At 48.8% G+C, this 72,089-nt stretch overlaps 3 protein-coding genes across 3 annotated transcripts; 1 reads left to right on the top strand and 2 right to left on the bottom strand.

The window, feature by feature from the left end:
• Positions 1 to 13,489: 13,489 nt before the first annotated feature.
• SHE (Src homology 2 domain containing E) lies at positions 13,490 to 21,392 on the top strand. The gene is made up of 6 exons (XM_075331103.1): positions 13,490 to 14,362; positions 14,972 to 15,098; positions 19,594 to 19,887; positions 19,995 to 20,145; positions 20,229 to 20,348; positions 20,985 to 21,392. The coding sequence occupies exons 1-6, from the start codon at positions 13,940 to 13,942 to the stop codon at positions 21,166 to 21,168; spliced, it is 1,299 nt and encodes a 432-aa protein (XP_075187218.1). The 5' UTR covers positions 13,490 to 13,939; the 3' UTR covers positions 21,169 to 21,392.
• Positions 21,393 to 21,786: 394 nt separating this feature from the next.
• IL6R (interleukin 6 receptor) lies at positions 21,787 to 35,991 on the bottom strand. Its single transcript, XM_075331047.1, has 10 exons — positions 35,800 to 35,991; positions 33,374 to 33,607; positions 29,303 to 29,426; positions 29,024 to 29,199; positions 25,511 to 25,671; positions 25,194 to 25,332; positions 23,705 to 23,724; positions 23,573 to 23,630; positions 23,327 to 23,426; positions 21,787 to 23,151 (listed from the first exon to the last, which is right to left on the bottom strand). The coding sequence occupies exons 1-10, from the start codon at positions 35,897 to 35,899 to the stop codon at positions 22,995 to 22,997; spliced, it is 1,269 nt and encodes a 422-aa protein (XP_075187162.1). The 5' UTR covers positions 35,900 to 35,991; the 3' UTR covers positions 21,787 to 22,994.
• Positions 35,992 to 49,741: 13,750 nt separating this feature from the next.
• On the bottom strand, positions 49,742 to 67,475 carry AQP10 (aquaporin 10). The gene is made up of 7 exons (XM_075329670.1): positions 67,374 to 67,475; positions 66,437 to 66,604; positions 63,469 to 63,595; positions 63,240 to 63,377; positions 51,519 to 51,637; positions 51,218 to 51,435; positions 49,742 to 51,138 (listed from the first exon to the last, which is right to left on the bottom strand). Exons 2-7 carry the CDS (start codon positions 66,545 to 66,547, stop codon positions 50,928 to 50,930), a joined length of 924 nt encoding a protein of 307 aa, XP_075185785.1. The 5' UTR covers positions 66,548 to 66,604; positions 67,374 to 67,475; the 3' UTR covers positions 49,742 to 50,927.
• Positions 67,476 to 72,089: the final 4,614 nt, after the last annotated feature.

Genomic DNA, 72,089 nt, shown 5'->3' with positions numbered 1-72,089 from the left:
CAAGTAGTCAGGGACAAACACCAGAGCTACGCAGGTCCCAACGCAGCACTCGGGGACAGCCCCCTCCGAGGTATAGAGAGTAAAAAGAAAAAGTACCTATTAGAATGTATATAGTTATTTAAAATGTCTGTTGTAATGTTGTGTATAAAATGCTTTTTATTTAAATGATTAAGTATATGGACAACTGGGTCACTGGACTATGGGTGGCCAAAACTTCAATTGTTTATAGGTTGCACCTACTGTGCTCTTCACCCCTGAAGAAAAACCCGTCCGGCATGCATAGAGTGGGGTCATCAATGCTCTGATGCACACCCAGAGCCTACGTTGGGGGTTTTATCGCGGCGGGTCCCCCATGGAGCAGTGTAATGGACACCCGGCAGGGAGCCACACTGGACTCTTATAGTATTGTTTAAGTTTGTAACGTTTAAGAAAATGCGCCTCCCACCATGGGATGAAATGTTCTAACATGTTATGTCTTGTTTTGTTTTCTTCAGTCCGGGAGTACTGAGTTTAACTAAGGGGGAGTGTGGCGCCCCAGGACCTGGTCGCCACAACAGCATTGCCCCTCCAAAAGGTTAATGCTGAGCCTGGAGGTAATTGGGGGAATCACTGGCCAGTAAGTTCAACATCCAACGCAGTTTCTCCCTCAGGCCAGCAGAGGGAGCTCTGAACCTGGAGTTCCAGGGAGCATTCCTCAAGTCTGACCTGAGGGAGGAGTTAGTGTTCAGTCTGGGTAGAGAGAGCAGAGAGTGCAGACGCAGAGTGGTGCTGTCCTGTGGACTGGGGCCTGGAGCTGGAATAGCTTGGCCCAGTGAAGCAGGATTTGCAGAGAGGCACAGAAGAGACTTGGACATCGGAGTCTGTGGCCGCCAGGGCTTAAAATATTCCTTGGTAGCCGAGTCCGGAGGGCAGGAGAGCTGCAAACCCCCTGGCCCATAAGCAATCTGAAGGTACAGCTGCATCCCAAGGGCCCGGTGTGGACTCCAGTAGAGAAGCACCCGAGAGGGCCTGCGCAGCCTACCATACAGAAAAAGGGACGAACTACCGGTCCCAGCAGCAAGAGGGCCATTGCTAAATTCAGAGTGCAGGGTCCTGTAGAAGAAAAGAAAGAGCAGGGAGTAGGCCTCACACTCAACTGGCCAAAGAGATCACCCCCAGGCACTTCCAGGCCGGCCGGATCATCTTTACCACCTGTGACGGTCTCCCAGGATGAAACTGTTGCCAAGTAAAAGAGGAGAAGGTAAAGAGACTACTGTTTGTGCCTGTTTCTTTCACTGCCCTGTCGGCCCTGCACCGTATTATTCACACAACATCACCAGAGACTTCCATCACATCATAGACTCTTACGAGCACCAACTGTTGCCCCGGGGCACCGCTCCACCTGTGGGGAGCAGGACCACCCAAGCTGCCATATCACCAGCCCCGGAGGCCTCATACAGCAGCGGCGGCTTAATAGCCGCAAACCACCGGTTTCGTCACGACAACCATAAACTCTATTCACCCCCAAGTCACCAGCCATATTTAATTGACACACACCAGGGTCACGGAGTCAGGCCCCGCCACCACTGACGACCCCCGGACTAGTCCGGCCTGGAACCGGGTGTCCCATAGCCCTGGGGTGGGCGAGTCACTTGCACATGTGCAGTAGCAAGAAATCCGAACATAGTCTCCAGTGCCACAGCAACCATAACAGTTGGTGTATGTGTGGTGAGATGTGTGCTGAGGGTGGTATATGTGTTCAAGCACGTGGTAGTGTGTGGCGCATTTTGTGTGTGTGTTCATATCCCGAGTGTGGTGAGTATCCCATGTCAGGGCCCTACCTTAGCAACTGTACAGTATATACTCTTTGGCGCCATCGCTCTCATTCTTTAAGTCCCCCTTGTTCACATCTGGCAGCTGTCAATTTGCCCCCAACACTTTTCGTTTCACTTTTTCCCCATTATGTAGATAGGGGCAAAATTGATTGGTAAATTGGAACGCGCGGGGTTAAAATTTCGCCTCACAACATAGTACCTGGCGCTGCCCGGGATAGTAACTGTCTCTCTGTTTCTCTCCCATTCTCTGTCTGTCTCCCCCTCTGTATATATCTCTCTGTCTCTCTCTCTCTTTGTCTGTAGTCTCTTTCCCTTTCTGTCTCTGTCTCTTTCCCTTTCTGTCTCTGTCTCTTTCTCCGTCTGTCTCAATCTCTTTCCCTGTCTGTCTATCTATCTCTGTCTCTTTCCCTGTCTGTCTCTTTCCCTGTCTGTCTCTTTCCCTGTCTTTCCCTGTCAGTCTGTCTCTTTGTCTGTAGTGGAAATAAGGAAATAAGCGGGGCACTACTTCCACTGAGGACTAAACAGTTCAAACAATAGACAGCTGATCACAGGAGGCGCACGCGGCGCTTTTGATCTCTGCGATGGCGAGTGAAAACTTGCAGGAAGGACTATGTAGAGAAACAGCTACGGGGTGCTTATTCCAAAAGCATCAGAAGATGAAACTTCAATAATAAGAAAAAATGGAACCAGCACTCACCGATATTTGCTGTGTAGCACTCAGGTTTATTTCACAGTCGGAGGATACATGCTTCGGCGTTACCACCGAAGCATGTATCCTCCGACTGTGAAATAAACCTGAGTGCTACACAGCAAATATCGGTGAGTGCTGGTTCCATTTTTTCTTATTATTGAAGTCTCTTTGTCTGTGTCTGTCTCTTTGTGTCTGTTTCTTACCCTGTCTGTGTCTGCCTCTTTCCCTGTCTGTGTCTGTCTCTTTCCCTGGCTGCATTGTGACATGCCAACATTCCATATAAGGGCGTGGCTGCGCATTCTTCTGAAGTTCTGGCTGCACTGTGGCTCCCAGCGCCATTCGCTTTAATGGAGGCAGGTTTTTTGGTGAATAACTAAAGAGCGGGGTTAAAATTTCCCCTCAAAACATAGCCTATGACGCTCTCGGGGTCCAGAAGTGTGAGTGTGCAAAATTTTGTGGCTGTAGCTGCGACGGTGCGGATGCCAATCCCGGACATACATACACACATACACACACACACACACACACACACACACACATACACACACACACACATTCAGCAATTAGATGAGCCCCACACAGCTTCCTATATACAGTATAAGCCCCATATTGTCTCCTTTATGAGCCCCACATAGCCTTCTACTGTATATATAGTGTGAGACAGGGAATATAGCTCAGCTGGGATCTTTGCTTTGGTCAAAGCGAGTGGCTATGGATTCACAGATGACAGCGGCAGACTGGCAGGTTCCAAACAAATACGGCCACTGCCGTGTTTATTGTGTACACTTATCCCTCAGTGTTACACATGCAAAAACAGGAAAATAAACGTCTAAGGCCGTCTGGCCACTAACTAACAACAGAATGCTAACTACAAAATAAACCTATGTAACAATCAAAACAGTATTCTCTTACTGTGTCGGTTCCTCAGCACATCCAGTGGAGGTATAGAGTCTCAGCCCCAGCAGCCATGAGCCTGGACTGCTCTCTTCAGCAGGCTCTCTGTTCTGAATGCCTCCTGATTATTTCAGCTGATCCAGTGAGGAATCAAAACCCTGGATTGAATGTGGAGAAGGGAGCAACCAGTACCACTGCCATTCCTACTGATTGCTCCAGGAAAAACCGAACCCAAAATTACACTGAAATAAACAGGCTTCAGTGACTAACTTATTGCTGAGCCAGACATAACTTTCCCAACTTTTCCCAGCCCATTTGCATGGGACGACCGCTCCACAATCAATACATGGAGGCATATGAAATGAACCGAGGGGAAACATACCTCTTCTCTAGTACTTCTCCCCTCGGCATCTCACATACTCCCCCCCTCTGTTCGAGCCCGCGGGGTCGGACACAATGACTTACCAAGCAGTGCGTACTAGACAACGCGTCTGCATTCCCATGTGCCGTGCCTGCTCTGTGCTTCACTGAAAATTTAAAATTTTGTAACGCCAAGAACCAGCGTGTCACCCGCGCATTGCCCTCTTTTGCCTGGGACATCCATGTCAGGGGTGAATGGTCCATTAAGGTTTTTCGTTTGTGAACCCTCCCCATACACACCTATTGCCAATCCACATCGTATATATAGCCTGGGTCTCAGCTTCCCATACACGGTAAGTTTTTTAACTGCATGAGAGGACACACACAAGCTAGGGACCCCAACGTAGAGAAATACTTTGGCGTAGTGTTGGGGCTCTATTGCATTGATCAATTCAGTAGCTAAATTTCTCTTTATTCATATATTCATGGCAGTAATGCAGGTTCCATTTTTCACATTTCATTCTTACGTATAGCTATTGAATTTTTCATGTCAGTATTCACACAGCAGTTTCTGCTATTACATGTATTCCCCTTCCATAGTCACTGGTGTGCATACCTTATCTCCCCATAGGGGTGAATGGTCCGTCACTAGCCTAAATCGGCGTCCTAGTAAATAATAGCGCAGGGTTTCCAGGGCCCACTTCACAGCTAAGGCTTCTCGCTCAACCACACTGTATTTTTGTTCTGCCTCCATAAGTTTTCTGCTTAGATAGCCCACTGGGTGTTCCTAGCCGTTCACTTCTTGTGAAAACACCGCGCCAAGGCCAACACCAGAGGCATCTGTTTGAACAATGAACTCCCGTGTAAAGTTTGGGGTAACCAACACTGGTTGGTCACATAAAGCCTTTTTCAACCGTTGAAAGGCGTCCTCTGCTTCTGCGTTCCACTTTATTGAGACAGAGGTTGACCCCTTGGTAAGATTCGTGAGTGGGGCTGCGATGGTAGCAACATTTTTGATGAACCGCCGGTAATAATCAACGATCCCCAAAAAGGCTCTGACGTGTCTTTTGGTGACCGGTTGTGACCAATTCTGAATGGCGTCCACTTTGTTTGCCTGAGGTTTTATAACTCCCCTACCAATGATGTATCCCAAATAGCGAGCTTCTTCCAACCCCAATCTACACTTCTTGGGATTGGCAGTCAACCTGGCAGCCCTTAGAGAGTCCAAGACAGCTTGCACCTTTGGTAAATGAGTTTTCCAGTTATCACTAAAGATAATGATATCGTCCAAATATGCGGATGCATACTGGACATGGGGTTTTAGGACAATATCCATTAGTTGTTGGAAGGTGGCTGGGGTTCCATGCAAACCAAATGGCATATCCCGGTACTGGAACAGTCCCTGTGGCGTAAGAAAGGCAGTTTTCTCTTTGGCAGAGTCAGTGAGGGGAATCTGCCAATAACCTTTTGTTAAGTCAATAGTGGATATGTATCTGGCTGAACCTAGTCTCTCTATAAGTTCATCAACTCTTGGCATGGGGTAGGCATCGAATTTCGATACCTCATTCAACTTGCGAAAATCGTTACAGAACCGGATAGTCCCATCGGGCTTGGGCACCAGCACAATAGGACTAGCCCAGTCACTCCGGGACTCCTCAATAACCCCGAGCGCCAGCATTTTCTCTACTTCCCGGGCAATGGCTTGTCTCCGAGCCTCAGGAATTCGATACGGTTTTGTCATGATTGACTCCTGGCTCAGCTGGAGCTGAGCCTTTTTTTAGTTTCACTTCTGATGCAGGTCACGTTAGGGGTTAATCCTTCCTGCCTCGTTCTGGAGGTCAGGCTGCTTTATTAGGGCACTGTTTCTCTTGGACTTCGCCAGTGATATTTCTGGCTCTGCTGTGTTCTGCTCTTGAGTGACTGCCCTGCCCCCTCCTGACCTCCGTGTTCACCTGACCTGTTAACCTCCTCTGTTGTCTGTTTCCATCAGTGTCTCTCCCGCTGTCTCCCTGTTTGTTCCTTATCTGTTTACCTTAATTCTGCTTTGTCTTCCCACTCCCCCTCGCTTCTAGGCTCTGATTTTCCGGCTACTGACTATTTGCTTCCCTCTGACTACGTTTAGACTTTGCCCTTGTGTACTTACAAGACCTCATGTTGTGACACGGCTTTCTGACGATTCTACTGCCATCTGGTGGGCTTGACTAGTATTACCTCTGCTAGGGAATTCCCTGCTCATACGTTTCCTCCACTTTTACGCCCCCTAGTGGTTTACCAGCTAACTACCTTCTCAGATAGTTTCAGGAATCCTCTCAGTCCCACATTACTGCGCTGTACTGCTATTGTACATCTTAGAGTACAGCGTGACAGGTTTTAACCGTACTCGTGTCTGAGGGTCGGTGACAATGTCATGTTTAATTAGGTGAGTACGGCCAGGTAGTTCTGAAAAAATATCTGCATTTCTCTGTACGAACTCCTTGGTTTCTTGTATTTGGGTCTTGGATAGCGTGTCTGCAATACCCACCTCTGGTGGTACTATCTGGGGGTCACTTACCTCAGATGTTGGTGCCACTCGAGGCCCACTATCAAGGGTAGTTTCCACTACCAGAGTCTCTCTGTCCCGCCAGGACTTAAGCATGTTTACGTGGTAGATTTGTTGGGGTTTTCTCTTGTCTGGTTGGTGTACCTTATAATTCACTTCACCTATTCTTTCCAGCACCTCCTATGGCCCCTGCCATTTTGCAAGAAATTTATTTTGTACAGTAGGTACCAAGACTAACACTCGATCCCCGGGTTGAAAAACTCGTGTTTTAGCTGCCCGGTTGTACACCCTGCTTTGGGCGTGTTGTGCGTGCTCCAAACATTCTTTGACTATTGGCATAACTGCCGCAATTCTGTCCTGCATAAGTGTTATATGTTCAACTACACTGCGGTAAGGAGTCACCTCTTGCTCCCAAGTCTCCTTGGCAATATCCAACAGGCCTCTGGGACGCCGCCCATAGACCAATTCAAAAGGTGAAAAGCGCGTGGAGGATTGGGGTACCTCTCGTATGGCGAACAAGAGATATGGCAGGACAGTATCCCAATCCCTCCCGTCCTTATCCACCACCCTTTTCAACATCCCCTTTAGGGTTTTATTAAAGCGCTCGACCAGACCGTCCATCTGAGGGTGATACACTGAGGTACGCAGGTGGGAGATTTTTAGTAATTTACATAGTTCTTTGAGTATACGAGACAGAATGGGGGTCCCCTGATCCGTAAGTATCTCTTTCGGAATGCCTGTGCGAGAAAACATGTTCAAAAGCTCCTTTGAAATTGCTTTTGCATTGGCATTCCGTAAAAGTACAGCCTCCGGATAACGGGTGGCGTAATCCAGCAACACCAAAATGTATTGATGACCCCTGGCAGATTTAACTAATGGACCGACTATATCCATTGCTATCCTCTCAAAGGGCACCTCTATTATTGGCAAGGGTACCAGGGGGCTTCTAAAATGTGTCATAGGCGCAGTCAACTGGCATGTAGGACAGGACTGACAGTACCGAGTTACATCTCCCACCAGACCCGGCCAAAAGAAACGTTGCAGAATACGGTCTTTTGTCTTTTCTCCAGCCAGGTGGCCCCCCAAGGGATGTTTATGTGCCAGGTCTAAAACCACCTGACGAAAGGATTTGGGTACCACTAGCTGTTCCACCACCACTCCTCGCATCTTGTCAATGTGGTATAGCATGCCCTGTTGCACTGCCACATGTGGAAACTCATTTTGAGCCCCTGGGTACACTGGGTTTCCCTCAGGATGATCAGTGGGAGAATGAACCCTACACCATTATTCCCTCCAATTTTGACAATAGTAAAGTATGTCTCATAAGCAAAGATGAAGGCAAGTCCTATCAAGCAGTTTCTAGAGACCGCCTGAAAGCGTGCCCTGAATGGTGCAAAATCCAAAAGGAAGTAGAGGAAGTACAAGAAAGTCCCCAAATTCAAGAAAAAGAGGAAGAGATGATCCAAACAATACTTGGAAAATTCCCCAAAACTTGGACCCGAATAAATAATGCTATAGTGCTATAGTGCAAAGTCTTGACGTTCCCGCAATTGGTCGAGCCAGAAACAGAAGAGGTTCCAGATCCACCTAAGGAACTGTCCGTCCCAACACAAGATGACACGTCAGCAGTGGAACAGGAGAATCAACCCCCTGCCAGTGGTGAACCTGTCGTACCCTTGGCGAATCTCAGACCACGTAGGCAACCATCACGCATACCTCTCAGGGTTAGGCCTACCAGTAGCATTGAGGTAGTGCATACACCAAGTAGTCAGGGACAAACACCAGAGCTACGCAGGTCCCAACGCAGCACTCGGGGACAGCCCCCTCCGAGGTATAGAGAGTAAAAAGAAAAAGTACCTATTAGAATGTATATAGTTATTTAAAATGTCTGTAATTTTGTGTATAAAATGCTTTTTATTTAAATGATTAAGTATATGGACAACTGGGTCACTGGACTATGGGTGGCCAAAACTTCAATTGTTTATAGGTTGCACCTACTGTGCTCTTCACCCCTGAAGAAAAACCCGTCCGGCGTGCATAGAGTGGGGTCATCAATGCTCTGACGCACACCCAGAGCCTACGTTGGGGGTTTTATCGCGGCGGGTCCCCCATGGAGCAGTGTAATGGACACCCGGCAGGGAGCCACACTTGACTCTTATAGTATTGTTTAAGTTTGTAACGTTTAAGAAAATGCGCCTCCCACCATGGGATGAAATGTTCTAACATGTTATGTCTTGTTTTGTTTTCTTCAGTCCGGGAGTACTGAGTTTAACTAAGGGGGAGTGTGGCGCCCCAGGACCTGGTCGCCACAACAGCATTGCCCCTCCAAAGGGTTAATGCTGAGCCTGGAGGTAATTGGGGGAATCATTTGCCAGTAAGTTCAGCATCCAACGCAGTTTCTCCCTCAGGCCAGCAGAGGGAGCTCTGAACCTGGAGTTCCAGGGAGCATTCCTCAAGTCTGACCTGAGGGAGGAGTTAGTGTTCAGTCTGGGTAGAGAGAGCAGAGAGTGCAGACGCAGAGTGGTGCTGTCCTGTGGACTGGGGCCTGGAGCTGGAATAGCTTGGCCCAGTGAAGCAGGATTTGCAGAGAGGCACAGAAGAGACTTGGACATCGGAGTCTGTGGCCGCCAGGGCTTAAAATATTCCTTGGTAGCCGAGTCCAGAGGGCAGGAGAGCTGCAAGCCCCCTGGCCCATAAGCAATCTGAAGGTACAGCTGCATCCCAAGGGCCCGGTGTGGACTCCAGTAGAGAAGCACCCGAGAGGGCCTGCGTAGCCTACCATACAGAAAAAGGGACGAACTACCGGTCCCAGCAGCAAGAGGGCCATTGCTAAATTCAGAGTGCAGGGTCCTGTAGAAGAAAAGAAAGAGCAGGGAGTAGGCCTCACACTCAACTGGCCAAAGAGATCACCCCCAGGCACTTCCAGGCCGGCCGGATCATCTTTACCACCTGTGACGGTCTCCCAGGATGAAACTGTTGCCAAGTAAAAGAGGAGAAGGTAAAGAGACTACTGTTTGTGCCTGTTTCTTTCACTGCCCTGTCGGCCCTGCACCGTATTATTCACACAACATCACCAGCGACTTCCATCACATCATAGACTCTTATGAGCACTAACTGTTGCCCCGGGGCACCGCTCCACCTGTGGGGAGCAGGACCACCCAAGCTGCCATATCAGCATCCCCGGAGGCCTCATACAGCAGCGGCGGCTTAATAGCCGCAAACCACAGGTGGCGTCATGACAACCATAAACTCTATTCATCCCCAAGTCACCAGCCATATTTAATTGACACACACCAGGGTCACGGAGTCGGGCTCCGCCACCACTGACGACCCCCGGACTAGTCTGGCCCCGCACCGGGTGTCCCATAGCCCTGGGGTGGGCGAGTCACTTGCACATGTGCAGTAGCAAGAAATCCGAACATAGTCTCCAGTGCCACAGCAACCATAACAGTTGGTGTATGTGTGGTGAGATGTGTGCTGAGGGTGGTATATGTGTTCAAGTACGTGGTAGTGTGTGGCGCATTTTGTGTGTGTGTTCATATCCCCGAGTGTGGTGAGTATCCCATGTCGGGGCCCCACCTTAGCAACTGTACGGTATATACTCTTTGGCGCCATCGCTCTCATTCTTTAAGTCCCCCTTGTTCACATCTGGCAGCTGTCAATTTGCCCCCAACACTTTTCGTTTCACTTTTTCCCCATTATGTAGATAGGGGCAAAATTGATTGGTAAATTGGAACGCGCGGGGTTAAAATTTCGCCTCACAACATAGTACCCGGCGCTGCCCGGGATAGTAACTGTCTCTCTCCCATTCTCTGTCTGTCTCCCCCTCTGTATATATCTCTCTGTCTCTCTCTCTCTTTGTCTGTAGTCTCTTTCCCTTTCTGTCTCTGTCTCTTTCCGTCTCTGTCTCTTTCTCCGTCTGTCTCAATCTCTTTCCCTGTCTCTCTATCTATCTCTGTCTCTTTCCCTGTCTGTCTCTTTCCCTGTCTGTCTCTTTCCCTGTCTGTCTCTTTCCCTGTCTGTCTCTTTCCCTGTCTTTCCCTGTCAGTCTGTCTCTTTGTCTGTAGTGGAAATAAGGAAATAAGCGGGGCACTACTTCCACTGAGGACTAAACAGTTCAAACAATAGACAGCTGATCACAGGAGGCGCACGCGGCGCTTTTGATCTCTGCGATGGCGAGTGAAAACTTCCAGGACGGACTATGTAGAGAAACAGCTACGGGGTGCTTATTCCAAAAGCATCAGAAGATGAAACTTCAATAATAAGAAAAAATGGAACCAGCACTCACCGATATTTGCTGTGTAGCACTCAGGTTTATTTCACAGTCGGAGGATACATGCATCGGCGTTACCACCGAAGCATGTATCCTCCGACTGTGAAATAAACCTGAGTGCTACACAGCAAATATCGGTGAGTGCTGGTTCCATTTTTTCTTATTATTGAAGTCTCTTTGTCTGTGTCTGTCTCTTTGTGTCTCTTTCTTACCCTGTCTGTGTCTGCCTCTTTCCCTGTCTGTGTCTGTCTCTTTCCCTGGCTGCATTGTGACACACCAACATTCCATATAAGGGCATGGCTCTGTGTCTTTCTCTTTCCCTGGCTGCATTGTGACACGCCAACATTCCATATAAGGGCGTGGCTGCGCATTCTACTGAAGTTCTGGCTGCACTGTGGCTCCCAGCTCCATTCGCTTAAATGGAGGCAGGTTTTTTGGTGAATAACTGTAAAGAGCGGGGTTAAAATTTCCCCTCAAAACATAGCCTATGACGCTCTCGGGGTCCAGAAGTGTGAATGTGCAAAATTTTGTGGCTGTAGCTGCGACGGTGCGGATGCCAATCCCGGACATACATACACACACACACATACACACATTCAGCTTTATATATTAGATGAGCCCCACACAGCTTCCTATATACAGTATAAGCCCCATATTGTCTCCTTTATATAGTATGAGCCCCACATAGTCTTCTACTGTATATATAGTGTGAGACAGGGAATATAGCTCAGCTGGGATCTTTGCTTTGGTCCAAGCGAGTGGCTATGGATTCACAGATGACAGCGGCAGACAGGCAGGTTCCAAACAAATATGGCCACTGCCGTGTTTATTGTGTACACTTATCCCTCAGTGTTACACATGCAAAAACAGGAAAATAAACGTCTAAGGCCGTCTGGCCACTAACTAACAACAGAATGCTAACTACAAAATAAACCTATGTAACAATCAAAACAGTATTCTCTTACTGTGTCGGTTCCTCAGCACATCCAGTGGAGGTATAGAGTCTCAGCCCCAGCAGCCATGAGCCTGGACTGCTCTCTTCAGCAGGCTCTCTGTTCTGAATGCCTCCTGATTATTTCAGCTGATCCAGTGAGGAATCAAAACCCTGGATTGAATGTGGAGAAGGGAGCAACCAGTCCCACTGCCATTCCTACTGATTGCTCCAGGAAAAACCGAACCCAAAATTACACTGAAATAAACAGGCTTCAGTGACTAACTTATTGCTGAGCCAGACATAACTTTCCCAACTTTTCCCAGCCCATTTGCATGGGCCGACCGCTCCACAATCAATACATGGAGGCATATGAAATGAACCGAGGGGAAACATACCTCTTCTCTAGTACTTCTCCTCTCGGCATCTCACAATAGTATGAGCCCTACACAGCCTCCTATATACAGTATAAGCCCCATATTGTCTCCTTTATATAGTATGAGCCCCACATAGCCTCCTATATACAGTATAAGCCCCATATTGTCTCCTTTATATAGTATGAGCCCCACACAGCTTCCTATATACAGTATAAGCCCCATATTGTCTCCTTTATATAGTATGAGCCCCACATAGCCTTCTACTGTATATATAGTATGAGCCCCACACAGCCTCCTATATGCAGTATAAGCCCCATATTGTCTCCTTTATATAGTATGAGCCCCACATAGCCTCCTATATACAGTATAAGCCCCATATTGTCTCCTTTATATAGTATGAGCCCCACACAGCCTCCTATATACAGTATAAGCCCCATATTGTCTCCTTTATATAGTATGAGCCCCACATAGCCTTCTACTGTATATATAGTATGAGCCCCACACAGCCTCCTATATGCAGTATAAGCCCCATATTGTCTCCTTTATATAGTATGAGCCCCACATAGCCTCCTATATACAGCATAAGCCCCATATTGTCTCCTTTATATAGTATGAGCCCCACATAGCCTCCTATATACAGCATAAGCCCCATATTGTCTCCTTTATATAGTATGAGCCCCACATAGCCTTCTACTGTATATATAGTATGAGCCCCACACAGCCTCCTATATGCAGTATAAGCCCCATATTGCCTCCTTTATATAGTATGAGCCCCACACAGCCTCCTATATACAGTATAAGCCCCATATTGTCTCCTTTATATAGTATGAGCCCCACATAGCCTCCTATATATAGTATGAGCCCCACATAGCCTCCTATATATAGTATGAGCCCCCACAGGGTTCCACTTTTTTTTCATGCCGACATGTCCTTGCTTGCCCCGGTGCTCCCCTGGAGGTGTGCTGCCGTTCTGTATTGCTGGCAGGTAAGTTATCTGCTCGGGTATCTGCGCCAGGGGAATGAGAGGGAGGGGAGTATATGATGTCACGCACAACATTATAACGAAGACAAGCTAGCCATGGGTCCCCCTGGAGCTTCGGGGCGCAGGCAGTAGCCCAGATTGCCCTCATTATAATCCTCCTATCGGTCTGTGTGATGTATATGAGGGATGGTGACATATGGGAATCTGTGTAACCTATATGGGTGGCCTGTCGTATACGAGGTGAACTCTGCCATATACAGGCATCTGTGTGATATATACAGGGGGTTCTGTTGTTTAAGGGGGCACAGTCACATATATGGGGGACAGTATGATATATATGGGGACCTGTATGACATATACGGAGGGGCAGTGATATATGGGGCTGGTGTGATATATACAGGGGATTTCTCGTATAAGGGGGCACTATGTACATATGGTGCAGTATGATATATACATTGGCCCGTATGACATATGGGGGGCAGTGATATACGGGGGCTGGTGTATATCTGCCATCCACCTCAGGACCATTCCTAAAAGCCGTCCAGTCCCCGCCTTCCATTGAACTATGGAGGAAACGCATTTCCTTCCCTTGTGAGAGACTGTTTTCTGTGGGATGTCTGACGTGACTGTGACTTGTAATCAGTCACATAGCTTCCAGAGTCCCAGGACCTCTGCCCCCGGCCATTGTTGATGGTCCCAGACCACCAGGCTGCGCTCGTCCTGTGCTGCCAGACCATGAGAAGACATCCAGAGCTTCTGTAGACCTCCTTCACAAGACGCCTCACAAGCCTGGACCCTATAACTTCCTAGGAAAGACTCTGAAAACAAACAACATACCCTCAACAGAGCGACTCCGGGGTCAGTCACCGACTACAAGGACGAAGCTGGGACAGGAACAACCCCTAAGACACCTCCGACCTAGCTCACAAGGCACTTTGGAAACCCTGGCAGTGGTGGGGGCCGGCGCAGCAGGCATCAGTCACTGGATACTAGGAACACCTGGATAGTGCAAGCCCTTGACTTGGGGCCCCTGTGGCCCTTGCATCGTAGGAATATTCCTTCCATCGTGTGCCCGGTCATGGCCAAGTGGTTCAAGGAACTCCCCTTGTCTTTGAAGAATGTCTCGGACCGAGCCAAGCCCGGCCTTCCAGGTGCCCGGACTCTCCCGAAAGTCGGGGCTTCCCGCAAAAATTCTTGCCCCGAGTCCGCTGGTTCCCAAAGTTCCTCCGTAAGGAACCGAAAGAACTCGTCATCTGATGGGCTGGGAAAAGGGGGCAAAGATGGCAGCCGACTGTCCAGAGAGGTCATTCAGAGCTTTCTGCAGGGCAAGAGTCGCAAAAACTCAAGGGATGAGGTAGGAAACCTTCGGGCCCCTAAGGGACATAGTACATACATCAACCGCCTGATTAAAGTGGACCCCAGCCTCCAGGAGAACGGAAGGAACCCGGCAGATGGAGAGGAACCCGGGCAAGAGCAGGAGAAAGGTGTGAAAGAGGACACGGTGAGTTGTCTATATGCTCCGTCCATGTATATACTGTGTCCTGACACATCTCCGTCCATGTATATACTGTGTCCTGACACATCTCCCTCCATGTATATACTGTGTCCTGACACATCTCCGTCCATGTATATACTGGGTCCTGACACATCTCCGTCCATGTATATACTGTGTCCTGACACATCTCCCTCCATGTATATACTGGGTCCTGACACATCTCCGTCCATGTATATACTGTGTCCTGACACATCTCCGTCCATGTATATACTGTGTCCTGACACATCTCCCTCCATGTATATACTGTGTCCTGACACATCTCCGTCCATGGAGCACTGCCCCCAGATGTCTCAGCATGTAATGGCTGGAACCTAAAATTACCGGCTGCTCAGTAAAAGCCAATAACTTGGGAACAAACTGGCCCTAGGACATGTGAGATTTTATTGTTGACTTCAATAGTATAATGCATGACTTATCTGTGACATTTTAGAAAAATGTATCATTCCTTTAAATGTGGACATTCTTCTTAATTACGGGCCGGTCAATATCAGTGTCAGATACTTCCCCGTTTGTCAGCGATACTGATCGTTGTGCGTCTGTCCATTCCCCATGCAGATCATTATATTAGAGGATTATGCCGATCCATACGACGCCAAGCAGACTAAAGAGCAACGGGACGCCGAGAGGGTGGGCGAAAACGACGGGTACATGGAACCGTACGACGCCCAGCAGATGATAACCGGTGAGTGACGGCACCCTATATACAGAGGATCCTGTATCTTCCATCACTCAGTGATAGGCCATGCGATAACCTGCAGCAGTGACATCACCGCACCACAAATATAATGATATATTACAGCGGTGACATCACCGCTCCTCACATATAATGATATATTACAGCAGTGACATCACCGCTCCTCACATATAATGATATATTACAGCAGTGACATCACCGCTCCTCACATATAATGATATATTACAGCAGTGACATCACCGCTCCTCACATATAATGATATATTACAGAGGTGACATCACAGCACCACAAATATAATGATATATTACACTAGTCACATCACCGCTCCTCACATATAATGATATATTACACCTGTGACATCACCGCTCCTCACATATAATGATATATTACAGAGGTGACATCACAGCTCCTCACATATAATGATATATTACAGAGGTGACATCACCGCTCCTCACAGATAATGATATATTACAGCAGTGACATCACCGCTCCTCACAGATAATGATATATTACAGAGGTGACATCACCGCTCCTCACATATAATGATATATTACAGCAGTGACATCACCGCTCCTCACAGATAATGATATATTACAGAGGTGACATCACCGCTCCTCACATATAATGATATATTACAGCAGTGACATCACCGCTCCTCACATATAATGATATATTACAGAGGTGACATCACCGCTCCTCACATATAATGATATATTACACCTGTGACATCACCGCTCCTCACATATAATGATATATTACAGCAGTGACATCACCGCTCCTCACAGATAATGATATATTACAGAGGTGACATCACCGCTCCTCACATATAATGATATATTACAGCAGTGACATCACCGCTCCTCACATATAATGATATATTACAGAGGTGACATCACCGCTCCTCACATATAATGATATATTACAGAGGTGACATCACCGCTCCTCACATATAATGATATATTACAGCGGTGACATCACCGCTCCTCACATATAATGATATATTACAGAGGTGACATCACCGCTCCTCACATATAATGATATATTACACCAGTGACATCACCGCTCCTCACATATAATGATATATTACAGCGGTGACATCACCGCTCCTCACATATAATGATATATTACAGAGGAGACATCACCGCTCCTCACATATAATGATATATTACAGAGGTAACATCACCGCTCCTCACATATAATGATATATTACAGAGGTAACATCACCGCTCCTCACATATAATGATATATTACAGAGGTAACATCACCGCTCCTCACATATAATGATATATTACAGCAGTGACATCACCGCTCCTCACATATAATGATATATTACAGCAGTGACATCACCGCTCCTCACATATAATGATATATTACACCTGTGACATCACCGCTCCTCACATATAATGATATATTATAGCAGTGACATCACCGCTCCTCACATATAATGATATATTACAGAGGTAACATCACCGCTCCTCACATATAATGATATATTACAGAGGTGACATCACCGCTCCTCACATATAATGATATATTATAGCAGTGACATCACCGCTCCTCACATATAATGATATATTACAGAGGTGACATCACCGCTCCTCACATATAATGATATATTACAGAGGTGACATCACCACTCCTCACATATAATGATATATTACAGAGGTGACATCACCGCTCCTCACATATAATGATATATTACAGAGGTGACATCACCGCTCCTCACATATAATGGTATATTACAGAGGTGACATCACCGCTCCTCACATATAATGATATATTACAGAGGTGACATCACCACTCCTCACATATAATGATATATTATAGCAGTGACATCACCGCTCCTCACATATAATGATATATTACAGAGGTGACATCACCACTCCTCACATATAATGATATATTACAGCAGTGACATCACCGCTCCTCACATATAATGATATATTACAGAGGTGACATCACCGCTCCTCACATATAATGGTATATTACAGAGGTGACATCACCGCTCCTCACATATAATGATATATTACAGAGGTGACATCACCGCTCCTCACATATAATGATATATTACAGAGGTGACATCACCGCTCCTCACATATAATGATATATTACAGAGGTGACATCACCGCTCCTCACATATAATGATATATTACAGAGGTGACATCACCGCTCCTCACATATAATGATATATTACAGCAGTGACATCACCGCTCCTCACATATAATGATATATTACAGCAGTGACATCACCGCTCCTCACATATAATGATATATTACAGCAGTGACATCACCGCTCCTCACATATAATGATATATTACAGCAGTGACATCACCGCTCCTCACATATAATGATATATTACAGAGGTGACATCACCGCTCCTCACATATAATGATATATTACAGCAGTGACATCACCGCTCCTCACATATAATGATATATTACACCTGTGACATCACCGCTCCTCACATATAATGATATATTACAGAGGTGACATCACCACTCCTCACATATAATGATATATTACAGAGGAGACATCACCGCTCCTCACATATAATAATATATTACACCTGTGACATCACCGCTCCTCACATATAATGATATATTACAGAGGAGACATCACCGCTCCTCACAGATAATGATATATTACAGCAGTGACATCACCGCTCCTCACATATAATGATATATTACAGCGGTGACATCACCGCTCCTCACATATAATGATATATTACACCAGTGACATCACCGCTCCTCACATATAATGATATATTACACCAGTGACATCACCGCTCCTCACATATAATGATATATTACAGCAGTGACATCACCGCTCCTCACATATAATGATATATTACGGAGGTGACATCACTGCTCCTCACATATAATGATATATTACAGCAGTGACATCACCGCTCCTCACATATAATGATATATTACAGAGGAGACATCACCGCTCCTCACATATAATGATATATTACAGCAGTGACATCACCGCTCCTCACATATAATAATATATTACAGCAGTGACATCACCGCTCCTCACATATAATGATATATTATAGCAGTGACATCACCGCTCCTCACATATAATGATATATTATAGCAGTGACATCACCGCTCCTCACATATAATGATATATTATAGCAGTGACATCACCACTCCTCACATATAATGATATATTACAGCAGTGACATCACCGCTCCTCACATATAGTGATATATTACAGAGGTAACATCACCGCTCCTCACATATAATGATATATTACAGCAGTGACATCACCGCTCCTCACATATAATAATATATTACAGCAGTGACATCACCGCTCCTCACATATAATGATATATTATAGCAGTGACATCACCGCTCCTCACATATAATGATATATTACACCTGTGACATCACCGCTCCTCACATATAATGATATATTACAGCAGTGACATCACCACTCCTCACATATAATGATATATTACAGCAGTGACATCACCGCTCCTCACATATAATGATATATTACAGCAGTGACATCACCGCTCCTCACATATAATGATATATTACAGCGGTGACATCACCGCTCCTCACATATAATGATATATTACGGAGGTGACATCACTGCTCCTCACATATAATGATATATTACACCTGTGACATCACCGCTCCTCACATATAATGATATATTACAGAGGTGACATCACCGCTCCTCACATATAATGATATATTACAGCAGTGACATCACCACTCCTCACATATAATGATATATTACAGCAGTGACATCACCGCTCCTCACATATAATGATATATTACAGCGGTGACATCACCGCTCCTCACATATAATGATATATTACAGCAGTGGCATCACCGCTCCTCACATATAATGATATATTACGGAGGTGACATCACCGCTCCTCACATATAATGATATATTACAGCAGTGACATCACCACTCCTCACATATAATGATATATTACAGCAGTGACATCACCGCTCCTCACATATAATGATATATTACAGCAGTGACATCACTTTCGGAGGTCGTATTCTCCGGTCTCTGTTCTTTGTCGCCCCCTGTAGGAGGAATTTCATTTTCTAGTCACCTCTGCCTCATACACTACTGTATAATTTACGGGGCGACTCGTTGTGCATTTACATGACCCCCTGCTTCTCTCCATGATCCCAGACCGTTCATTAAAGGTATTTTCCAAACTTTGCGTGGCTGGGTGTGACTTTCCCCGGCCGTTTCCTGCCTCTCAGGACGGCTTCCGATGGAGAGTGGCTCTGCTCCAAGAGGAAGGATGCAGTGGCGGCAAACAGGATGGGCTCCGTTGCCATGGCGCCAAGATAATCCCGACCATAGGGCATAAAACAGATCCCATAAGATCCAGATGACCGAGGAGATGGAGCACATCGCTCTGCCTGCTGGCTGCACAGCGTATGACATGCTTCCTTTTAGCATTGTGTAGGCGCCCCCCTGTAATTGTGCCCCCTACATTTCAGAGATCCGGCGGCGGGGATCCAGGGATCAGCTGATCACCGAGCTCCTCGTGATGGAACTTGGCTCCCAGAACGAGGGGAAGACGGAGGTGAAGAGACAAGGATCGCAGGAGCTGCTGGTGAAACCCCCCCAGCTGTACGACACGCCGTATGAGCCCCCCGAATCCGAGCTCAACGTGGAGGAGCAGAAGCAGCGCCCTGCAGACGGACAGCGACCGGAGAACGACGAGCGACCTGCGGAGGAATACGAGCAGCCATGGGAGTGGAAGAAGGAGCACATCGTGAGAGCGCTCTCCGGTAAGTGCCATCCCTATAGAGCTAAGGGTTTGTTACCGTGTGTCACACAGCTTGTTGTCTATGAGAACCATATCACATCCTCGCCATCTTGTATTTATCATCTACAGCCCAGTTTGAAGGGAGCGAGCGCAGCCCCGCGAAGGAGGAGGCTGGGCGGCTGCACCAGCGCCAGATGAGCTGGACCGCTAAGGCCCTGAAGCAATCGCAGCCGGATCCCAGTGAGAAAGTAGACCCTACGCTGCCCTTGGAGAAGCAGAGGTGAGTTCTGGTGCTCCGCGGGGACGGCTCTCTGCTTTCTACTGACAGTTTATAACACATTGTGCTCCCGCTTGTGGCTGCAGTTGGTATCACGGCGCAGTGACGCGGGCAGAGGCGGAGAGTCGGCTTCAGTCATGCCGCGAGGCAAGCTACCTCCTGCGCAACAGCGAATCCGGCAACAGCAAATACTCCATCGCCCTAAAGTGAGTACAACAGCCTGTTATATTGTGTGTAGGGGGGTGCCAAGTTTGAGTGGCGGTCCTCTCACCTCAATATTTCTCAAACCTCTTAGACTATTACAGTCAAATCCACATTAAGACCCTTCAAAATAAATTCTGACCCTACACCAAAGTGCTAAAATTAATAGGACCCCAGTCCCCTAAAATTAATGGGACCCCAGCCCTTAAAGTTAATAGGACCTCACACCAGGCCCCTAAAATTAATTATAACCCAAGAGCAAGCCCCTAATATTAATAGGACCCCAGACCAAGCCTCTAAAATTAATAGGACTCCAAACCAGGCCCTTTAAAATTAATAGGACCCCAGACCGGGCCCTTTAAAATTAATAGGACCCCAAACCAGGCCCCTAACATAATTAATTCCAAATATTAACATTATTCAGGCCCCATACATGATCCCTAGAATTAATTGAGATGGTTATAATTTTGGGACCCCAAACCATCTCCCTTACATTCATTCACACCCAGGGAGATGCTGACCGGGTCCTGGGCCTGACTGCGTTCCAGTGATGGACACCTGCCCTATGTATATACATGTCTCAGCCCAGATCCCGGTCGGTACATGGATAACCCCAGGACGCTCTCTCCGCTTCCTCCTAGGACCAGCCAGGGGTGCGTCCACATCATTGTGGCTCAAACCAAAGACAACAAGTTCACCCTGAACCAGACGAGCGGCGTCTTCTGCAGCATCCCCGAGGTCATCCATTACTACTCCAGCCAGAAACTGCCCTTCAAGGGGGCCAAGCACATGAGCCTGTTATACCCGGTGCCGAGGGGCCCGTGAGCCGCCGGCTGCTTCCAATGGCTGCCCCTTCCCTTCTCAGCTTATTTCTATATTGTCTTCTCAAAACCCAACAGAAAGGATTATAGTAAGTGATGGAAGGACGGAGGAAGTGAAAAATGGAGGAGTGTGATCCAGAGGTGTGGCCCCCCAGAGAGAGGGCAGTGTGCTCCGCCATGTATCTGCTTGTATTATACCTGTATACTAATAAAGACATTGTACATTCAGCCTCTGTAGTGCTGTGGGGAGGAGGAGAGGGGTCTGCACTCATCTTGGCCCTGTAATGGCAGGTGAGTATATAGTATACCATATAGCTGCAATCATTGTCCATTGTGGGGGAAGGTGCAGTATCCTGTGTGGACCTACCAGCGGACCCTTGCACCCTAAGGATTTGAGCAGTTTGGCTGGCAGGTGAGCTGAATCTTTTTTCCTTTCTATGCAGTATCCTGTGTGGCCACCATGTGGTGTGTGGCGCTGTGGTGTCAGAGCTGATCAGTGGAGGTGTCCGTCATACTTACTGCGTCATTAGACTTTAAGATTCATCCATAACGCCCCCCTCTTCCCCCCACAAGATTTGTCTCTTCTGGGCCACAAGGTTACAGATATGTGAGAACTGTTGCCTTCCTCCTTTATTCCCAGAAACCAATAAACATGACACAAGTGACAAGTCCAGAAATAGTGATGTGACTGACCGGGGGTAACAAGGGTCCGACTCCACAGAAAGTCCCTAGAAATTCCCACAGCTAACATGTGACCTTAAGACCCTGCTAACCAGAATCCTGTGAATGAGATCCCAGAGAAAGAGGCACATCACCAGAGACCCCGCAGGTAATAAAGGGCTCTTGAGAACCCAGCAACCCCTGCAGAGACCCGCAGAAGCCCCAAGACCCCTGCAGCACAGAGCCTCGAGATCCCCGCAGAGAGCCCCGAGACGCCTGCAGCAGAGAGCCTAGAGAACCCCGCAGAGAGCCCAGAGACGCTTACAGCAGAGAGGCCCGAGATCCCCGCAGCAGAAAGCCTAGAGAACCTTACAGAGAACCTTGAGATCCCCGCAGCAGTGAGCTCAGAGATCCCCGCAGCAGGGAGCCCCAAGAACCCCACAGCAGGGAACCCCGAAAACCCCATAGAGAGCCCTGGCACCCCCGCAGCACAGAGCTCCGAGACGCCTACTGCAGAGAGCCCCAAGATCCCCGCAGAGAGTCCTGAGACACCTTCAGCAGAGAGCCTTTAGATTCCTGCAGCACAGAGGTCCGAGACCCCCGCAGCACAAAGCCTTCAGAACCCCACAGAAGAGCCCCGAGATGCTGACAGGAGAGAGCCCGGAGATATCCGCAGAGTCCAGAGACACCTGCAGTAGAGACCCTAGAGATCCCCTCAGAGAGCCCCGAGACCCCTGCAGCACTGAGCCTTGAGAACCCCTCAGAGAGCCCCGAGACCCCCACAGAGAACCCGCTAAGAGTCAGGTGACCCTGAGAAGCTTATCCTCTTCACTAGGATGGTCTTACATACACTTCACTCTCTTAGAGGGCCATACCATCCAATATACCAAGTCCTGACTGGAGAAATCCCTGCGGTCGCCTCCGATTCTCCACACACTCCTGTCTGGAGGGAGTCAATTCCAGGTTGTGCTCACTCCTGTCTGAGGGAGTCATTTCTAGGTTGCGCTCACGCCTGTCCACCATGCTGACTGTTACAGATGACTGTCAGGTTATTGTCCCCGTACAGACAGGCAGCACAGTCATAAGTGGCGGCGTTCGTAGACAGCATTCGGTTTTCTCCACCATTTGGTTTGATCCTCAGTAGTGACTCTGGTCGTCTCCTGGTTTTCTTCAGTCTCCTTCCAGTAATGGAGGAACGGTGACCACCACCGAGGACAAGAGAGACTCAGTCACTGGTGGCGGCGGCGCTCTGTCCTCTATAGACGAAGACTGGACCAGAGAACGCAGGAAACCGCAGTGTAACTTCACCATCCTCACCTCCTGGTACCTGTGAGAGAAGAGCATCACTGCAGCGCACAGGCTCTTTAAATATGAGGATACAAACAAGGCTGTCCGGGTGACAACCAATATGTCTGCCAATAGTGGCCCCACTGGTTGTCACCCCGATATCAGTGTTCCCTAATATATAATGATTGAGGAGAGGGGGAAGATCGGGGGCTCACCTGATCCACAGTCCGAGGAGGAAAAGAATGACGAGAGCGAGACTGACACCCGGTGCGATCCACGATCTGAAGACCCCCCTCGAGACCGTCAGCACCCCAACTGTGAGAAGAGTACAAACGTCACCGCACACCAAGATCTGTACCCCAAATATCACCCGGTGCCCCACATGTCATCATTACCCCATACCCCCAGCGTCCCTATCCTGCCCTCCGAGGGTCAGTGACCAGCCATCTGTTACTACTTACCCTCATTTTCAGGGTCCTCAGGCTGTTGGGGTGTCGGGGTGTGATCCTCGTTGGGTACCTGATCAGGAAAGTCTCATCTCAGTGACTGATCCTGGATTTCTGGACGTTCTGCCCCCCAGATCTCACACTTACCTGAGTCATGGTGGCTCCGTCTGTAGAAGGAATAATGGGGCAATTAATGTCACCATATATCAGAATGAGGGGTCTGCTCGTCTGACCGAAAAAGTGACAGAATCACAGCTGCCATTGGAGAGAGACATAGATCTGCACACATAGTACTGAATGAACAGTGAGCTGTATATATACACATCTGTATACAGTGAGATCCCCCTAGTGGTGGCTGTATATATATATATCTCTATATATTGAGCTCCCCCTAGTGGTGGCTGTATATTTACATCTGTATAGTGAGCTCCTCTAGTGGTGGCTGTAAATATACACATCTGTATACAGTGAGATCCCCCTAGTGGTGGATGTATATATATATATCTCTATATATTGAGCTCCCCCTAGTGGTGGCTGTATATTTACATCTGTATAGTGAGCTCCTCTAGTGGTGGCTGTAAATATACACATCTGTATACAGTGAGATCCCCCTAGTGGTGGATGTATATATACATCTCTATATAGTGATCTCCCCCTAGTGGTGGATGTATACATATATATATATATATATATATATATATACACATCTCTATATAGTGAGCTCCCCCTAGTGGTGGCTGTATATATACATATCTCTATATAGTGAGCTCCCCATAGTGCTGGCTGTATATATACAGCTCTATACAGTGACCTCCCCCAATGTGATGGTTGTATATATATACATCTCTATATATTGAACTCCCCCTAGTGGTGGATGTATATATACACATCTCTATATAGTGAGCTCCCCCTAGTGGTGGCTGTATACATACATCTCTATATAGTGAGCTCCCCCTAGTGGTGGATGTATATATACACATCTCTATATAGTGAGCTCCCCCTAGTGGTGGCTGTATATATACATCTCTATTTATCGAGCTCCCCTTAGTGATGGCTGCATATATACATCTCTATATAGTGAGTTCCCCCTAGTGGTGGCTGTATATATAGACATCTGTATACAGTGAGCTCCCCCTAGTGATGGCTGTATATATACACATCTCTATATAGTGAGCTCACCCTAGTGATAGCTATATATACATCTCTATATAGTGAGCTCCCCCTAGCGGTGGCTGTATATATACACATCTCTATATAGTGAGCTCACCCTAGTGATGGCTATATATACATCTCTATATAGTGAGCTCCCCCTACTGGTGGCTGTATATATATAGACATCTCTATACAGTGAGTTCCCCCTAGTGATGGATGTATATATACATATCTATATAGTGAGCTCCCCCTAGTGGTGGCTGTATATATACACATCTCTATACAGTGAGCTCCCCCTAGTGATGGATGTATATATACATATCTATATAGTGAGCTCCCTCTAGTGATGGATGTATATATACATATCTATATAGTGAGCTCCCCCTAGTGGTGGCTGTATATATACACATCTCTATATAGTGAGCTCACCCTAGCGGTAAGATTCCACTCTATGCAACAGAGGGGCACTAGAAAATGGACATACCTGACCATGGGACCCCTTTGGCATCCTTACTCCAAGACCCCCAATTCTCCTGGTATTCCTCCGTCGCTCGCACTCGGATGAGATGTTGTCTTCTCATCACGGCATCATGAATAATGAAGCTCGTGTCATCAGTGGTGCCCTGATGGAAATAGCATGATGTGCGCTCTAGTCACCATCTGATGGATCGCTAAATTCTAGATGCAGCTTTGGATGTAACCAGAGGACATGTATTGTGGAGGGGGCATTCGCCTCCAGAAGTGCATTATATAGTTTCATTATAAGGATTGGGGTGTGGGGCGTTTTAGGGGGCAACTCACATTGGACTGGTGAAGTGAGTTCTCTACTTGGTACAGAACCTGGTACTTGAGGCGGTAGTACGGTTCCTCCCAGAACTCAGGTAGGCTCCAGCGCACTTCTAGCCTCCTTGGATGCTTCTCCACTTTTGTCACTTGTACATTGAGGGGGGGACCGATGTGCACTGAGGGGAAGGAACAAGGGTCAGAGATAAACCACGACACAGCGGTGCCCCCTCGGCCCACCTGGGTCATCATCCGTAGGAGACTGTGCCCGCCACTAGCCCAGCACTGGGATCACTACATACTCTAACAAATAACAGTGTATAATGGTATTATTTGGATGAAGGCGGTATTATATAGACACAGTACGGTAGAATACTAAAGATTACAGCGTTACTTACCACCAGGTAGATACACACGTGGTCAGAATTGTTGGCCCCCCTCGCCCCTCGTTTAATGAAAGAAAAACCCACAATGGTCACAGAAATAACTAGAATCTGCCAAAAGTAATAATAGATAAAAAAATCTATGAAAATGAACAAATGAAGGTCAGACATTGCTGCTTTCTGCTCCCACAGAATTTAAAAAAAAATAAAATTCATGAAATCTGCCTGAAAGAAATGATGGCGCCCTCCTCCTCTTCCCCCTACCACTCCTCCTCCTCTTCCTCCTCCTTCTCTTCCTCCTCCTCCTTCTCCTCCTCCTTCTCCCCCTCCTCCTTCTCCCCCTCTTCCTCCTCTTCCTCTTCCTCCTCTTCCCCCTACCACTACTCCTCCTCTTCCTCCTCCTTCTCTTCCTCCTCCTCCTTCTCCCCCTCTTCCTCCTCTTCCTCCTCCTCCTCTTCCCCCTACCACTACTCCTCCTCTTCCTCCTCCTTCTCCTCCTCCTCCCCCTTCTCCTCCTCCTTCTCCCCCTCCTCCTCCTTCTCCCCCTCTTCCTCCTCTTCCTCCTGCTTCTCCCCCTCCTCCTCCCCCTTCTCCTCCTCTTCCCCCCCCTCCTCCTCCTTCTCCCCCTCTTCCTCCTCTTCCTCCTGCTTCTCCCCCTCCTCCTCCCCCCCTCCTCCTTCCCCTCCCCCTCCTCCTCTTCCTCCTCCTTCTCCCCCTCCTCTTCCTCCTCCTTCTCCCCCTCCTCTTCCTCCTCCTCCTCCCCCTCCTCTTCCTCCTCCTCCTCCTCCTCCTCCTCCTCTTCCTCCTCCTCCTCCTCTTTTGAGCCAATCACTGCAATCACACGATTCCTGTAAGTGTCAATGAGACTTCTCCTCCTCTCGACAGGTATTTTGGCCTCTCCTCTGGGACAGAGTAATCTGCTTCAGTTGTCTGATGTGTGAAGGTCGCCTTTTCCAGCAGTTTCAGCTCTTTCCAAAGATGCTCAATAGGATTAAAGGGGATGTTACACGCAGCGATGTCGCTGGTGAAAGCACCCGCCCCCGTCGGTTGTGCGTCACAGGCAAATCGCTGCCCGTGGCGCACAATACCGTTAGGAGCCGTCACACGGACTTACCTGCCTAGCGACGTCGCTGTTGCCGGCGAACCGCCTCCTTTCTAAGGGGGTGGTTCGTGCGGCGTCACAGCGGCGTCACTAAGCGGCCGCCCAATAGAAGAGGAGGGGCGGAGATGAGTGGGATGTAACATCCCGCCCACCTCCTTCCTTCCGCATTGCCGGCGGCTGCAGGTAAGCTGTAGTTCGTCATTCCCAAGGTGTCACACGTAGCGATGTGTGCTGCCTCGGGAACGCCGAACAACCTGTGAGCTCAACAATCAACGATTTTTTTAAAAGGAACGACGTGTCAACGATGGAGGATAAGGTGAGTATTTTCCATTGTTAACAGTCGCTCCTTGCTGTCACACGCAACGACGTCGCTAACGATGCCAGATGTGCGTCACGGAATCCGTGACCCCGGCGATATATCGTTAGATCCGTCTCTGCGTGTAACGGAGCCTTTAGGTTGGGGCTCATAGAAGCCACCTTAGAATAGTCCAATGTTTTGCTCTTATCCATTCTTGGCTGTTTTGGGTCATTTTCTTGTTGCAAGACCAATGACCTGCGACTGAGACCAAGCTTTCTGACACTGGGCAGCACATTCTCTCTAGAATCCCTTGATAGTCTTGAGATTTCATTGTACCCTGCACAGATTCAAGACACCCTGTGTGAGATAAAGCAAAGCAGCCCCAGAACATAACAGAGCCTCCCCCATGTTTCACAGTAGGAACAGTGTTCTTTTCTTCATATGCTTCATTTCTCCGCCTGTGAACAATGTGCCTTGCCAAAAAGTTCCATCTTTTGTTTCATCTGTCCATAGGACATTTTCCCAGAAGCTTTGTGGCTTGTCAACATGTAGTTTGGTAAATTCCAGTCTGGCTTTTTTATGTTTTTTTTCAACATTGGTGTCCTTTTTGGTCGTCTCCCATGAAGTCCACTTTGGCTCAAATAATGACGGAAGGTGCGATCTGACACTGATGTTCCTTGAGCTTGAAGTTCACCTTTAATCTCTTTAGATGTTTTTCTGGGCTCTTTTGTTACTATTCACATTATCCGTCTCTTTGATTTGTCATCAATTTTCCTCCTGCGGCCAAATCCAGGGAGGTCGGCTACAGTCCCATGGATCTTACATTTCTGAATAATATGTGCAACTGTAGTCACAGAAACATCAAGCTGATTGGAGATGGTCTTATAACCTTTACCTTTAACATGCTTGTCTATAATTTTCTTTCTAATCTCCTGAGACAACTCTTTCCTTCGCTTCCTCTGGTCCATATTGAGTGTGGTACACACCATGTCACCAAACAGCACAGTGAGTATCTGTAGCCCTATATACAGGCCAAGCATTGTTGACCTTAGGGAGATCAACATATCCACTGCGGAGACACCATCACGTGTTTCTCAACGCAGTGATTCTAGAGCATTGCCCCCTGGGAAGTATGCAAATTATTATTATTATTATTATTATTATTATTATTATTATCTATATACAGGCCCACTGACTGATTACAAGATTGTAGACACCTGTGATGCTAATTAGTGGACACGCCTTGATTTAACATGTCCCTTTTGTCACCTTATTTTCAGGGGTGCCATCATTTCTGTCCAGGCCATTTCTGTGGAAGCAGGAAAGCAGCAATGTCTGACTTTCATTTGTTCATTTTCATAGATTTTTGATTTATTATTACTTTTGTCAGATTCAATTTATTTCTGTGACCATTGTGGGTTTTTCTATCATTAAACGAGGAATACCAACAATTTTGACCATATGTGTAGCAGTATTATGTACACATTGTATGGGAGTATTACATAGAGAATGTATGGCAGTATTATGCGGATGAAGGCGGTATTATATAAACACCATATGTCAGTATTAAAAAAATGGTGTTGCTATAAACCACCATATGGCGGTACTGTGTAAACACTGTCCGGTTATAAGTTGACGTCAGTGTGACGGTTGTATTACGTGCTTCTGCCCCGGCCGTACATTGCCGCCACCCAGACACAGTCCCACATAACGCTGGGTATAATCAGGTACATAGTAATGGCGCGTACACAGATCCCTCCAATTGGCCTCCAGGCTGGCAGCCCTCACACTGTCAGTGCGGCTGCGCACACACAGGAGGAACACTTGTTTACTGTAGTCCGCCTCATTATGCAACGAAGAGCAAGTGAAGATCCGCCTGCCGCCATCATACGTGCATGGGAAGAAGAGGGGTTCCTCTGGGACCCTGCAAAAGGGGTAAAGCCGTTTCCACCAAGTATCACACATCACAGTCGCTGAGTAACACATATCATCATGTATCATGTGATACCTTCTCTCAGGACACTCACCTGACCTTTACGAGGGTGGCGGTGGAGAATGGGTGGAGTAGTTCTGTGGGGCTCCACTCACAGGTGATATTATGAGTGGGGTGTGGGTTGTAGCAGGAAAGACTTGTCCCCTCTTGTGGTTGATCTGTGAATATAAGTGGAAAAGGTAACATGACCTCAGGAATAATGATAATTAAGTGCCCCCCGTGTAGGCTCCTCCATTTGTGAATCATTGCTATATCAGTCTGTATAATTTAGCATCTTTGTGGCTCCCAAATACCAGAAGGGTCAATCAGGGGGCTAGAAGAGGGTATATGCCACCCAACATATGAATTTGAGGAGTGTGAAAACAACCAACAGAGATAGACAAACAAGGAAAACCAAAACTCAAATGTATAAGACAATACGAGGTAAGGAGGAAAATAAGAGCAGGGATGAAACGAAAAGACAATGAAAGAATTCCACAACAACGCCAAGCACCACACAATATAATCACCAGCAGGACTGCGACACAACAGCACACAGACCGACACAGCAAAGCTATAGTCAGCATGTGAAGACAGATTCCACCATCCTAAATACGTGGGGAGTAACTGTTATAGGTTTTCAACAACATGTGATCCCAGAGGTAACCAGCTGGCTAGCAGAATTTAACTCTTGGTAACCTGAGCATTAATGAGTACACACCTGTTGATACCTGCGCCTGCCTGTGTAACCAGAGAAACCATAGTGTGGAGTGTCAGAACCTGTAGTGTGAACAGCGTCTGATGCCGCCATAACACCCGGCAAGTTTTGAGCAAAACTCTATAACAGCAACTAACTGGAATGGTGGAGCTGTGCAATCCCCAATCTACTGATCAATCTGAGCAGAGAATGAAGGACCTTCAGGTCACATCACATCCTCAGCTCACATAGCTGGCAGCAGAGACAAGAGAAACAGAACATAAAGACAACTCGGGTGCTTGTAGGGGACAAGTGGGATGCTTGTGGGCGAATAGACTGTGAGTGGGAGGGAATGTACTATGGGGACATTATACTGTGTGTGGGGGGAATGTACTGTGGAGACATCATACTGTATGTGGGGGGAATGTACTATGGGGACATCATACTGTGTGTGGGCAGAATGTACTGTGGGGACATCATACTGCGTGTGGAGGGAATGTACTGTGGGGACATCATACTGTATGTGGGGGGAATGTACTGTGGGGGCATCATACTGTGTGTGGGGGGAATGTACTGTGGGGACATCATACTGTGTGTGGGGGGAATATACTGTGGTGACATTATACTGTGTGTGGGTTGAATGTATTGTGCGGACATCATACTGTGTGTGGAGGGAATGTAATGTGGGGACATCACACTGTGTGTGGGGGGAATGTACTGTGGGGACATCATACTGTGTGTGGAGGGAATGTACTGTGGGGACATCATACTGTGTGTGGAGGGAATGTACTGTGGGGACATCATACTGTGTGGGGGGAATGTACTGTGGGGACATCATACTGTGTGTGTGTGTGTGGGGAATGTACTGTGGGGACATCATACTGTGTGTGGAGGGAATGTACTGGGGGACATCATACTGTGTGTGTGGGGGAAATGTACTGTGGGGACATCATACTGTGTGTGGAGGGAATGTATACTGTGCGTGGAGGGAATGTACTGTGAGGACATCATACTGTGTGTGGAGGGAATGTACTGTGGGGACATCATACTGTGTGGGGGGAATGTACTGTGGGGACATCATACTGTGTGTTTGGGGGAATGTACTGTGGGGACATCATACTGTGTGTGGAGGGAATGTACTGTGGGGACATCACACTGTGTGTGTGGGGAATGTACTGTGGGGACATCATATTGTGTGTGGAGGGAATGTATATACTGTGTGTGGAGGGAATGTACTGTGGGGACGTCATACTGTGTGGGGGGAATGTACTGTGGGGACATCATACTGTGTGTGGGGGGAATGTACTGTGGGGACATCATACTGTGTGTGGAGGGAATGTATACTGTGTGTGGAGGGAATGTACTGTGGGGACATCATACTGTGTGTGGAGGGAATGTACTGTGGGGACATCATACTGTGTGTGGAGGGAATGTACTGTGGGGACATCATTCTGTGTGTGGAGGGAATGTACTGTGGGGATATCATACTGTGTGGGGGGAATGTACTGTGGGGACATCATACTGTGTGGACATCATACTGTGTGGGGGGAATGTACTGTGGGGACATTATACTGTGTGTGGAGGGAATGTATATACTGTGTGTGGAGGGAATGTACTGTGGGGACATCATACTGTGTGTGGAGGGAATGTACTGTGGGGACATCATACTGTGTGTGGAGGGAATGTACTGTGGGGACATCATACAGTGTGTGGAGGGAATGTACTGTGGGGACATCATACTGTGTGGACATCATACTGTGTGGGGGGAATGTACTGTGGGGACATTATACTGTGTGTGGAGGGAATGTACTGTGGGGACATCATACTGTGTGTGGAGGGAATGTACTGTGGGGACATCATACTGTGTGTGGAGGGAATGTACTGTGGGGACATCATACTGTGTGTGGAGGGAATGTACTGTGGGGACATCATACTGTGTGTGGAGGGAAGGTATACTGTGTGGAGGGAATGTACTGTGGGGACATCATACTGTGTGGGGGGAATGTACTGTGGGGACATTATACTGTGTGGAGGGAATGTACTGTGTGTAGGTGGCAGAGAGTGGCCATGATAGCAGTACCATACTGTGTGTGCACACCAGTGGGCCTCAGTATGAGAATAGTCCTGTGTGGAGATACACAGAGCTGGAAGAAGTTCGGGTAATGGCTTAGTGTAGAATATTAATGTCTGTAGAGCGCACCACCGTGTATCTCCCTTCCCTCCTTTTTGACTTTCAGTCAGCTGCTCCTCAATGTCCACTGTCATGGGATTCTGTTGAGTGGTTTCAGGGTCACCTGTTTGCTGTCTCCCCGGTGTCTCCAGCACTGTGGTGGCTCTCCCCGGTGTCTCCAGCCTGTAGTGGCCCTCCCCGGTGTCTTTAGCACTGTGGTGGCACTCCCCGGTGTCTCCAGCCTGTGGTGGCAGCCCCCGGTGTCTCCAGCCTGTGGTGGCAGCCCCCGGTGTCTCCAGCCTGTGGTGGCACTCCCCGGTGTCTCCAGCACTGTGGTGGCACCCCCCGGTGTCTCCGGCACTGAGGTGGCACCCGCTAGTGTCTCCAGTACTGTGGTGGCACCCCCTGGTGTCTCCAGCACTGTGGTGGCACCCCCCGATGTCTTTAGCACTGTGGTGGCACCCCCCGGTGTCTTTAGCACTGTGGTGGCCCTCCCCGATGTCTTTAGCACTGTGGTGGCACCCCCCGGTGTCTTTAGCACTGTGGTGGCACCCCTAGGTGTCTTTAGCACTGTGGTGGCCCTCCCCGGTGTCTTTAGCACTGTGGTGGCACCCCCCGATGTCTTTAGCACTGTGGTGGCACCCCCCCGTGTCTTTAGCACTGTGGTGGCACCCCTAGGTGTCTTTAGCACTGTGGTGGCACCCCCCGGTGTCTTTAGCACTGTGGTGGCCCTCCCCGATGTCTTTAGCACTGTGGTGGCACCCCCCGGTGTCTTTAGCACTGTGGTGGCACCCCTAGGTGTCTTTAGCACTGTGGTGGCCCTCCCCGGTGTCTTTAGCACTGTGGTGGCACCCCTCGGTGTCTCCGGCACTGAGGTGGTACCCGCCGGTGTCTTTAGCACTGTGGTGGCACCCCCCGATGTCTTTAGCACTGTGGTGGCACCCCCCCGTGTCTTTAGCACTGTGGTGGCACCCCTAGGTGTCTTTAGCACTGTGGTGGCACCCCCCGGTGTCTTTAGCACTGTGGCGGCCCTCCCCGGTGTCTTTAGCACTGTGGTGGCACTCCCCGGTGTCTCCAGCACTGTGGTGGCACCCCCCGGTGTCTCCGGCACTGTGGTGGCTCTCCCCGGTGTCTTTAGCACTGTGGTGGCACCCCCCGGTGTCTCCGGCACTGTGGTGGCTCTCCCCGGTGTCTTTAGCACTGTGGTGGCTCTCCCCGGTGTCTTTAGCACTGTGGTGGCAGCCCCGGTGTCGCCTTACCTCTCACCAGCAGCTCCACAGTGCACACCGGGGCCCCGTCCTTATAACACGTGTAGTTTCCCTCGTCGTCATACGCCACAGCTCTCAGGACAAGATGGCCGCTCTCTGCCTTTTCCAGTGGTCTTTGGCTTTTATAGGGGCTCCCATGGCTCCAGAACACTTGACCATCACACCCTGCACACGTCAGGTTTACATCGGAAAGGAATGTAACTAAGATGGCGTCTTCAGAAATCGCTGTGGGGGAGCAGAGAACCATTATATACAGCGGTATAACGAGCTGAGCTATTACGGTATTATACAGTATGGTCAGCGGCATTATGGGCAGTATAATGTTAGTAGGCAGTGAATACTGACAGGCAGCGCTCTGGTGGGGACAGGTGGAGACGGTCCCCGTCCTGTAACCACAATGCTTACAGCCGGGATGTGTGCTAGTGCAGAGGAAGTTCTGAGCTCGCTGCGCCCCACAACATCTGCCTCTGAGCTCGGGCGACACGTCCGGACCGCGCTGTCTATGCAAATCAGAAGCACACCGGGTGTGGGGGGGTGGGGGGTGCAGATAGTCAGGATCTGCCCAAATCAGCCCCCTACAGAGAGGGAACGGGGGCGCAGATATACCGCAATATATTGTATATAGATGGGGACAACAGAAAGCACTACATACAATCCGAAAGGGCCAACTAGGATTGCAGCTCTGAAGCACAGCCTGGTGCTCTATTATGGGACATAGAGGCCAAAAAGAGGGGTGGGGGGGGGAGGTGTGATCCTGCAGGGTGTAGTGAAAAGAGCTCACATGTACAGCACCCGTGCTGCACCGGAGCGATATACACACGATAATAACCAGAGACGATCATTAGTGATGAGGATAATTCTGCCGACTCCAGAGCAGCATGCGCCCCCTACACTAATCACCGCACAGAGCACGCTTCATTAACGGCTCCGCTTCCATGGACGCTGCTCGCACCACACTGGACTTTGTACCGTTACACAATTCTGGAGAGGTCACAGAGCCGAAATCAGATGTCATCTGTGGTGTTACATAGGACTGCAGCTGACATCTACTACATTATCTGTACTCAGAGAGATATCACTGTGTTATCTGTGGTGTTACATAGGACTGCAAGTGACATCTACCACATTATCTCTACTCGGAGTTATCACTGTGTTATCTGTGGTTTTACATAGGACTGCAGGAGACATCTACTACATTATCTGTACTCAGAGATATCACTGTTATATGTGGTGTTACATAGGACTGCAGGTGACATCTACTGCATTATCTGTACTCAGAGAGATATCACTGTGTTATCTGTGGTGTTACATAGGACTGCAGCTGACATCTACTACATTATCTGTACTCAGAGAGATATCACTGTGTTATCTGTGGTGTTACATAGGACTGCAAGTGACATCTACCACATTATCTCTACTCGGAGTTATCACTGTGTTATCTGTGGTTTTACATAGGACTGCAGGAGACATCTACTACATTATCTGTACTCAGAGATATCACTGTTATATGTGGTGTTACATAGGACTGCAGGTGACATCTACTACATTATCTGTACTCAGAGATATCACTGTGTTAACTGTGGTGTTACATAGGACTGCAGGTGTCATCTGCTATGTTATCTGTACTTGGAGATATCACTGTGTTATCTGTGGTGTTACATAGGACTGCAGGGGGTGTAATAATATATGTATACATTCAGGGCTGCTCTTCCCCATATGTATTGCACATACGATGACTGCGGTGAATCAGTTCCTGGAAATTCCCCAATTTCCAGCCTCGTACACACAGACATCCCCTGTATATATGGCAGTGTCCTCCGTATTTATTATCATACACCCGTATTAATGGTAGTGCCCCCCCGTATTTATGGCAGTGTCCCCCATATTTATGGCAGTGTCCCCCATATTTATGGCAGTATCCCCCGTATTTATGGCAGTGTCCTCCGTATTTATTATCATACACCCGTATTAATGGTAGTGCCCCCCCGTATTTATGGCAGTGTCCCCCATATTTATGGCAGTATCCCCCGTATTTATGGCAGTGTCCCCCGTATTTATTATCATACACCCGTATTAATGGCAGTGTCCCCTGTATTTATGCAGTGCCCCCGTATTTATTATCATACACCCGTATTAATGGTAGTGCCCCCCGTATTTATGGCAGTGTCCTCCGTATTTATGGCAGTGTCCCCCGTATTTATGGCAGTGTCCCCCGTATTTATCATACACCCGTATTAATGGCAGTGCCCCCCGTATTTATTATTGTACACCCGTATTAATGGCAGTGTCCCCCATATTTATGATCGCACCCCCATATACAGCGGTACTCTCCTTTCTCAGACTCCAGGGAGCCTCTGATATTGCGTGAACCAGCTGAACAGACTACAACTCCCAGCATGCCCCTAGGTTCGGGTTACCTGGCTTCGGACAGAGGGTATCCTGTGTATAGGAGGTGGTGAGCCGCCCGCAGCACAGCCCAATGATCAGCACAGTGCAGCGCCAACTGGTGCCCGCCATGGTCCCCGTCCCTTCCCGCAGGGTCCCATACACAGCTGTCTCTCGGCTCCTCTCCTTGTGTCTGTCTCGTCCTCCCTGACACTCTGCCCTCCGCGCTCTCATCACCGCCCACTTCTGAATAAATAGCGAGTGTACAGAAAAATATTTGAGGAACCATCCAGATTGCACAATGTGCTGACAGCGACACATGGGGGCTACTAATAACTCACCACCACAGGGCCATCAGGGGGACAGCCCACCTGGACACAGCGACACCCGGGGGCTACTAATAACTCACCACCACAGGGCCATCAGGGGGACAACCCACCTGGACACATCGACACCTGGGGGATAGTAATAACTAACCACCACAGGACCACCAGACAGCCCACCTGGGGACGGCGACACCTAGGGGCTACTAATAACCCACCACTACAGGGCCACCAGACAGCTCACCTGGACACAGTGACACCTGGGCGCTAGTAGTAACCCACCACTAGAGCCACCACATAGGCCACCAATACAGAGCCACCGGAAAGCCCACCTGGGGGCAGGGACGCTGGGAGTCTAGTACTAACCCACCACTATAGGGCCACCAGAGCCCACTTGGGCACAGAGATGTCGCGGGCGGGGAAGGACGCCACTGCGCTCGCTAACGCTCGGGTCCGGCGCTGCTGCAACGGCTGCTCAGTGGCTCGAGTGGTGGGCCGGATCCGGGGACTCGAGCGCCGCTCCTTGCCCGTGAGTGAAAGGGGTTAGTTTGGTTTGGGGATTTGGCCCGTGACGCCACCCACGAGTTGTGGTGAGGTTGGACACCACCGCTGCTGGTGACAGGGATCCCGTGAGCGATGGTAGGGAGCAGCTGGGATGTTGTTTCCTCCTCCGTGGGTAGGGGTTGGTGGTCCCGGGGCCCGGTGAGCTGACGGGGAGGCAGGATTGGCAAGGTGCAGGGTCGCCTGGACTGCGCAGCGCGGTGCGCCACAGCCACAAAGGTACGCAAAGTCTCTGGTAAACCAAATGGCTGGATGGACGGGTCCCGCAGCCGGCTGCTGTAGTCTCTCCCGGACACTTGGTGGTGGCTGCCTTTCCCTGCACCTTTGTGTATGTTCGGTCCCGATGGATTCCCACCGGTAACATGCTCCCCAGCGTGTATATGTGCCGGAGGAGCCCTTTTGCCCGCAGGCTCTGGCCCCTGGAACTCTAGCTGTGGCGGTAGCTGTATTTCCTTTTGCTGGTCGGACGGTTGCCTTCAATCGGGTCTTGGCTGTTAGGAAACCCCTGGGGTTCCGGTCACTGACGGATTTGACCTCTAATGGCAACTCCAAGCCTGGTCGGGGTCCGCAGGCCCTGCCTGTGTGTGCTGGCTTCACTTCGCTCCCCGATTCGGTACCGGCGGGCCACCACTTCGCTCCCCGGTCCTACGGTTCCGCGTTGATCTGCCTCTCCTGCAGACGGCCACCACCGTCTGCCAACCTTGCTCTAAGTGCCCGGGCCACACACCCGGACACGGTCAATTCGCTCCTCCACTTCCACTTCACTCCTATCCCTTAACTGTACTCTACTCTGACTTCCTTCTCCCGCCTCCAGGACTGTGAACTCCTTGGTGGGCGGGGCCAACTGCCTGGCTCCACCCCACCTGGTGTGGACATTAGCCCCTGGAGGGAGGCAACAAGGATTTTGTGTCTGGCTGATGTGCCTGTCTCAGGGTGGGGGTGAGTGTTGTAGTACCTGTGATGACCTGGCTAGTCCAGGGCGCCACAGAGACACCCGGGGGCTAGTAATAACCCACCACTACAGGTGACAGCTTTCTCTTCAGGTTTTATACGAGGATGTCCGGACATTGCTGATAATCAGCAATGTTCAAAATGTGATAGCCTACCAGGAAGAGATGAAGGAGGGAAGGAGCATCACGGCAGAGGTCCCACAGAATGGCCACCAATTCTCCTGTGGGCCTTATAATTGGGTCCCTGAGCAGCAGGGAAGTGTCACAAGGAGGTTTTTGCTGGCATCGCCAACTGTCATTGTGGCGTTAGGATCTGTGGAGACGGCAGATTGTGGCCCTCTACTTCTCTGAGGTCTGTGATCAGCGCAGGTAGACGCGGGCCTGGACCCACAGGCTTAGGCAGGCTAGCAAGAGTTTATCTCTGCTTGGCAGCTTGTTAGCCTCTCTGATCAGATGCTGTGGGGGAACCAATCACATTGGCTCCCCTCCGATATATACTGGCTGGACTATTCGATTGATGCCAGCTATAGCTTTCCTATACTGGTCTGGTGAGGTGTTGTGATCCAGACTTAATGGTGGTTGTTGTACATTAGTGCTGTGAGCGGTTGTGGTATTACCTATCCCATTTCTATCCTATTTCTTTTTGCTACTGCCTTCCTGCTCTTGCTTTTCTCCTTAGTTTCTTACTATTTATTTCTGAGTTGCAGTGTGTCCGAGTTTTATTTTTCCCGTCTGTCATAATTTGGGTTTCCATCACACTCCTGCGCCTTCCTTTCCTAGGGGTGGAAGTAATAGATTAGGTCTGGTCAGGAGCATAGCCAGACAAAGGACTCTTGAATCTCCACCATTAGGGGTAACCATTAGGTTACGGAAAGCATAGGACAGTGATAGCAAACCTATGGCACACATGCCAGACAGGGCACGCAAAGCCCTTGATGTTGGCACATGCGCTGTCGCCACATCCAGCCACTTTGAACTACTGGCGCGAACACGCTAGCAGTTCAAAGTTGTGTTGGAGCGGAGGAGACATTTCTCCTCGCTCTGACATTTCTTTCCTGACACATGCCAGGATGAAGGAACATGCCAGGATGAAGGAACATGCCAGGATGAAGGAACATGCCAGGATGGAGAAACATGCCAGGATGGAGAAACATGCCAGAACGGGGGAACATGCCAGGATGGAGGAACATGCAAGGACAGTGGAACATGCCAGGACAGTGGAACATGCCAGGACGGGGGAACATGCCAGGATGGAGAAACATGCCAGGATGGAGAAACATGCCAGGATGGGGGAACATGCCAGAATGGGGGAACATGCCAGGATGGAGGAACATGCCAGGAGAGGGGAACATGCTAGGATGGAGCAACATGCCAGGATGGAGGAACATGCCAGGATGGAGGAACATGCCAGGATGGGGGAACATGCCAGGATGGGGGAACATGCCAGAATGGGGGAACATGCCAGGATGGAGGAACATGCCAGGAGAGGGGAACATGCCAGGAGAGGGGAACATGCCAGGAGAGGGGAACATGCCAGGACGGGGGAACATGCCAGGATGGGGGAACATGCCAGGACGGTGGAACATGCCAGGACGGTGGAACATGCCAGGACGGGGGAACATGCCAGGATAGGGGAACATGCCAGGATAGGGGAACATGCCAGGATGGGGGAACATGCCAGGATGGGGGAACATGCCAGGATGGGGGAACATGGCAGCACGGTGGAACATGCCAGGATGGGGGAACATGCCAGGATGGGGGAACATGCCAGGATAGGGGAACATGCCAGATTAGGGGAACATGCCAGATTAGGGGAACATGCCAGATTAGGGGAACACGCCAGGATAGGGGAACATAGGGGAACCATGCCAGAATGGGGCAACCATGCCAGGAGAGGGGAACATGCCAGAATGGCGGAACATGCCAGGATGGGGGAACATGCCAGGAGAGGGGAACATGCTAGGATGGAGCAACATGCCAGGATGGAGGAACATGCCAGGAGAGGGGAACATGCTAGGATGGAGCAACATGCCAGGATGGAGGAACATGCCAGGATGGAGGAACATGCCAGGATGGGGGAACATGCCAGGATGGGGGAACATGCCAGAATGGGGGAACATGCCAGGATGGAGGAACATGCCAGGAGAGGGGAACATGCCAGGAGAGGGGAACATGCCAGGACGGGGGAACATGCCAGGATGGGGGAACATGCCAGGACGGTGGAACATGCCAGGACGGTGGAACATGCCAGGACGGGGGAACATGCCAGGATAGGGGAACATGCCAGGATAGGGGAACATGCCAGGATGGGGGAACATGCCAGGATGGGGGAACATGCCAGGATGGGGGAACATGGCAGCACGGTGGAACATGCCAGGATGGGGGAACATGCCAGGATGGGGGAACATGCCAGGATAGGGGAACATGCCAGATTAGGGGAACATGCCAGATTAGGGGAACATGCCAGATTAGGGGAACACGCCAGGATAGGGGAACATAGGGGAACCATGCCAGAATGGGGCAACCATGCCAGGAGAGGGGAACATGCCAGAATGGCGGAACATGCCAGGATGGGGGAACATGCCAGAACGGGGGAACATGCCAGAACGGGGGAACATGCCAGGACGGGGGAACATGCCAGATTAGGGGAACATGCCAGGATGGGGGAACATGCCAGATTAGGGGAACATGCCAGGATGGAGGAACATGCCAGGACGGGGGAATATGCCAGGATAGGGGAACATGCCAGGACGGGGGAACATGCCAGGATGGGGGAACATGCCAGGATGGGGGAACATGCCAGGATGGAGGAACATGCCAGGATGGGGGAACATGCCAGGATGGGGGAACATGCCAGGATGGAGGAACATGCCAGGATAGGGGAACATGCCAGGATGGGGGAACATGCCAGGATAGGGGAACATGCCAGGATAGGGGAACGTGCCAGGATGGAGGAACATGCCAGGATAGGGGAACATGCCAGGATAGGGGAACATGCCAGGATAGGGGTACATGCCAGGATAGGGGAACATGCCAGATTAGGGGAACATGCCAGATTAGGGGAACATGCCAGGATGGGGGAATATGCCAGATTAGGGGAACATGCCAGGATGGGGGAACATGCCAGATTAGGGGAACATGCCAGGATGGGGGAACATGCCAGGATGGAGGAACATGCCAGGACGGGGGAACATGCCAGGATGGGTGAACATGCCAGGATGGGGGAACATGCCAGGATAGGGGAACATGCCAGGATGGGGGAACATGCCAGGATAGGGCAACATGCAAGGATAGGGCAACATGCCAGGATAGGGCAACATGCCAGGATAGGGCAACATGCCAGGATAGGGGAACATGCCAGGATGGGGGAACATGCCAGGATGGGATAACATGCCAGGATGGGGGAACATGCCAGGACGGGGGAATATGTCAGGATAGGGGAACATGCCAGGACGGGGGAACATGCCAGGATGGAGGAACATGCCAGGACGGGGGAACATGGCAGGATAGGGCAACATGCCAGGATGGAGGAACATGCAAGGATGGGGGAACATGCCAGGATGGAGGAACATGCCAGGACGGGGGAACATGCTAGGATGGGGGAACATGCCAGGATGGGGGAACATGGCAGGATAGGGCAACATGCCAGGATGGAGGAACATGCTAGGATAGGGCAACATGCCAGGATAGGGGTACATGCCAGGATAGGGGAACATGCCAGGATGGAGGAACATGCAAGGATAGGGGAACATGCCAGGATGGAGGAACAAGCCAGGATAGGGCAACATGCCAGGATAGGGGAACATGCCAGGATAGGGCAACATGCCAGGATAGGGGTACATGCCAGGATAGGGGTACATGCCAGGATAGGGGAACATGCCAGGATGGAGGAACATGCAAGGATAGGGTAACATGCCAGATTAGGGGAACATGCCAGGATGGGGGAACATGCCAGGATAGGGGAGCATGCCAGGATAGGGGAACATGCAAAGATAGGGGAACATGCAAAGATAGGGGAACCATACCAGGAGGGAGGAACATGCCAGGAAAGGGGAACATGCCAGGATAGGGGAACCATGCCAGGACGGGGGAACATGCCAGGACGGTGAAACATGCCAAACGGTGAAACATGCCAGAACGGGGGAACATGCCAGGATAGGGGAACATGCCAGGATAGGGGAACATGCAAGGATAGGGGAACATGCCAGATTAGGGGAACATGCCAGGATGGGGGAACATGCCAGGATAGGGGAACATGCGAGGATAGGGGAACCATACCAGGAGGGAGGAACATGCCAGGAAAGGGGAACATGCCAGGATAGGGGAACCATGCCAGGACGGGGGAACATGCCGGAATGGGGAAACCATGCCAGGATAGAGGAAAATGCCAGAATAGGGGAACATGCCAGGATAGGGGAACCATGCCAGGACGGGGGAACCATGCCAGGACGGTGAAACATGCCAGAACGGTGAAACATGCCAGAACGGGGGAACATGCCAGGATAGAGGAACATGCCAGCATGGGGGAACATGCCAGCATGGGGTATGTGGCGCCCCTGAGGCTTCATTTGCCACAGGGTACTACTTCTCACTTAAGGTGCAGTACTCGTCCTGGGTAAGGAAGAGGTTAATCACTGGTGTTTCTCACATTCACAAACCACACAAAGTTAGGTGCTTTCCCACTGGAATTGGCTTGGGGTAGATACGGGGGTGTTCATCATGAGGCATGGCACTTTCCCGGTCACTAGGACAACGACCTGGGGGGGCGGGCACCACTTGGTGAAAAGGAAGGAACTACTACTAAGAAGGGGCGTGTCATAGTGGGTGGAGCCCAGAAAGAGTGTGAAGGAGAGCCCCACTGCCGGAAACCCCGTGCCTGCAAGGACTCCATCAATGAACTGCGGCTTCAGATCTTGGAATTGATCAAAGATATGGCTACTTTGACCAAAGCGGTGCAACCCAAGCCGGGGGCTCAGCAACCTGCAACCATTAAACTAACAATCAAAAAGACTGCTGGAACACCATTGTAAATGTGAACAGGGTGCTAGCCAAAAAATACACAATCTATATAAAGTGAAAGCTGCACACCAAATTCAGAGAAATATGAATAAACATAACTGCTTTATGATACATAAAGAATGAAAAATACAACTAGCCATATGAAAAATGGAAAAAAAATTGAAATGTGACATTGCAAAACTGCTGAGGATTATTTGGGGAAAAAAAAAAAAGGAATACTTAGCTAATGTATTGATCAATTCATTACTGCCCGATGACCACTTCACGGTAATCTCTTATTTACGGGGTCCCTAACCAAAAGTTACCTCTATGTGCGGCTGAAACCTGCTGTGAATGGGAAGCCAGGGACCTGGCTATATAGGAAGTTGAATAATCATGGCTAAAGGGCGGGACTGGGTTCTCAGACAGAAAAAAACGGCATAACAATTAAAATTTTAAAAGATTCCCGTGAAGTGGTTATGGGGCAGTAATGAATTGGTCAATACATTAGCTAAATATCTCTTTTTTTCAAATAATCCTTAGCAGTTATGCAATGTCACATTTAATTTTTTTTTTTCATTTTTCATATGGCTAGTTGTATTTTTCATTCCTTATGTATCATAGAGCAGTTATGCTTGTTCATATTTCTCTGAATTTGAAAAAAAACAAAGAGAAAAATTGTATGAAAAATACCCTGACTATAAATAAATAAATTGCAAGTGCTTAATAACAGGGTACTTAAGCTCTTACTTAAGTTCAATGCATACACGTCGTTCATTTCCTAAAAATTGCACGTCGGGTTGTTCAATGTTCCCGAGGCAGCACACATCGCAGTGTGTGACACCCCGGGAATGATGAACAGATCTTACCTGCGTCCTGCCGGCAATGCGGAAGGAAGGAGGTGGGCGGGATCTTTACATCCCGCTCATCTCTGCCCTTCCGCTTCTATTGGCCGGCTGCCGTGTGACGTCGGTGTGACGCCGAACGTCCCTCCCACTCCGGGAAGTGGATGTTCGCCGCCCACAGTGAGGTCGTATGGAAGGTAACATGATGGTGTGACAGCTTTTAATCGATTGTGCGACACGGTCAACAAATTGAACGTGCTGCACATACGATGGGGGTTTGTCACATCAAATACGATATCGCATGCGAAATTGAAAGGCTTTAGTATATACATTTGTGCAAAAAGGTAAGAAGCCATCAAACCTCGTCACGGTGTACCCATCTGGGACAGTCCCTAACCAACTAAAGTTAAAAACATTATACATACCTGACTTGTGTCTATCAAAAACTCCAATGTGAATGGTAACAAGTGGTCAGCGGGGTCCCAGATTAGATACACAGCAAAGTGGGAAGCAGATTGATTGCCCAGTCTCAGTATAAGGAGGGCTGCGCCCCCATCTTGCACTAAAGCAAGAAAACAGACGAAAAACACCAAAAAACTGAGCTGTAGCAAATGTTCAGTGAACATGCAACATTACAAGCATGTGACGCGGTGGGAAAGGTTCTTACCTTTTTGCAAAAATGTATATACTAAGTACCCTGTTATTAAGCACTTGCAATTTATTTATTTATAGTCAGGGTATTTTTCATACAGTTTTTCTCCTTGTTTTCTCTAGTCTTGAGGCTGCCATTCACAGGCTTGTAATGTTGCATGCTCACTGAACATTTGTTACAGCTCAGTTTCTTTTGGTGTTTTTCTCTGAATTTGGTGTGCAGCTTTCACTTCATATACATTGCAACCATTGAACTGGCTTCTAGTGCTGACGACCTCCTTTGGTGGCGACGTGGAAGAAACCGCTGCCTCAGATTCCCGACCTTTACAATACCAACGGGCAGACGATCTGTCGGCGCTGCGACAAGGTTGGACATTATGCTCGAGGATGTCCCTTGAATATCCAGAGCCAGGGGGTTGGGACTGGCCTTCTGGCACTACCAGCAGCCAAGAAGGAGTAAATGTTTTCTTATCCAGATGTTAATGTTTCTTTTTTGTTGCATTTGATCACACTGCTGACCAGTAAATGTTTATTGTTGAAATTTTTGACTGATAATGCCTCCCATAAAGGGAAGATTGCTCATTGTTCATTGCATAACAAAAACTGCGGTGTTCTAATTCTGTTTTGTTGCAGCCCCGAAATGCTGCGATTTGCTGTGGGGGTATGTGGCGTCCCAGAGGCTTCAGTCGCCACAGGGTACTGCATCTCACTTAAGGTGCAGTACTCATCCCGGGTAAGGAAGAGGTTAATCGCTGGTGTTCCTCACATTCACAAGCCAAACACAGTTAGATGCTTTCCCACTGGGATTGGCCTAGGGTGGACAGGGGGGTGGCCATCACGAGGCATGGCATTTTCCTGGTCACAAGGACAACCACCTGGGGGCGGGCAACACTTGGGTAAAATGAAGGAGCATCTCCACACTTGGGCAGTTAGCCCCGGGCACAGCTTGGGGTAAGGAGAGTAACCTCGGTCCAGGCATTTTTCTTCCTCATACTTCTGGAGAACTGGAAGACCCACGGCTTGGAGCAGGTAGTTCAGCCCAAGCTCTACAGAGCTACAGGGGATTCCAGGGTCTGCGGAGAGTGCAGGAAACACCCGCAGCCCATTCCACATTCCATCATGGGATTGGAGGGATCCCGACCAGAAATTACTCACAGTAGGAACACTGGCGGTGACCTTCGAATTATCCGGGATCGGCTGGGGCCCATCACTCCAAGGGTGACAGCCGGACTGTGAGTAAAAGACCTTGAACCGCAACCACTGTATCAGCCCATCATTGCTGGCGCTGTCGCCCCGCGCTCTGGCGCCAACGGCCACTACCACCCACATCATCCTTTCTGGGGCCAAGCTCTACCTGTGGGGAGCAGAACCATCCCGACTGCAATTCCATCCGCCCCAGAGGACAACACCCTCAGTGGCAGCTAATCCCTGGCCGCGTACCACAGGTGGCGTCACGAGACAACTACTACTCCCTACATCCTCAACCCCTTCATCCACCTCCTCCCACCATCCTCCATTCGCCTTGGTGGACACCTCAGGGTCACGAAACCGGGCAGGGCCACCCGTGACATCCTCTGACCCTCACCAGCCCGGTGACGAATAATTCCCAAGACCAACAGTGGTGCTCCAGGTACATTTACCAGGATGAAGTCATGAGGGGGACAAATATACCAGAATGAAGGAAATATATATCAGGATGGGGGACATGTTTACCAGGAAGTGGCCCAGGAAGAGGGACATAACTACGTAATGAAGGGGGAGGGGAGGAACTCGTATGTCTTCATGGGATTTTGAGATGTTCAGACTTTGAAATATGGATGTGGATTTCAGGGTGACATCTGATTGGATTCCATTTTTTTCCATAAAGAACAATCCAGCTGCTGTGTCTGGAGCGGGCAGTGGGGAGCGGCTGAGCTTCCATGTGTGGTACACACGCATGAGTGTGATGCCCCCTGCTGAGGAGAAGAGAAGACGGCAAAGGGAAGGTTACAATCAATTGTTTACATAATAGAATTGGTTAAATTGCCATGTTGGCACTTCGCAAAAAAAATTGGGTTTAGGGCTACAGTTTGGGCACTCGGCCTGTGAAAGGGTCCCGCAGCAGGGGGAACTGTATAGGAGCCCCCTGTCCCTCACTGTCCTGCATTCACATCATGATAGTATGAAGTAGGCGGCTCGCTATGTTCCCTGGTGACCAGCGACACAGGCATGGTTTGGCGATGTGCTGTGTACTGCGGCTCGTCCGCCATTGTCAACTAAACAGGTAAAAATTGGAGATGAGAAAAAAAAAGGGGAGAGGAAACAAGAAGGTGAGAGACTCCAGTACACACACCCAGTTGTACCCCGGCCCACCAGGACATGGGGGCTGGAGAGGACACGTTAGCGGTGCTAAGAATCAGCCAACACTTCCAAGTGAGGTAAAGAATATTTAATGACACAAAGAGTAAAGCGAGTGGCAGAAATGTCGTAATGGAGGACGGTCGCTACTCTGGGGCGGATGTCGGACCGCCTCTACTTCTAGCGGCAGCATTTCTTTGCCAAAAGAGTACGTAGTCCAGAAGAGGCTGCGGAGTCTTGTGAAAAGTCTCCCATTCTGTGCCTGTAGCTCCTGTACAAATGCATGTGTCTCCATGGAAACCGACAATGACCGCCATGAAGACGGACCCTCCAGTAACACTCCTTTTTGAGCAGGAACTGTCCCGCATAGGTCTGTGATGTCCCCGGTACAGTCCCGATTGTGGTCATCCAAAGAATCTTCTGCACTGGGTCTCCCCCTGCGCAGGATCCTCTTTCCCAAGGGGTCTGGCACGCACGGGACCCTCAGGAGAAGCCTAACCAGCACTTCTGACCCCATACCACCAGGGTAATGAAACTTTTCACTACTCCAGCCACCAGGAAACATATATTCAACCTCTCACCACCCCAGCCCACAAGGGAAATTATAAAGAATCTTTTCCTTATTCTGAACCACCAGGGCATTTGTAGTGATACATTATATTACCCCAACTATAAGGGAATTTGTCATGAACCCGTTCACTATTCACTATAAGATATTTACATTAAACCATTTCAATACTCCAGACCTCCAGGGAACATACAATGAATCCTCTCTCTACTCCAGACCCCCAGGGAACATAGAATGAATCCTCTCTCTACTCCAGACCCCCAGGGAACATAGAATGAATCCTCTCTCTACTCCAGACCTCCAGGGAACATATAATGAATCCTCTCTCTACTCCAGACCCCCAGGGAACATACAATGAATGCTCTCTCTACTCCAGACCTCCAGGGAACATAGAATGAATGCTCTCTCTACTCCAGACCTCCAGGGAACATACAATGAATCCTCTCTCTACTCCAGACCTCCAGGGAACATACAATGAATCCTCTCTCTACTCCAGACCTCCAGGGAACATAGAATGAATCCTCTCTCTACTCCAGACCTCCAGGGAACATACAATGAATCCTCTCTCTACCCCAGACCCCCAGGGAACATACAATGAATCCTCTCTCTACTCCAGACCTCCAGGGAACATAGAATGAATCCTCTCTCTACTCCAGACCTCCAGGGAACATACAATGAATGCTCTATCTACTCCAGACCTCCAGGGAACATACAATGAATCCTCTCTCTACTCCAGACCTCCAGGGAACATACAATGAATCCTCTCTCTACCCCAGACCCCCAGGGAACATACAATGAATGCTCTCTCTACCCCAGACCTCCAGGGAACATACAATGAATGCTCTCTCTACCCCAGACCTCCAGGGAACGTAGAATGAATGCTCTCTCTACTCCAGACCTCCAGGGAACATACAATGAATGCTCTATCTACTCCAGACCTCCAGGGAACATACAATGAATCCTCTCTCTACTCCAGACCTCCAGGGAACATACAATGAATGCTCTCTCTACTCCAGACCTCCAGGGAACATACAATGAATGCTCTCTCTACCCCAGACCTCCAGGGAACATACAATGAATCCTCTCTCTACTCCAGACCTCCAGGGAACATAGAATGAATTCTCTCTACTCCAGACCTCCAGGGAACATACAATGAATCCTCTCTCTACCCCAGACCCCCAGGGAACATACAATGAATGCTCTCTCTACCCCAGACCTCCAGGGAACATAGAATGAATGCTCTCTCTACTCCAGACCTCCAGGGAACATACAATGAATCCTCTCTCTACTCCAGACCTCCAGGGAACATGCAATGAATCCTCTCTCTACTCCAGACCTCCAGGGAACATACAATGAATGCTCTCTCTACCCCAGACCTCCAGGGAACATACAATGAATGCTCTCTCTACTCCAGACCTCCAGGGAACATATAATGAATCCTCTCTCTACTCCAGACCTCCAGCGAACATATAATGAATGCTCTCTCTACTCCAGACCTCCAGGGAACATACAATGAATCCTCTCTCTACTCCAGACCTCCAGGGAACATACAATGAATCCTCTCTCTACTCCAGACCTCCAGGGAACATACAATGAATCCTCTCTCTACTCCAGACCCCCAGGGAACATACAATGAATCCTCTCTCTACTTCAGACCTCCAGGGAACATAGAATGAATCCTCTCTCTACTCCAGACCTCCAGGGAACATACAATGAATGCTCTCTCTACTCCAGACCCCCAGGGAACATACAATGAATGCTCTCTCTACTCCAGACCTCCAGGGAACATATAATGAATCCTCTCTCTACTCCAGACCTCCAGGGAACATAGAATGAATGCTCTCTCTACTCCAGACCTCCAGGGAACATACAATGAATCCTCTCTCTACCCCAGACCTCCAGGGAACATACAATGAATGCTCTCTCTACTCCAGACCTCCAGGGAACATACAATGAATGCTCTATCTACTCCAGACCTCCAGGGAACATAGAATGAATCCTCTCTCTACTCCAGACCTCCAGGAAACATATAATGAATCCTCTATCTACTCCAGACCTCCAGGGAACATAGAATGAATGCTCTCTCTACTCCAGACCTCCAGGGAACATATAATGAATCCTCTCTCTACTCCAGACCTCCAGGGAACATATAATGAATCCTCTCTCTACTCCAGACCCCCAGGGAACATATAATGAATGCTTTCTCTACTCCAGACCTCCAGGGAACATATAATGAATGCTCTCTCTACTCCAGACCTCCAGGGAACATATAATGAATCCTCTCTCTACTCCAGACCTCCAGGGAACATACAATGAATCCTCTCTCTACTCCAGACCTCCAGGGAACATACAATGAATGCTCTCTCTACTCCAGACCCCCAGGGAACATACAATGAATGCTCTCTCTACTCCAGACCTCCAGGGAACATATAATGAATCCTCTCTCTACTCCAGACCTCCAGGGAACATACAATGAATCCTCTCTCTACTCCAGACCTCCAGGGAACATACAATGAATGCTCTCTCTACTCCAGACCTCCAGGGAACATATAATGAATCCTCTCTCTACTCCAGACCTCCAGGGAACATACAATGAATCCTCTCTCTACTCCAGACCTCCAGGGAACATACAATGAATCCTCTCTCTACTCCAGACCCCAGGGAACATACAATGAATCCTCTCTCTACTCCAGACCTCCAGGGAACATACAATGAATCCTCTCTCTACTCCAGACCTCCAGGGAACATATAATGAATCCTCTCTCTACTCCAGACCTCCAGGGAACATACAATGAATCCTCTCTCTACTCCAGACCTCCAGGGAACATACAATGAATGCTCTCTCTACTCCAGACCTCCAGGGAACATACAATGAATGCTCTCTCTACTCCAGACCTCCAGGGAACATACAATGAATCCTCTCTCTACTTCAGACCTCCAGGGAACATAGAATGAATCCTCTCTCTACTCCAGACCCCCAGGGAACATAGAATGAATCCTCTCTCTACTTCAGACCTCCAGGGAACATAGAATGAATCCTCTCTCTACTCCAGACCCCCAGGGAACATAGAATGAATGCTCTCTCTACTCCAGACCTCCAGGGAACATACAATGAATCCTCTCTCTACCCCAGACCTCCAGGGAACATACAATGAATGCTCTCTCTACTCCAGACCTCCAGGGAACATACAATGAATGCTCTCTCTACTCCAGACCTCCAGGGAACATACAATGAATGCTCTCTCTACTCCAGACCTCCAGGGAACATATAATGAATCCTCTATCTACTCCAGACCTCCAGGGAACATACAATGAATCCTCTCTCTACTTCAGACCTCCAGGGAACATAGAATGAATCCTCTCTCTACTCCAGACCCCCAGGGAACATAGAATGAATCCTCTCTCTACTCCAGACCTCCAGGGAACATACAATGAATCCTCTCTCCATTCCAGACCTCCAGGGAACATACAATGAATCCTTTCACTACTCCAGACCACCAGGGAACATATAATGAATCCTCTCTCTACTCCAGACCTCCAGGGAACATACAATGAATCCTCTCTCCATTCCAGACCTCCAGGGAACATACAATGAATCCTTTCACTACTCCAGACCACCAGGGAACATATAATGAATCCTCTCTCTACTCCAGACCTCCAGGGAACATACAATGAATCCTTTCACTACTCCAGACCACCAGGGTCCATACAATAAGCCACTCATTACCCCATCAGTAAATTTACAATGAATCCATCTCCTGCCCTCCACCATCAGCAGCTCTTTCACTACCCTAGACCACCAGGGAACTTAAATGGATATTTTCCGTGACCCCACTCCACCAGGTAATTTATATTACACCCTTTTGCTACCTCAGATCTCCAGGGAGCTTACAATGAACCCTTTCACTGCCCTAGACCAACCAAGTTTCATAACTGGTGTGACAGAGAATTGTCCATATTGATGGTGTATACTGGGATTTCTCTCCATTTCTCCGGTGGGACGCCCTTCATGACCTGCTCGTTATCTGTATTTTCCACGGGATGATGGATCGCCACTAACAACTGGTAGATAAAAGAGCCAAGAAGCCCCCCGACACATGGCGCCACCACGGGGACCCACCACCAGTTGTTACCAGCTCTGCATGAAAAAGAAATAAGGGTACAATCATCAGACTCCCCCAGCAGAGACCCCAATATCCGCACACCCTCAGACCCACCTGAAGACATCCGCTCCCCATCCGGCCACACAGGTGAAGATCCGCGGCCCCAGATCCCGGCTTGGATTAATGGGGTATCCACAGTTAGCTCCCATTGACAGTCCAATGGAAAACACCAACATGCCAATGACAATGGGTTCCAGGCCTTTAGGGACAGGTTTGTTTTTAGGATCACAGACGGCCAAGATCCCGATCATTAACATGGCCGTCCCCATCACCTACAAGGCAGAAGGCAGACACCGGGTGTCTCAGCATCACTGGGGGCAGAAGACAACAGACAAATTCTACCACTAGTACATACCTGGTCCAAAAAGCCATTCCTAATGCTCAGATAGGGGGCCGGGTAGGTGGAAAATATGGAGGCCGTCTCCCGGGGTCCGTATACCGTCAGGTTACCCCTGCTGTAATGCTGAATGGCGTCTGTGGAAGAAACGGAAAGTTTATGAAGTCTGGATATCACTGATCCAACAATCCAGAGAAAAGCCGAGAGAGCGGACAATGTCTGAGAAACGTCAATCACAGAAATAAGCGGGGGAAGTATTCCAGAGAATGGAAAGAAGCGTTCATACCCGACCAGACCACTTCCTGTTTTCAAGTCAAATCTTTATGTTCGTCTCATTGTAAAAAAATACCGTCACCGAGTGCAAAACAAGCAGGAGAGAAAAGTCATATAATAGTCACAAAGATGCTCCACCGCCACCTCTGTATACGAGGCAGAAACCATAGCAATCCACAAATACTGCCCCCTATGTACAAGAATATAACTACTATAATAATGCCCCCTATGTACAATAATATAACTGCTATAATACTGCCCCTATGTACAAGAATATAACTACTATAATACTGCCCCTATGTACAAGAATATAACTACTATAATACTGCTCCTATATACAAGAATATAACTACTATAATCCTGCCCCCTATGTACAAGAATATAACTACTATAATAATGCCCCCTATGTACAAGAATATAACTACTATAATACTGCCCCTATGTACAAGAATATAACTACTATAATACTGCCCCTATGTACAAGAATATAACTACTATAATCCTGCCCCCTATGTACAAGAATATAACTACTATAATACTGCCCCTATGTACAAGAATATAACTACTATAATACTGCCCCCTATGTACAAGAATATAACTACTATAATACTGCCCCCTATGTACAAGAATATAACTACTATAATACTGCCCCCTATGTACAAGAATATAACTACTATAATACTGCCCCCTATGTACAAGAATATAACTACTATAATACTGCCCCCTATGTACAAGAATATAACTACTATAATACTGCCCCTATATACAAGAATATAACTACTATAATACTGCTCCTATGTACAAGAATATAACTACTATAATACTGCCCCTATGTACAAGAATATAACTACTATAATACTGCTCCTATATACAAGAATATAACTACTATAATACTGCCCCTATGTACAAGAATATAACTACTATAATACTGCTCCTATATACAAGAATATAACTACTATAATACTGCCCCTATGTACAAGAATATAACTACTATAATACTGCTCCTATATACAAGAATATAACTACTATAATACTGCCCCTATGTACAAGAATATAACTACTATAATACTGCTCCTATATACAAGAATATAACTACTATAATACTGCCCCTATGTACAAGAATATAACTACTATAATACTGCTCCTATATACAAGAATATAACTACTATAATACTGCTCCTATGTACAAGAATATATCTACTATAATACTGCCCCTATGTACAAGAATATAACTACTATAATACTGCTCCTATATACAAGAATATAACTACTATAATACTGCCCCTATGTACAAGAATATAACTACTATAATACTGCCCCCTATGTACAAGAATATAACTACTATAATACTGCCCCTATATACAAGAATATAACTACTATAATACTGCCCCTATGTACAAGAATATAACTACTATAATACTGCCCCCAAGCTGTGAGGTTGTGTGTGAGCAGTTCTCCTGATGTCTGGAGCAAGCCCAGGGCGGGGCCCCCCTGGGCGGGGAAGTTCCCCAGGCAAGGCCCAGGCTTCCCGGCCTACACTGGGACACGGCTCCCAGGCCTCTTCCATTGGGATTAGCACCCCCAGAGTCGCTGTGAGACCGGTGACTGTAGCACAAAGCTCCAGCAAGAAAGGAGAAGATAGAGAATCCATGTGTCATGTTTTGGGAGGAAAACCAACTCCAAGTGCAGCAAAGAAGCCAGAAGTGTGTAAAGAAAAGCAGCAAAGTGTGAAGTGTTGTGATTCCTGCAGAGAAGCCCCGGTCAGTGCACAACTCCAGCCGCAGCTCAGCCTCCATCACCATCAGGTGTACAGCTCAGCTCTCCGGCCGCAGCTCAGCCTCCATCACCATCAGGTGTGCAGCTCAGCTCCAGCCGCAGCTCAGCCTCCATCACCATCAGGTGTGCAGCTCAGCTCTCCAGCCCGCAGCTCAGCCTCCATCACCATCAGGTGTACAGCTCAGCTCCAGCCGCAGCTCAGCCTCCATCACCATCAGGTGTGCAGCTCAGCTCTCCAGCCCGCAGCTCAGCCTCCATCACCATCAGGTGTACAGCTCAGCTCCAGCCGCAGCTCAGCCTCCATCACCATCAGGTGTGCAGCTCAGCTCTCCAGCCGCAGCTCAGCCTCCATCACCATCAGGTGTACAGCTCAGCTCTCCGGCCGCAGCTCAGCCTCCATCACCATCAGGTGTACAGCTCAGCTCTCCAGCCGCAGCTCAGCCTCCATCATCATCAGGTGTGCAGCTCAGCTCTCCAGCCCTCAGCTCAGCCTCCATCACCATCAGGTGTGCAGCTCAGCTCTCCAGCCCGCAGCTCAGCCTCCATCACCATCAGGTGTGCAGCTCAGCTCTCCGGCCCGCAGCTCAGCCTCCATCACCATCAGGTGTGCAGCTCAGCTCTCCAGCCCTCAGCTCAGCCTCCATCACCATCAGGTGTACAGCTCAGCTCTCCAGCCCGCAGCTCAGCCTCCATCACCATCAGGTGTACAGCTCAGCTCTCCGGCCCACAGCTCAGCCTCCATCACCATCAGGTGTGCAGCTCAGCTCTCCGGCCCGCAGCTCAGCCTCCATCACCATCAGGTGTGCAGCTCAGCTCTCCAGCCCTCAGCTCAGCCTCCATCACCATCAGGTGTGCAGCTCAGCTCTCCGGCCCACAGCTCAGCCTCCATCACCATCAGGTGTGCAGCTCAGCTCTCCGGCCCGCAGGCAGCTCAGCCTCCATCACCATCAGGTGTGCAGCTCAGCTCTCCAGCCCGCAGCTCAGCCTCCATCACCATCAGGTGTGCAGCTCAGCTCTCCGGCCCGCAGCTCAGCCTCCATCACCATCAGGTGTGCAGCTCAGCTCTCCAGCCCGCAGCTCAGCCTCCATCACCATCAGGTGTGCAGCTCAGCTCTCCAGCCCGCAGCTCAGCCTCCATCACCATCAGGTGTGCAGCTCAGCTCTCCGGCCCGCAGCTCAGCCTCCATCACCATCAGGTGTGCAGCTCAGCTCTCCAGCCCGCAGCTCAGCCTCCATCACCATCAGTTGTGCAGCTCAGCTCTCCAGCCCGCAGCTCAGCCTCCATCACCATCAGGTGTGCAGCTCAGCTCTCCAGCCCTCAGCTCAGCCTCCATCACCATCAGGTGTGCAGCTCAGCTCTCCGGCCCGCAGCTCAGCCTCCATCACCATCAAGTATGCAGCTCAGCTCTCTAGCCCGCAGCTCAGCTCTCCGGCCCGCAGACAGAGGACATCTTGAGAGAAACAGAACCTGCAAGAAATTCTCCAGCAGCAGCATGTGGTGTCCGGCATGGCGAGCTCAGGCCGCACCAGGTCGCAGTCCGGTGCCAGTGGTAAGCAAGTTCCAGTGCCTGGGTCCAGCAAGGCCGCCATGCAGACATCTGTACTGGAGGCCTGTGACAAGCCTGTGTTCAAAGTCCCTGCACCTGTGGCCAAGCCTGAAGCTGTGGAGACGGGGCGTGCGCCCGAGCTGCAGCTGGCGGAGGACATACCCGGACTGGTAAGGAAGATGGGTGAGTTGCAGACGCATAAACAAATGCTGCAAAGTGAAATAGACTGTATTTACCACCTGAAGACCAGCCACCCTGATAATGCCACGTATGACATGAGGCTGAATGCGCTGGGCGTGGAGCTGGCCGGTGTGGTACAAGACATGGACTGTTGTCTGGAGGCGATGGGGCCCCTGAAGACCAGTCACCCTGATAACAATGCCACGTATGACATGAGGCTGAATGCGCTGGGTGTGGAGCTGGCCGGTGTGGTACAAGACATGGACTGTTGTCTGGAGGCGATGGGGCCCCTGAAGGAGACCTACGTGAATCGGGACCGGTTTGCCTCCTATACACAAGACTGTGCTGTGGAGACCAGGACCCCCCACATAAAGTCAGAGACTGTTCAGGACGAGACCCCCCAGCAGCAGGCACGGCCGGTGGTACAGGCTGCACGCTTCTGCTTCCAGGAGGGAGCACCACTGCAGCAGCAGGAACAGCCTGTAGAGTCTGAACAGGAGCATACGCCTCAGACTCCAGCAGAGGCACCACAAGTCTCAGCATGCTCCTCACAGGAGCAGGACAGTATGTGTGAGACTGATTGTGCTGATGAAGCCGGTGCACAGCCTGGGGATAGTGTCGTTGTGCCTGTGGGGTCGGGGGCTGGAGGGGATTCACAATCTGTGATGGACGTTGTACTGTCTGATAATGATGCTGCTCATTTTAATGTACATGACATATGTGACTTTCCCCCTTTACCATCTGATCCACAAGGTGTGACGGCCCCCCCTGCTGCAGATCCTCTCCCTGTCAGTCAGCCCAGTGTGACCCAGCGGGTGCCCCCCAGGAATGCCTGGAGCCGCGGTGCCCCATCCTTCACCTCTAGTGCCAGGTATTCCGGCCAGACGTTTAAACGTATAAATGTTGGGCGTTTTAAGTACATAGGTTCCAAGGAGGATCTGCCGCAGCGCAGATATGTGGTGCGAGAGCTGCTGTGCCGCCAGATGGGGTTTGTGGTACATGAGATACTGGCGGTTTCTAATCTGCAGGACAGGCAGGGCTATGAGGTCAGTTTCAAGCTCGTTGGTGATCTGGACAGATTCTGGGCCATTTACCCCAAGTTCAGGGACACTGAGGGCTGGAATAAGTTCTTGTTGGTTCCTATTTCCAGGCCAGATACTGTTACAGTAAATGTCACCTTCTGGAATGAGGCCGTTCCCCCACAGGACATCGAGGTGTGGCTCCGGAGACATTGTGACCTCGTCTCTGGACTCACCAAGGTCAGAGATGAGGACGGTATCTGGACAATGGGGTGGAAGGTACAGGTGAAGCTGAGGCAATGCAACAACATTACTGCCCATCTACCCAACTCCTTCTTCATTGGGAGGGAGAAGGGGAGATGTTACTATCCCGGGCAGCCCAGAAAATGCTTCAAATGTGGTGGAAAGGGTCATCTGGCCAATGCCTGTACCGTGGTGAAGTGCAGCCTGTGTGGGGACATCGGTCATATCGCTGCAGATTGTCAGGACGTCCGGTGCAACCTCTGTGGTAAGATGGGCCACCCTCACAGGGACTGTCCAGACGCCTGGCACAACATCTGCAGAGCCTTCCCGGATGAGGATGTGATGGCAGGGGTAGTTGAGGTTGTGGCAGGGGCACAGGAGGAGGAGGATGTAATGTCAGGAGGGATATCGACCAACTCAGATGCCCACCAGGAGTCCGCCTATGTGACACCAGAGCAGCAGGGTACAAAGAGGAACATGGAGGTTGTCCCTCAGGTCCAGCAGCCTCAGGTAGGCCCCTCTTCTGCATCACTCTTTGTGTCTGAGGACTGGAGCGTTAAGCACAATAAGAGGAAGAAAAAAAATGTGTCCTCTCGTAAACCTGAGGCAGATTATGACTCTGGTCAGGGTGCTAGCAAGAAAGTCTTGGGTTCTGCAGAAACAATGGTCGTGTCCGGCAGGTATGGGGTGTTATCAGAATCTAATTGTGAACAATATGAGAACGAGTTGAGGAAAATTGATGCTGAATGTGACAGGGACGTAGAGGACCATCCCCCGCCGAAAAGGAAGCCCATTTCTGTAGACCATCAGGTAGAGACTGACATGGACACCAGTGGTGGACAGAACATCTTTGATTCATGATGATGGCTGTTACTCTGCTCCTTTTATACTGTGTTGTGATGGCCGGGTTCTCATTAACAATAACCTCGAGTAATGTGAATAGTATTAAGGTGAGGAGGACGAGACATACGGTATATGAGCATCTCCGATACCTGGGCACTGATGTCATCTTCCTGCAGGAGACGCGACTGACATCTCTGGGGCTTATGAGGGAGGCTGAGAGGGAATGGCGGTCCGGTCCATCATTCTGGTCACTGGCTGTGGAGCCTTATGCCGGGGTCGCTGTCCTGTTTAACACCAATGACGTGACAGTACATAGGATGACGGAGGTGGTCAAGGGGAGGTGTCTGGTTCTGGAAGTCACTATCCATGGTAGGCGACTCCGGCTTATTAACATCTATGGGCCACAGACGGTGACTGACAGGATCCAGCTTTATAATGACGTCAAGCCTTACCTCTTCACTTCTCTTCCAGTGGTGATGGCGGGGGACTTTAATGCGATAATGACATCAGGTGACAGTTCCTCAGGCAGGACAGTGACCAGGGATGGTAAGGTCCTACGGAACATCATAACACAGGCAGGGCTGACGGACGCTTTCACACAGGGAGGTCGGCAGCCTAAGTTCACATATTCTTGTTCTAACAGAAGCAGTAGGATAGATTTTGTGTTTGTGAGTCCTACTGAGGCTGTCGGCGCCCTGAGTGAGAAGGTCGTCCCTTACTCTGATCACCTCGCTTTGTGCTTGTGCCTAGGAGTCTCTATCCGTCCGGACATTGGTAGAGGGTTGTGGAGGCTTAATTCAAGTCTCCTGGATGATGTTTATGTCCAGAATCGTATCCACTCTCTTATGGAGCTTCATCTAGACAGGGCTGACTTCTATGACAACGTGACCGACTGGTGGGAGGACGTCAAGGAGGATATCAGATCCCTATTACAGAGACTGTCAGTTAATAAAGGGAGGAATAAGTACAGCCAGTACCTAAAGGTGGTGTCACACACAGCGACAACGACGTCGCTGCTACGTCACCATTTTCTGTGACGTTGCAGTGACGTCCTGTCGCTGTCGCTGTGTGTGACATCCAGCAACGAGCTGGCCCCTGCTGTGAGGTCGCCGCTCGTTGCTGAATGTCCAGCTTCATCTTTTGGTCGTCGCTCTCCCGCTGTGACGCACAGATCGCTGTGTGTGACAGCGATGAGAGCGACGAAATGAAGCGAGCATGGAGCAGGAGCCGGCATCTGGCAGCTGCGGTAAGCTGTAACCAAGGTAAACATCGGGTAACCAAGGTGGTTACCCGATATTTACCTTAGTTACCAGCCTCCGCCGCTCTCGCTGCCAGCGCCGGCTCCTGCTCTGTGCACATGTAGCTGCAGTACACATCGTGTAATTAACCCTATGTGCACTGTAGCTAGGAGAGCAGGGAGCCAGCGCTAAGCAGTGTGCGCGGCTCCCTGCTCTCTGCACTGTGACATGTAGCTGCAGTACACATCGGGTTAATTAACCCGATGTGTACTGTAGCTAGGAGAGCAAGGAGCCAGCGCTCAGTGTGCGCGGCTCCCTGCTCTCTGCACATGTTGCAGCACTGTCGTTATGATCGCTGCTTCGGCTGCTGTGTTTGACAGCTAAGCAGCGATCATAACAGCGACTTACAAGGTCGCTGCTACGTCACAGAAAATGGTGACGTAACAGCGACATCGTTGTCGCTGTCGTTTAGTGTGACCCCAGCTTAAGACTGCGTAAGGAATTGGAGTCATTGTATTCGGCGGGTGGGGATGACAAAGTAAAGATTAACCGGCTGAAATCTGAGATAAGGCAGTATCAGTACAGTAGGTACACCTCCCTGGTTCTTGAACGAGATTATGGGTCCTTAGGGGCCCCTGATCCGTTTGAGAATTGCAGGGAGAGGGTGGCCAAGAAAATGGTCACAGGTCTCACTGATTCCCAGGGTGTATTGCAGGATTCACGGGAGGGTATCCTGGGGGTGGTGAGATCATTCTATGCTGACTTGTTTCAGAGGAAGGTTTTGGATAGAGATAAGATGGCTCAATTCTTGGAGGCAACTCCAGTGCCTGATACTAATGATCTGGACTTTTCTCCTTTGACAGCGGAATTTACGGTGGAGGAAGTTAAGGAGGCTATTGATAAATTATGTCTGAAGAAGGCACCAGGTCCAGATGGTATTACAGCAGAGTTTTATAAGAAATTTAGAGACCTCCTGGCTCCAATCCTTGTAGATGTGTATAGAAATTGCCTAGACAATCACCTGATGCCTCCATCCATGAGAGTCTCCTCGTTAATTCTGCTGTCTAAAGGTAAAGAGCCGAGCGACATCAGGAACTGGAGGCCGATTGCCCTCCTGAATGTGGACAGGAAGATTCTGGCAAAGATCCTCTTTTCTAGATTAGTCTGTTTGTCTCCGGCACTGTTGGCAGGCTCTCAGTTTGGCACAGTAAAAGGGCGGAACATCTCTGGAGCAGTCATCTCGATACGGGAGATGTTCGAGAGATGTAAAGCTCAGCGGTGTGGGAGATATGTTGTGAGTCTGGACCAGGCTAAAGCCTTTGACAGGGTGGATCATGACTATCTGTGGGCGACTTTGTCAAAGTACGGTATTCCGGGAAAATTTGTGGATTGGCTGAAGACACTGTACAGAGAGGCGGTGAGCTTTCCTCTGATTAATGGTTGGCAGGGTGACACTTTTGGAGTTGAGGCAGGGGTGAGACAGGGCTGCCCATTGAGTCCACTCCTGTATGTTTTTGCCCTGGACCCGTTTCTGAGGTCACTGCAGGAGTGCGATTTTCAGGGGGTGTCGGTCCCCCACTGCTTGCCTCTGAATGTTGTTGCCTATGCGGATGATGTGACGTTGGTGATCTCCAATCCTCATGAGGTGCAGATGTTATCTGCGTCCATCAGAAGCTACTCAGAGGCCTCCGGGTCTCTGGTCAACCTTGAGAAGAGTCAAGCTCTGTGGACATTAGACACTGATCCCGGCTTTGATCTGCCGCAGTTTGCGAATGCCTCCACCCATATTAAGATCCTAGGGGTTAAATTCGGGAGGGATGATAATGCCAGGCTAAATTGGGAGGAGAAATTGGAAACCGGAAATGTGAAGGTTCAGCGATGGAAGAACTGGAGGCTGACCTACAGAGAAAGGGTCACTATGTTGAAGACTTACCTGGTCTCCGTGTTTTTGTATGTCTCTGTCATTTTCCCTTTGCCAGAGCCTTTCTCAGCGAGGCTCTTCAGCCTGTTCTTCCAGCTCTTGTGGGGGAATAGGCTGAACCTAATAAAGAGGGGAGTAACGTATTTACAGCGGAGAGAGGGGGGGTTGGATATGTTGAATCCAAGGGTTTTCTTTGACTCCTTGTTTCTGAAGGTGAATTTTGGGAACAACGACTCAAACAGTAGCTCCCTGTGGGTGAATAGTATCCGGTACTGGATATTGCCTTTTGCAGAGTCTTGGGTGCGAGGCGGCAGTCTCAAGAGGAGGAGATGGACGGGTGACTACCTCCCCCAGTATCTGGACTATGGTCTGAAGTGTGTCAGGAAGTGGGGACTGCAGAGGTCCTACATTGAGAGCAACACGAGAAGAGACCTGTATGCTCGGATATGTGGGACTTTCTTCCATTCTCCACTGGCCCTGAGGGACTGTGTCACGACCACCCTTCAGGACAGTCTCAGGTTCCTAAACGGGAGACGACTTCCTTCCAAACTGTTTGATATTACTTGGCTTTCGCTCCATAGTCGGCTCTTTGTCAGGGGGAATCTGAAGTTTCTGAGCGTCTCTGATCGGACCTGTCCCCTTGGTTGTCGGCAGGAGGAGACTATGGATCACTTTATATGTGATTGCTGGGGAGGAAGGAAGATCCGGGAGGAAGTGTCCGATCGTCTCCAAATCCCCAGACTGCGGACCCTAAAGTATCCTGACATAGTGTACGGTGTCCCCTCTAATGTCAGTAATATCGACAGAGAGACCATGTATATCATAATTAGTGTCATCAAATACTACCACTGGCACATGAGGACCCGGCTATCGCTGCACAATGAGCCATTTGATCACACCGCTGCGGCCGATCAGGTTATGTCGGAGCTTAGGTGGATAAAAGCCATAGAAATTGGAAGGAGTCAGAGGAACGCCACATTATGGAGGAATGTGAAGTTCACTTAGGAGATATGATGGTTTTGGTTTTTTTTTTGTATTTTTTCCCCCTCTCTCCGCTAACGGTGGACTTTTTCATTCATGTATGTAATGTGATTATTTAGTGCTTTTGCATATGTGACTGCAGAATGCAGTGATTTGTGTTTTGTTTGGACAATTTTGTGTTTTTATAATTGTATTTGTTTTTATAATAAAAATTGCCCCCTATATACAAGATTATAACTACTATTATACTGCCCCGTATGTACAAGAATATAACTGCTATAATACTGCTCCTATATACAAGAATATAACTGCTATAATACTGCTCCTATATACAAGAATATAACTACTATAATACTGCCCCTATGTACAAGAATATAACTACTATAATACTGCTCCTATATACAAGAATATAACTACTATAATACTGCCCCTATGTACAAGAATATAACTACTATAATACTGTCCCTATATACAAGAATATATATACTATAATACTGCCCCTATGTACAAGAATATAACTACTACAATACTGCCCCCTATGTACAAGAATATAACTACTATAATACTGCCCCTATATACAAGAATATAACTACTATAATACTGCCCCCTATGTACAAGAATACAACTACTATAATACTGCCCCTATATACAAGAATATAACTACTATAATACTGCCCCCTATGTACAAGAATACAACTACTATAATACTGCCCCTATATACAAGAATATAACTACTACAGTACTGCCCCCTATGTACAAGAATACAACTACTATAATACTGCCCCTATATACAAGAATATAACTACTATAATACTGCCCCTATGTACAAGAATATAACTACTACAATACTGCCCCCTATGTACAAGAATATACCTACTATAATACTGCCCCTATCTACAAGATTATAACTACTATAATACTGCCCCCTATGTACAAGAATATAACTACTATAATACTGCCCCTATGTACAAGAATATAACTACTATAATACTGCCCCTATATACAAGAATATAACTACTATAATACTGCCCCTATGTACAAGAATATAACTACTACAATACTGCCCCCTATGTACAAGAATATACCTACTATAATACTGCCCCTATCTACAAGATTATAACTACTATAATACTGCCCCCTATGTACAAGAATATAACTACTATAATACTGCCCCTATGTACAAGAATACAACTACTATAATACTGCCCCTATATACAAGAATATAACTACTATAATACTGCCCCTATGTACAAGAATATAACTACTACAATACTGCCCCCTATGTACAAGAATATACCTACTATAATACTGCCCCTATCTACAAGATTATAACTACTATAATACTGCCCCCTATGTACAAGAATATAACTACTATAATACTGCCCCTATGTACAAGAATATAACTACTATAATACTGCCCCTATATACAAGAATATAACTACTATAATACTGCCCCCTATGTACAAGAATATACCTACTATAATACTGCCCCTATCTACAAGATTATAACTACTATAATACTGCCCCCTATGTACAAGAATATAACTACTATAATACTGCCCCCTATGTACAAGAATATAACTACTATAATACTGCCCCCTATGTACAAGAATATAACTACTATAATACTGCCTCTATTTACAGATATATATATATATATATATATATATATATATATATATATATATAAAATTAGCGGTATAGAAAATGCTTCTTACCATAATAAAGAGCAAAGGTCGCCGCTGCCCCCGTAAATGACCCCAGTAACTGAATTAGGAAATAGAGGGGCAGTTTCCTCCATGGGAAGCGTCCGAGCACGCACAGGCTGAGTGAGTACGCCGGGTTCAGGTGCCCACCTGCAATTGAAGAATGACGGTACCATGAATGGTCAGGGTGGCACAGTCTCGGGTGATAACCTCGCGGCAGATGTGCTGTAGGGGCACCCACCTGACACTCCACCGGACACGTATATGGCGATGACGACAGCGATGGCCCCAGCCAGGTACATACAGAAGAAGTTGCCTTTGGTCTCGGAGCTGGTGACGCCTTGGGCCACCGCCGCAGTGGTGATGAACTAGGAGACAGAAGGAGGTCATGGAGGAGAGCAGAAAATGGCCACGGCTCCGGTGGGCACCGGCGCTCCCCATACTCTATATAGGTATTATGTTGGGGTGATGGTTTTATGTTTGTGTTTTTGAGGCAGTAGATCCCATTTCTGATAAGCCTGTTGCTTTAAGACTCTCTTCTCGGTCTCGGTAGGGTGTGCGGTCACGACGTTGGGCAATCTCTCCAGGGATCACTCACTTTAGGACTTTCTTAGGAATCGAAACTTGCAGAAAAGTAAAAAAAACAGGATCTGAAAGCCAAAGGCTGGGCCCCAAAAAACAGAAGCAGCGGCTGCGGGGGTTGTGTAATCAAAACACAGCCTAGGAGGAGAGTCATAGGTAAGCGCAGCCTCTTGTGCCCAGACAATGCCCGCCATCGTCACGCTGCTCACTCACCTGCCCAACGTGTCACACAGCGGAGGAAACAGCTCCGGGACACAAATGCACAAAAACTAACAGATCACCAGGGATGGGACACACAGAACCAGAGGCGAGACACAGAGCACCGGAGACCGGACACGGAGCACCTTAGACCGTACACAGAGCACCTTAGACCGTACACGGAGCACCGGAGACCGGACACGGAGCACCGGAGACCGGACACGGAGCACCGGACACGGAGCACCGGACACGGAGCACCGGACACGGAGCACTGGACACGGAGTACCGGAGGCGGGACACGGAGCGCTGGAGACCAGACACAGAGCACTGGAGGCGGGACACAGAATCCTGGGACACAAATGCACATAAACTAACAGATCACCAGGGATGGGACACGGAGCACCGGAGGCGAGACACGGAGCACCGAAGGCGGGACATGGAGCACCGGAGACCGGACACGCAGCACCGGAGACCGGACACGCAGCACCGGAGACCGGACACGGAGTACCGGAGGCGGGACACGGAGCACCGGAGGCGGGACATGGAGCGCCGGAGACCAGACACAGAGCACTGGAGGCGGGACACAGAATCCTGGGACACAAATGCACAAACTAACAGATCACCGGAGGCGGGACACGGAGCACCGGAGGCGGGACACGGAGCACCGGAGGCGGGACACGGAGCACCGGAGACAGCTGGGGACAGGAGTCTGACCAATGCACAATCAAAGACAATTAGGGAGACCACTGGACCACCAGGGATTACACAGACTAATTGACCACTCATGACAGGACACGGACCACTGGAGTCAGGAGTCTGACCATTGGATCATCAGAGATAATTAGAGAGACGACTGGACCACCAGAGGCTGACCACAGGACCACTAGGGACATGAAAAGTTCATGTGTGCTGGAGTAGGACTGGCTTCTGTGTGCGTTATCTGGACTTGCCATAAATTGATAAGGGACAATAATCATTCACCTGCTGTGTGCTTTATAATCATTGTATTACTGTCCTCACCTAATACCACTCACTACATGTATCTACTATTCCTGCATGGTTTCCACACACACAGCTCTGCTATACACTGCCATACTACTATTCATGTACTGACCGCACACACAGCTCTGCTATACACTGCCATACTACTATTCATGTACTGACCGCACACACAGCTCTGCTATACACTGCCATACTACTATTCATGTACTGACCGCACACACAGCTCTGCTATACACTGCCATCCTGTACTATATATGTACTATTCATGTACTGACCGCACACACAGCTCTGCTATACACTGCCATCCTGTACTATATATGTACTATTCATGTACTGACCGCACACACAGCTCTGCTATACACTGCCATCCTGTACTATATATGTACTATTCATGTACTGACCGCACACACAGCTCTGCTATACCCTGCCATCCTGTACTACATATGTACTATTCATGTACTGACCGCACACACAGCTCTGCTATACACTGCCATCCTGTACTATATATGTACTATTCATGTACTGACCGCACACACAGCTCTGCTATACACTGCCATCCTGTACTATATATGTACTATTCATGTACTGACCGCACACACAGCTCTGCTATACACTGCCATCCTGTACTATATATGTACTATTCATGTACTGACCGCACACACAGCTCTGCTATACACTGCCATCCTGTACTATATATGTACTATTCATGTACTGACCGCACACACAGCTCTGCTATACCCTGCCATCCTGTACTACATATGTACTATTCATGTACTGACCGCACACACAGCTCTGCTATACACTGCCATCCTGTACTACATATGTACTATTCATGTACTGACCACACACACAGCTCTGCTATACCCTGCCATCCTCTACTATATATCTACTATTCATGTACTGACCGCACACACAGCTCTGCTATACACTGCCATCCTGTACTATATATGTACTATTCATGTACTGACCGCACACACAGCTCTGCTATACACTGCCATTCTACTATTCATGTACTGACTGCACACACAGCTCTGCTGTACACTGCCATCCTGTACTATATATGTACTATTCATGTACTGACCGCACACACAGCTCTGCTATACACTGCCATTCTACTATTCATGTACTGACCGCACACACAGCTCTGCTATACACTGCCATCCTGTACTATATATGTACTATTCATGTACTGACCGCACACACAGCTCTGCTAGACACTGCCATCCTGTACTATATATGTACTATTCATGTACTGACCGCACACACAGCTCTGCTATACACTGCCATCCTGTACTATATATGTACTATTCATGTACTGACCTCACACACAGCTCTGCTATACACTGCCATCCTGTACTATATATCTACTATTCATGTACTGACCGCAGACACAGCTTTGCTCCATTTTTGCCATTTTAGGGACTTACGAGCAGCACAAAGACCCCCAAGAATTCGGCCAGACATTCCCGGAGAACGATGTTTCTCAATCGCAGATATTTGTGCGCCCATTCCCAAAAATACCAGGACGCCATGTTCATGCGGGAAAGATGAGAAGAGAAAGGGGCAGGAGGGGAAACGTCTCCTTATAAAGGTTCCTATCACAGGGAGAGATAAGAGGGTCACCCATCGGCAGTGCCATTATCACAAGCCCCACCCCGACAATCTGTAACAAACTCCATAAATCTGAAGACAACAACATCATGAGCGCCGGATAACTTGTCTGATCCCCGAGGATCAGAGAGAACACTGATCAACCCCTCAGATTAACCCCTCAGACGCCACAGTCAGTAGTGGCCGCGGCGTCTAAGGGGTTAGAGAAGGGAACTGCTCCTTCCCACGAGGTCTGACTGTGAAGGTGAACATTTTTTTAATCTTTTTGGAAATTCTATTCTTGAGTTTCGGTGAAATCAATACATTATCTTTTTTTTATTTCTCTAGGTAATTAGTTGTTTAATAAATATTACATGCTCGATTGGGGATTAACGAGACAGGATGACCGGACAATAGTCACTGACCGGAGAAGATTCCAAAATAAATCTGGAGAATTTCACAGTCATTTGTCGGATCGTAAACAATAATCAATGGTGGACTAAGACCCCGAGCTACGTCTGTCTATGAAGTCCCGCTATAATTTATGTAGCTCCAGGTCCCAGATCATAACACGCGGCTGATGAAAGGGGAACTCAATGGAATATTGGGCAAAGATAAGCAGCAATCAGCGGCGTCACTGATCCACAGAGCTTATCTCCCTCCACAGAATTAATAACGACCTCGAGCATCTAATGAACTAACCGAAAACTGATACCGGCAAAGCAACACCCAGATAACTAGCCACAACACCGACCTGATAAGAGAACTACAAACCTCAGCATGGTCTCCCATCACTCCTCACTGAGAGTCTGCAACACCCTCACCATCTCCCCTGTCCTCCCCTGACCTGGTTAATTTTCACATCCGCCTGCCCCTTGTCACTCTCCGAAATCAATCATTCACCCCAAACACCCCGACTCCTGGGCACAACCTGATGCCGAGTTATAAATTTATCAGCTCTTAATCTGTATATATACACTGCACAGTACCACTTCTCCTGTCCTGTATACTGAGTGTAATCCTCAGTATCTGTATTATTCTGTATATATACACTGCACAGTACCACTTCTCCTGTCCTGTATACTGAGTGTAATCCTCAGTATCTGTATTATTCTGTATATATACATTGCACAGTACCACTTCTCCTGTCCTGTATACTGGGTGTAATCCTCAGTATGTGTATTATTCTGTATATATACACTGCACAGTACCACTTCTCCTGTCCTGTATACTGAGTGTAATCCTCAGTATCTGTATTATGCTGTATATATACACTGCACAGTACCATTTCTCCTGTCCTATATACTGGGTGTAATCCTCAGTATCTGTATTATTCTGTATATATACACTGCACAGTACCACTTCTCCTGTTCTGTATACTGGGTGTAATCCTCAGTATGTGTATTATTCTGTATATATACACTGCACAGTACCACTTCTCCTGTCCTGTATACTGGGTGTAATCCTCAGTATGTGTATTATTCTGTATATATACACTGCACAGTATCACTCCTCCTGTCCTGTATACTGGGTGTAATCCTCAGTATCTGTATTATTCTGTATATATACACTGCACAGTACCACTTCTCCTGTCCTGTATACTGGGTGTAATCCTCAGTATGTGTATTATTCTGTATATATACACTGCACAGTATCACTCCTCCTGTCCTGTATACTGGGTGTAATCCTCAGTATCTGTATTATTCTGTATATACACACTGCACAGTACCACTTCTCCTGTCCTGTATACTGGGTGTAATCCTCAGTGTCTGTATTATTCTGTATATATATTTACTGCACAGTACCACTTCTCCTGTCCTGTATACTGGGTGTAATCCTCAGTATCTGTATTATTCTGTATATATACACTGCACAGTACCACTTCTCCTGTCCTGTATACTGGGTGTAATCCTCAGTATATGTATTATTCTGTATATATACACTGCACAGTACCACTTCTCCTGTCCTGTATACTGGATGTAATCCTCAGTATTTGTATTATTCTGCATATATACACTGCACAGTACCACTTCTCCTGTCCTGTATACTGGGTGTAATCCTCAGTGTCTGTATTATTCTGTATATATACACTGCACAGTACCACTTCTCCTGTCCTGTATACTGGGTGTAATCCTCAGTATATGTATTATTCTGTATATATACACTGCACAGTACCACTTCTCCTGTCCTGTATACTGGGTGTAATCCTCAGTGTCTGTATTATTCTGTATATATACACTGCACAGTACCACTTCTCCTGTCCTGTATACTGGGTGTAATCCTCAGTATATGTATTATTCTGTATATATACACTGCACAGTACCACTTCTCCTGTCCTGTATACTGGGTGTAATCCTCAGTGTCTGTATTATTCTGTATATATACACTGCACAGTACCACTTCTCCTGTCCTGTATACTGTGTGTAATCCTCAGTATCTGTATATACAGTATATACCTTCTGTCCTGTATACTGGGTGTAATCCTCAGTGTCTGTATTATTCTGTATATATACACTGCACAGTACCACTTCTCCTGTCCTGTATACTGGGTGTAATCCTCAGTATATGTATTATTCTGTATATATACACTGCACAGTACCACTTCTCCTGTCCTGTATACTGGGTGTAATCCTCAGTATCTGTATATACAGTATATACACACTGCACAGTATCAGTTCTCCGGTATACTGGGTGTATTGCACAGTACCTCTTCATAGTGTTGGTATGTGAGTGTATCTTGCAGTCACAGGGGTATGAAGGGTTAAGGATGTGATTTTCCATCACTCATTAATCCCACCAGTCTTGTGATGTTTCGGGACTGGTGGCAGATTGGGGACATTTCTGTGTATTTTTGGGAGGGAGTTGAGGAATTTCTGGTGACATGACGGGCTGAGTGGGCGGTGGCTGGAGGAGGTGCAGCCGGAGGACACAGGACACGCCTGGTTTTGGGCTCAGTGTAGGATCCCATTTTCCAAGGTACGCTGCCCTTCTGATCTCCCCGTCTCCTGGGTGGCACAGATTGGCACTTGCCCTCTTGGGTGGATGATCACCATCGTAGCTCAGATTTCGTGCTGAAATTCCTCCGAACCAGAAGTCAGCCGCTCTTGAAGATTTGACAGAGAGAAATCGGGATGGGAATCAGCCGACTCGTGCTCAGGAGGTCGATGGTATCGGTTGGGTGCAACATCAGGAGTTTATGAACCTATAACTCCTTCCCGACATGGCGATACTCCATCTCTTCACCTCAGGCTTTCCCTCTGTCTTCCAGGAGCCATAACATTAGGACTTTCATGTTCATATATTTGTATGAAGGTTTTTTGCCCGGAAAATGAGAAATAAAAATTGGATTCTGTTGTTAAGGAGCTGATTATGCCGTAAAAAGGACCCGATATTCTGATTCTCAAAGTCAGTACCAAGACTGTGACACAAGCTTTTCTTGTTCAGCAGGGGACGCGGCCCGCCCGCCTGCCCGTCCGTCCGTCCCCACAGCAGGGGACGCGGCCCGCCTGCCCGCCCGTCCGTCCCCACAGCAGGGGACGCGGCCCGCCTGCCCGCCCGTCCGTCCGTCCCCACAGCAGGGGACGCGGCCCGCCTGCCCGCCCGTCCGTCCCCACAGCAGGGGACGCGGCCCGCCTGCCCGCCCGTCCGTCCCCACAGCAGGGGACGCGGCCCGCCGTGAGCTTTCTGTGACATGGTGGCCTGTACAGCATCTCGTGCTCGAAGTTGCTGGATGAAATAGTCAGGCAGGTTCTTGGAGACCCCTGGAAACTTGCTGCTTGGAGAAGGAGACAGTGTGGCCCCTGCTCAGAGTCGGTGGGGCCCGGTACTTCCCTCTGCTCATCCAGTTCCCCTTCTTCCAGTTCAGTTTATGGGAAATGCAAAGCACAACACTTGGGTAGTTCCACAAATTTACAGTAAAAATAACCGCACTCTCCCAGCAGCGAGACCCTCACATCTATATCCCAAACGTCACACAAAGTTATCTTGTGGACCTCGGATAATCTGGGGCATGGAAAGGCGAGGGACAGATATATGGTAAAGTGTGGTGCTACTGGAACTCCTACGGTACTGACTGTAGCAGCAGCTGCACACTGCTGTCAATCAGAGCACAGACACAGGTTTACAGGAAACCTTAGGGGGAACAGATTTTCCCACGCACAATACACTTCCTGTCCCCAGAGTGCGAACATCTGCATCATGCAAAACAGCAGACACCAACGGAAGAATTCCAACTCCTAACAGATAACTACAACCCACCAGAAGGCAAGCCACAGCGCCACCTGGTGACAGCACAGAGCACAGCGGCCAGATCCGGCCCAAATAATCCTCAGCCAACAGAAGTCACCCCAGTATCCCATACCCAAAGCATCATTGCCCCTACACATCCCCCTCCGGAGAGCGATCGTCGCCCCTGCACCTCCCCCCCGGAGGGTGAGCATCGCCCCGACAACCCTTCTTTCACCTCCTAGGGGCCTCGTCACCGCTGCATCACCTCCCCCTCCTGGTGTCATTGTCACACCCCCTCCCTGCTGGGGGCTTAGTCACCAGCTTCCCCCCTCCACCTACCGGGGACATTGCCATCATCTTCCTGTCCCGGAGTAATTGTCCCCTCCCCACCAAAGCCCCATCCTCCTGGGGTCATCACCATCACCCACCCTCCCCTACCCCCAGGTGCATTGTCATCAATGCACCCTCCCCCTATCCTCCCTCCCAAGGTGATTGTCACCATCTCCCCATCCCAGAGCCATTGTCACCCTATTTCCCCTCCCCAGGGGCCTTATCACCCCCTCGAACCTTCCTCTCCCTCAGGTATCATCATCCTCCCTCCCCTGGGATGTACAGAATATATATGTCAGAAGTACAGGTACAGATAAGTGACGGTTGTCACAGATACACAGATAGATCGGTTACCTTGTTCCTTTATTATTAGTCCTGGTGCTGGCTTGGCCCACAGGAGGCGCTGTGGAGCCACTGGTTTCCTTGGGACTTCCCATGCATTGCACGAATGTTCGCTTTCATTTTTATGAAGCTACATACCTCCCATATACCAGCCGCTTTGTGACCTAAGACTGGGCTGAAGATGGGCTGCGCCTTGAATTTCCAGAAAGTTATGACTTGGCAGTTTTCCCCAACTTTCCGCCTCTGAGTGTTCCACGCAGAAGATATGACCATCATATTCCTAGTTATGATTTTTATCTATCCATAGATAGGAAACACAAGGTACCTATTGTCTTCCTACGGCCAGTTATTAATCATGGAGTGCTACACATGTCCCACAATTTAGGGCAAATCCGTGTGAAGTGGGTCTCGCGGTCAGGAAGCTGGGAATATGCCTGCCACATTCAGCAATATTGTAACTTTTTCCCTGGAGCCATCCTGACTACAGAATTCCTATGAAGCCGTCTTGAATCTTGTAGTTTCCCACCCACCACTCCCCTAGCTGAATTACTTTCTCAGCAGGGGAGGTTGTTCTGGTTGGGACTTCTTCCT

Source organism: Anomaloglossus baeobatrachus, chromosome 12 (genome assembly GCF_048569485.1).
Source record: "Anomaloglossus baeobatrachus isolate aAnoBae1 chromosome 12, aAnoBae1.hap1, whole genome shotgun sequence".
Lineage (NCBI taxonomy): Eukaryota > Metazoa > Chordata > Amphibia > Anura > Aromobatidae > Anomaloglossus > Anomaloglossus baeobatrachus.
Note: the sequence above shows the minus strand (reverse complement) of the source record. Positions and strands in the feature narration are given on the sequence as shown.

Bases quoted from the DNA above. Each gene is read 5' to 3' on its own strand.
- SHE (XM_075331103.1), top strand. From the start codon at position 13,940: ATGGCCAAGTGGTTCAAGGAACTCCCCTTGTCTTTGAAGAATGTCTCG. The intron at 20,146-20,228 runs GTGAGTTCTGGT...TTGTGGCTGCAG, and splicing joins CTGCCCTTGGAGAAGCAGAG to TTGGTATCACGGCGCAGTGA. The intron at 20,349-20,984 runs GTGAGTACAACA...GCTTCCTCCTAG, and splicing joins AAATACTCCATCGCCCTAAA to GACCAGCCAGGGGTGCGTCC.
- AQP10 (XM_075329670.1), bottom strand. From the start codon at position 66,547: ATGAACATGGCGTCCTGGTATTTTTGGGAATGGGCGCACAAATATCTG. The intron at 63,596-66,436 runs GTAAGTCCCTAA...TCTGTCTCCTAG, and splicing joins TGGGGGTCTTTGTGCTGCTC to TTCATCACCACTGCGGCGGT. The intron at 63,378-63,468 runs GTGGGTGCCCCT...CTTCAATTGCAG, and splicing joins CGTGTCCGGTGGAGTGTCAG to GTGGGCACCTGAACCCGGCG.
- IL6R (XM_075331047.1), bottom strand. From the start codon at position 35,899: ATGGCGGGCACCAGTTGGCGCTGCACTGTGCTGATCATTGGGCTGTGC. The intron at 25,672-29,023 runs GTACGCGCCATT...CCTTCCCCTCAG, and splicing joins GGCCAATTGGAGGGATCTGT to TGCACATCGGTCCCCCCCTC. The intron at 23,725-25,193 runs GTATGTCCATTT...TTCCTTCTACAG, and splicing joins CAAAGGGGTCCCATGGTCAG to ACGGAGCCACCATGACTCAG.